Consider the following 72,089-nt stretch of genomic DNA (forward strand, 5'->3'; position numbering starts at 1 on the left):
ATTATATATTAATTAGGGTAAAAGAAAGAGGGTTGAATAAAGAAAATTAGAAAGAACAAAGAGAGGGAAAGAGAAACGAATTGAGAGATGATCGAACGAGAAGAAGGAACAAAAGCCTTGGGAATTTCTTGCTTAATCACAAATCTTCGGTGGAGGTAGGTTATGGTTTTCATGCTTTCATAGTAAACTCTTAATAGAGAATGATATATATTGATAGTATTGTAAACCCTGCTATGTGCTTAATTGTATGCATGCATGAACGTGATTATATAATTGTGATTATATTAAGCATGATGCCTTGGTAACGGAGAAGGCTTGATGAACTAAAGTAATGAGATTGATGATGCCTTGGTGAGAAAGAAGGCTTGATGAATTGATGGAAGGAGATTAGGGGATTGGGTGTCACGAACCGACACGTAGAATTAGGGGATCAGGTGTCACGAACCGACACATAGAATTAGGGGATCGGGTGTCACGAACCGACACGTAGATTTAGGGGATCGGGTGTCACGAACCGACACGTAGAATTAGGGGATCGGGTGTCACAAACCGACACGTAGATTTAGGGGATCGGGTGTCACGAACCGACACGTAGATTTAGGGGATCGGAGTGTCACGTACCGACACAAGAGGATTAATGAATATGAGGGAGCGGAGTGTCACGTGCCGACACAAGAGAAATAAAGATAATGAATCTTGAAAGATGTTAATATACTCAATCTAATGAACATGATTCCCAAATGAGTATGATATTGAGGCTTGAGTCCTCATGTGTGAACTTGATGGTAATTGTTAATGATATAGTGCTTGTTGTTTCTACATGTTGAGTATCATAGTTGATTTTATGATATTACTTGGTATATATTGTTTTCTATTTTGAGTTGGCCGATGATATCTACTCAGTACCCGTGTTTTGTACTGACCCCTACTTTTATGTTTTCTTCTTGTTTATTTGTGGAGTGCAGCAAACGTGCCATCGTCTTCAACTCAACAGTAATTCAAGCCAGTCTTACTACATCGGAAATTCAGGGTGAGCTAATGCTTCTAGCTTGGACTGGATCTTCTTCTTCAAGTCTTGATGCCTTGAACTTCCGGCATGGACTAGCTTCTTATGTTTTTTTTTTAGCTTTTAGAATACTCTTAGTTTAGTCATTTGATCGTAGATGTTCTTGTGATGATGACTTCCAGATTTTGGGGAATAATAGATGTTGAAATAATAATAGTTATTGATTTTATTAATGAGTTTAAGTCTTCCGCATTACTTTATGTTGATATTATATTGAAATGTTAAGGTTTAGATGGGTTGGTTCGCTCACATAGGAGGGTAAGTGTGGGTGCCAGTCGCAACCCGGTTTGGGTCGTGACATGTGGTGCATATATTTGACTCGTAGAACCTGCTCAATGGAAAAAATAGTATTTCAATTTTTCTTTCGAATTTCTAACTTCCAGGATGCTATATTAGTGGTAGCCACTTTAGCGGCCTAGGGACTTCTTAGTCGGGGCTGGCCAGCCATGTGCTTGGTCGCTTAAGCGGTCATTTTGCCACCTTAGTGTTAATGATTGGTGAATATATCTAGATGTTCCTCCTCATTTTCCCAAAATTTGAATCATTTTTATGTGATTAATTTTGACCTAATGTAATTTCATTTTATTGAGCTGAAATAGTGTTAGGGCTTTATAAAGCTCATTATTCACGCTCGTAGACCCATAAGTTCTAATAATTTCCTTACCTTTAAGCTTGATTTTGAAAATTCTTACGCTATTTTATGTTGTGGCGTGTTTAGGAATCGTTAATGCTTATATTATGCCCATGTTTGGGGTACAAGCTCCTTAAACTAATTGGGACCCAATGATGGAGTTAATTTTGTCTCTTTGCATGGGTCCCAAAATGCCATTTTTGGTTTTTTAGTTCTATTTTTATTACAATTAGGGTGTCAAAATGTGTGTATTGATGTGTGGATAACTAATCCAATAGAATGGCATCATCTTGAGGTGGCTCAGAAAGGGAAGACACCAGTTTAGTGGTTTTCACTAGTGTGATAGGCTTTGAGGTAGGATACGTCGTACTATCTATTGATCTTGTTTGTTGATTGTTCTAGCATGCTAATTAGCTAATTATGGGGGTGGATTTCTAGCATTATTCCTTGTTATTTTCCCTACTTGTATCATTTAGGCCTTTTTCGATTATTTTAGGTGATTCTTGAGATTTGTATTACTCATTGACATCCAATTTGTCACAGTGAGTTGAATTTAGGCTATAATGACCTTAGTGTTGTTATTGTGGAGTGTTACCTTATGTTTGGCTAGAGTTACTTTAGAAGTAGAATTTTAGGGCCCATACAACTAGTTTTGGGATTGGATTTAGGTTAGATGATACCGATCGAGCTAGGATATGACCTTCTAGTAGCCCTGCTTGGACTTTTGGTTAGCAGGCTAGGGTGAGTGGTTAGCTTGACTCATGCAGGGCCCTTTTTACTTTTAGCTTTATAGCTTACCCGGGGTGAGATTATAGGAGAATCTAGCTAGTGTTGTGGATATTCTTATGTGAGATTCATGCAAAGTAACCCAACTAGGTTAAGGATTAATCCCACAAAGAGCCTACTTGATTTATTTTAATAATTTGATACTGAGATTCAAATCAGTAACTATTATTGTAACATTAGAAATTTTTATGAGAACTAATTACTATTACTTTGATTCGATTTATTTTAATAATTTGATGTTGAGATTCAAATCAGTAACTATTATTGTAACATTAGAAATTTTTATGAGAACTAATTACTATTACTTTGATTCCTACCAATAATAACTGTGAACTAGGATTATAGTTCTTAGTTATCAGAATGCAAATAAATACTTTATTATCAATTCATTCATTTGTGTTCATTGTGCAAAAACTTATAAATCGTTAAGTCTCCTAAATCCTCTTGGCCTAACTAAAAGAATATAATCGTAAGTCCTTCCCGACAATTGAGTATCAAATTAAATTGTTCATCAATCAAAAGCCTCATGCAAGCTAGTTGTCATTACAAAAAATATACCCTAGGTGTAACATGACGTATAGAAACCCGAGAAGCCCTATACAAGTCACTTAGCATGCATCATACAAGATAATTAAAATAGATATTTCAAATGAAACAGTCTTATATCATAAAAGAGTTTGACAAAAGTGTAAGTTTAACATAAGTCTCAACAAGCCATCTATTATATCAGTAGGACGTAACACATATATCACATAAAAAATCTGAAAATTGAAATGGCTTATAGATATACAAGTATCTCAGTCCTTGGAATGCGAGCACTCACCAATTATTGAATTCAGTAGAATGATCCACTCGCCACAAGTGTGAGAGATAGAAGGTCATACCTTAAACTAATGAAACAATGTATGCACAAGTATGCATTAATACATCAAATATACTACATATGGGGAAATATGCATAAAATAGGCATAGTAGCATGAATAACTTACAAACATGTAGTGCATAACAAACATTTGAAAAATTAAGGGCTTAAAGAAGCAACAACATATAAGTCATAAGATATAGTCAATGTATTTGAAATAACGGAAAAAAGAAAGCTTTGAAAAAAACTTAATCAATTTTTAGGATATAGCTTTAACCAACAATAAGACAACGAGAGCTATGTCATGGAAGTCGGTATACCTCTCATACCAAAAGAAGGGGATTCTAGTTGTCCAGGTAGAGTCCGTACACATCATATTTGCTAAAGTGGATTCACTAGCTAGGTCATTTGAGACAATCCAATGGGGGCATATAGTTAGGGGTTATAGGTTGCTTCTAGACACTACCCTATTTGAGTCTCCACCTCAAAGCGCTCTTCGTTTTAAGTCTAAATCTCAATAGAATAGATAAAAAGTCAAATATAAATATAACATAGGAAAGACAATGATCAATACCAGTCCACATCTTAAGATCAAATCATAAAATAACTCCATTTATTTTAATCCAAGCATAAGTGAGAAAACATTTCACCAATGTCACTTCCTATGTGAGAAATATCATTCACAATTCATACATATTCATATGTGAGAAATTCTTTCACTACGATATTGATACTTTCATTTAAAATCATCATATAATCATAAACATCATTTTCATAAGACATGCATAATCTTCAAAAATTAATGGTTCATGGGTTTATTATAGGTTCATAGTTGAAAATCGTGAATGATGCATGGGTCAATAAAATTTCAACTAAATATCATGTATTCACATTAATCCATATATTGGGAAAACTTAATCAATGATACTAAATCATTATCGAATGAAACTCATAAAGAACTATAAGGAAGCCTAATTTGTTCAATGGAAATTGGAAACTTTGGGGACCCCATGGAGGAATAGACTCAATGGGTGAATACCCACATACCTTGCTACTCAATGCCCACAAAGAATGGTGATTTGGTGACTTGAATGGCATTTTAGCTTGGGTTAGGTTCGTTTAGGTTGAGAGGAAATTGAGGAGTGAATTTGATGAGGTTTTGGGGATTTAGGAGAATGGGTTTAAAGTGGGTAGTTTTAGGACTTAAAAGATTTATATAGGACTTAAGGTAGAAGATAAAACGACTAAGTATTGGTTTAACATAATTAGGAAAAGACCCAAAATCCCCTTATAAATAACTATCAAAACCTTTTACAATTTGGACTTACTTCATACGGACCATCCTAGTCAGTAGTAGAAAAGTTCAGAAAACAAAATTTTTCTGATCGACTTTGACGAAACTTGTACGGCCTATAGAAATTTCTACGGTCTGCAGACACCAACCATAAAAAATAACTTTTGGCCGAACTTTCAATGGTCCGTAGATACCAACCATAGAAAACAACTTTTGGCCTTCGAAATTCACTAAGTCAAAGATTCATCTACGGGACTCATCCATGACTCGTAGATCATTTGACGAACCGTACTGGTGAACTGTAGAAAGTCCTACGAACGGTAGATTGGTCTCATAGACTTGAACATGTTACTGCGATAAAATGCATTCTGATTGTTTTAAAATCTGAGGTGTTACACTATCATCTCTTGAGATTAAGTTATTAGATGGTAGTTGATAATGCCAAATTCTTGTTAATGGTCCTTTTTACTAATATTAAGTTCTTTTATCAAGAAAATAAGAATACTGATGAGTTATTTTAATCTTGTCAGTCATTAAAAAATATTAATTGTAGAAAAAACTTGTAACCAAGATCACCTTGTCACAAAAAGACATTTATTGGAAAAGATCATTATCATCATCCATACTTTAAGTTACATAACCCTAATTATGAGTTTATTTATGCTCATAACTAGCGGTACACAATTACTATAACAACTTAAACTACTAGAGAACACATATATAAAAGAAAGTAATAAGAACATTTGATTGATGTAGCTTTTGCAAGTGAGTTTTGTTTGTTCCATAATAATCTACCAGAATTTTAAAATAAACCATAAAACTTATAAAAGTGAATTCTAATCTCTATTATTAAGTTGTAATCCTCTAGTAATAATTTGTGACGAGTAGTAAATTTACACTCATTTTAAGTCTGATTAGCACAATAATTAGTGTCTTCAATGCCCGATTATGTCCTATTCTGATAAAATATTGATGATTTTCAACCATGGAAAATGCAAGGATTGACGTTTGAAAGAATGACGATAAAAGCTTAAAGAAGTGAAAATGATACATTGTTGATCACGATATGAGAAACGCAGATCGCCTAGCAAGAATGGGATCGCCCCAACTACAATAGGTGTAGGACTATTTGCTGATGGGATAAATCATAGGTAAATGATGATGCACCGAGTGGAAAAAGGCAAACATTAGGAACATCACTAAAATTTAACAGTATTGGGTGATTAAATGGAAGTTCAAATGGAGAATTAAGGTGTTGATCGAGATTCATCATATCAGAAAAGATCGCCGAATGAAGATCAAATACTTGAAATCTGAAATGAGAAAAAGGTTTGTTGAACTCTGATTGGTGATTTGTTGATTGAGATCGATGAGCGCAACTAAGACTGGGCAACGGAATGGGACATACCGGTACCGTTCCGGTTCATCCCGATTCGGTTGCCTACGGGATGGGACGGGATAGTCTAAACCGGTACACGGAACGAAACGGAACTGTAGTTTTGTACCGGTGTACCGGTACCGGTTCATTCTGGTTCCGGTCCGGTCCGGTTCCGGTCCGGTTTATTTAATATATATTAATTTTTTTATATTTTATATAATTTATATTTATATTTTTTATAAATTATATTTTAAAATTTAATTTTTTTCAAATTCCCCGCCCCTGCAGCCTGCAGACTGCAGTCTGCATAAAGCTGCAGTGCAGCTGCAGTGCAGGCAGCCCCCCCCCGCCCCCTACCCTTTTCCCGAGACCACCCTTACCAACAACTTTAAAGTTTAAAGGGAAAAATTAAAACGACTAATTTTTTTGTTGTATAAATTAGAGTTGTGTGTAAAAATTTTATAGACAAATTACAAGTTTACAACTTACAAATATAAGTCTGAGTATTTGAGAGAATATATATTTCCAAATTACATTCATATTTATAACTTATATCATTTGGTCATTTGGTGTATTTCGGAGGAGGAATCTTATTCAAATTTCAAGTTTCGACATTAATATTTTAATTTTCATTATAATCGTTTGTTTTACACAAACGTTTGGTAACTTCGTTCCACTCTCTAATCTTATATTTATTTTTTGTATTTATTATTTAACTTGTAAGTTGTTCTTGTTATATTATTGTTCTTGTTAAGTTTCGTATTTTATAATTTATAATTTTATATCATGGAGTCTTCTAAAAAAAGTGGAAGTAAAAAAGGTCTAGTAGAATCAGTAAAAAAATTAGTTAAAAAAACTAACAAAGGTGCTAGTTCGTCTAAATCTAAAATTCCTCTTGTTAGAATAAATACAGATGAATTTACGCATGTGAATGAAACTAGTTTTTCCCGTTCCGGTCCTATAAATATTAATTCAGATAGTCCGACTCCCCATGAACTCTATGAAAGACATTATGGTATTAATCAAGAAAATGAAGAAGTGGAAACGGATGAACAATTAAATTTATATGAAGAAGTAGATTTAGATGATACACCGACTAGCCTCGCCGTCGACCTCAATACAGTCAATAGTTTAGGTATTGAAGCTCCACCTCCGGTTGGAACTACTCGTCCCCCTATTATTCCAACTAGAGGTAAGACCAAGGTACAACGTTCTTTAAAATCACATGTGTGGAAATTTTGTTATTTGAATGAAGAAAAAACTTTTAGTATATGTAATCTTTGTAAACAACATTTTAAATATACATCTGGTGGGACGGGAGGTTCAACGGGGGGAATAAAAAAACATTTGATTAACAAGCATAGTAAAGAGTGGTTTGCATAAATGTCTTCTCTTGAAGTTGTTGGAAATTGTAATGTTGAAGAATCGGTTAGAGGATCAAAAATATGGTTCAAAGTGAGTTAAATACTTCGAACCCAAGTGGTCCTCTTACACATCGAACCTATAACAAGGATCGTGATCGTGAAAACTTTGCTAAAATGGTTGTTGTTTGTGGTTTACCTTTTAGTTTTGGAGAACATCCGGGTTTTATTGCTTATATTCGTGAAACATATAATCCTAGTTTTCAAGGTTTATCAAGAAGCATGGTAAAAAGAGATATTTTCGAATTTCTAGAAAAACATTGTCAATATTTACGTGCCTATTTTGAACTAATGGATTGTAGAGTTGCTATTACTACTGATATGGGTCGTAGTCCTAATGGTTTTGATTATTTAACTGTTACTGCGCATTGGATCGATTATAATTGGAATTTACAAAAAAGAATTATTGGTTATAAAATTTGTCAAAAGAAAAAAACCGGAATTTATATTGCTACTACTGTGTTGGAAATTTTAGATTTTTTTGGTCTTTGTGATAAAGTCGTTAGTATTACTTTAGATAATGCCTCTGCTAATTTAAATGCTATTAATTTGCTAGAACCTAGACTTTGTCCTATTAGTAAATATGCTTTTCATGTTAGATGTGCCGCGCATATATTAAATTTGGTTGTTAGTGACGGTGTGAAATTATTTGAAAATAGTTGTGATAAAATTGATAATGCTTATTTTTACATTTTTCATATGAATAGTAGTAGTAGAATTAATCAATTTAAAGAACTTTGTAATGCATTTAAACTTCCGTTTAGAAAAGTTCCGAAGCATGTAAAAACTAGATGGAATTCCTTTTATGATATGCTTGAAGTTGCTTATGCATATAGGCAACCTATTACTACACTATTTAATAATCATAATGCTTATCCTGAATTTAAAATTAATGATAGTGATTGGGATGAAGTAAATGAACTTAGAATATTTTTGAAATCTTTTATGATGCTACTAAAAATTTTTCTGGAATATATTATCCTACTATTTCTGAAATTTTAATACACATATGTGAGATTTCATCTATTTTTTCTGAATATAAAACAAATACTTTATTCACCTCTGCTATTGAAGTTATGATTACAAAATTTAAAAAATATTTTTTCCTATTCCTCAAATTTATTTAACTGCACTTCTTTTCAACCCCGAATATAACGAATATGGTGCAAAAGCTTTAGTTGAATGCATTTATCAGAATTTAGATATTCAACCTGAAGAAGAAGCTGATTTGGTAACATGTCAAAATAGTATAAAATACTTTGCAAAAGAAATGTATGATAAATATTCATTCTTAGATAATGTTGAAAATCCTCAAACGTCTACGAATCAAGTAGGTGCTCATGGACGAGTGAAACATAAACTTGGTCTTGACTCTTCTAATAAATGTGAATTTGTTAAATATCTTGAACAGGGTACAGATGATATTACAAACGATAATGATATACCGGAACTATTGAACTGGTGGAGAAATCGTGGAGCTCAATATCCAAAACTTAGTAGGATGGTGAAGGATGTGCTTGCAATTCAAGGATCATCAGTAGCTTCGGAGGCAGCTTTCAGCGCGGCAAGATTTCAAATTGGAGACCACAGATATTCGTTAGCAGAAGACAGCCTGGAGATATCAGTGTTATTTAGAGACTGGATAAATGCTGAGCATAGAAATCAAGGACTTCCAAAGTTAGATAGTCAATTTGAACTTTTCATAGATTCAGCTATTGGATGTGGTAGTGATGATGGCATCGAAATTCAAGATCGTCAACGAGCTTTACCAAGACCAGAAGTTGATCACAATCAATCCCTAGCTGAGTTAGAAAGAGGATTTACGGGACTATACAACTATTAGTATTACATTCGAGACATAGTTGAAACAGAACCCTTCCTAGAAGGTGGCTGCGTAAGCTATGTACTCTACTAATAGTTGTAAATTGAAATTGTAATTTGTTACAAATTTAAATAAATTAAATTGATATTTTTTAATTTTTGTAATTGTTTTATCCTTATTTTAATTTACTTTTTTAAAATTACAAATTTTATTTATTTAATATTTACAAGATACAAGTTATAAATATAACTTATAAAATAAATATTAATGAATATAAGTAATAACTTATAAAGTATAAACTTCAAAAGATTTAAATTTTGAAAACTTTATTAGATTACTTGCAAACTTAACAATAATCAAAAAAATAATAAAATATCTTTAAAATAAACTTAAGTTAAAAATTATAGTATAAATTTAAAAACTATTAATTTATACTTAAAAAATAAAAAAAATTATATTTTCGTAATTTAAAAAATATCGTCACGTTAATCCCGTCCCGTTCCATCCCGGTCCGTTCCGGTTCATTCCGGTTCCGTCCCGGTATATAGTGGAACGGGACGGAACCAATGAACCATCCCGATAATTCCGATCCGGTTCATCCCGGTTACCGGTCAAAATTCCGGTCAACGGATTTCGGTCCGATCCGGTACCGATTCATTCCGGTTCGGTGACCCGGTTCCAGTCCGTTGACCAGTCTTAAGCGCAACTAATGTCACCAAATGGGGAGCACATGTTAGTTCTGGGCCAAAGTTTGAGAAACCATAAATAGTTTAAAGGAGAGAGAAAAGACAGTTCAAAATTTTGGAGAGAAAATTCTTAATATTTTAGAGAGAGCAACACTTTCTATTGAGTGAAAAATACTTTTATGACCAAGAGTTTTGAAATTAATGGATTGAAGTTGTAAATTTGAGGTTAAATTCAAAGTGGTTTTGCTTGTAATTGCTTAATTACATATTATTCATGACTACTTTCATAAAAGGTATATTTTCTTCGCTTTTTATGTTGGGTGGCTAAAATCCCAATCTCTTGAGATGTGATTATGGGGTTGGATGTTGATTTAAGTTAGTTGGTTTGCTAAATTGCTCAGTTTTACAATTGTAAATCTTATATTTGAACTATTTCTGAGTGATTAATACATAAATTGAGGTGGCCAACTTGATTTTAGCCTTGACTTTTTATGGGTGCCCGAAAAAGAATATGAGTGGAGAATAGGTTCAACTTTTGCAATTTAGTTGTATTGAAAGTTCAATGTATTAGGTTGTTTAGTTTTTTATTTAGATGAGACCAAAAAAAGATTCTATAAAAGGATGTTATTAGATTAAAAGAAGATTAGCATGATTTAAAAATGACTTATCCTATCTTTGATTGTATAACTGAAATGAGTAATTCTACAACACCCCTAGTGAGATCAATGCCTAAACTCCACACTCCTAGAGTCATCTAATCTTGTGAATTGTTGTTAATTGAATTAGTAGAGATTGTGTGTCAGAAATTGCTTTGTTAAATTTGATGGAATCATCCACCCATTTACTATTTAACTACATTGAGCTTAATGGAAATTTAATTCACCAATTGAGTCCTTAACTTTCGTACCATTTCCTATGGGATACCACCCCGACTGTTTGTTGGGTAATTTTATTGGCGATGATCGTTATCCCTTTTAATTGATTTTAAATAGCACATTTGAGTGTTATAAATTTGTAATCCTAATAGCGTCATGAGAAGACATACATATAATAATAGGTTTAAAATTCAAATTCGGTTGGACTCCACTTTGACTAGGTCTAACTCAATAAGGTAGATAGAATGATCGTTACGCTGGTCCTATCACAAGGGTTACTGCTTAACGCCGTATGGTTCATCTTGAACCCTACCTTCTTTTGCTGTCTCTCAAGTTTAGTTCTTGTGCAAGTGTGGAACAATTCCCATCTCAAGGTCCTTCTTGCAACTCTTTTTGCTCCCTTTTAGTCTTGATTACTCTGCTTTGCTTTCCAATCCATCATATGGATCTTTTTTAATACTTTTTTGGCCTATAATTATCCTTATCATGTCCATTAGCTTATCATAACATATAATTAATAAACGGGATAATGTACAAGTACCCCCTCAATCTATGCCCGAAATCTCAGAGACACACTTATACTATACGAAGGTCCTATTACCCCCTGAACTTATTTTATCAGTAATTTTCTACCCCTTTTTGATTTACGTGACACTATCTTGTGGGCCCAACATTGTTTGAATTTTTTTTCAAGCTAGTGCCACGTAGGACGAAAAGGGGTAGAAAATTACTTATAAAACAAGTTCAGGGGGGTAATAGGACCTTAGTATAGTATAAGTGTATCTCTGAGATTTCGAGCATAGGTTGAGGGGGCACTTGTGCATTTTTCCTTAATAAACTAATGCATATTCATAAGATTATACTCAAAACTTTAGCTAAAACATGAATAAAAATGATATTTGAATTCATAAATATACCCTATATCAGATGCCTATGTAGATGTTGTTGGAAGATGATGAAGAGAAAGGGGATGTGAGGGAAAAAGAGACTTTCTTTTTTACTTTTTTAAAATTTTATTTATCCTTATTAGCAAAATTTTATATTAACCCTCCTTATCTGAGTGAAACTCACACATTTTGTCTAACTGAGTCATTAAGTTGTCATATAAGCTCAATTAGTGATTCTAAAATACTTGCTTTAATTGAATTAAGGTGTCACACTGAAACTTCATAAAGTATAAGAATCAAAATGTCAAATCAAGACAAAAAGAAGAAATTTTCAAGTCATTTTGCCTTTTCCACGACATTTTTAGTATTTATTCTGAAAAGTATTTTAACTTGACTTATTTTAAAAATATTTTGGCCTAAAACTAGTTATTGAACAATACTTTATAACTTTTCGAAACACTGCCAAACTAAAAACTACTCAAAAATCAAAAACATCTAAAAATAAGTTAATCCAAACAACCACTTACACAAATAAATGTGTTACTTTTAAAAATTAAAAAATTAGGGAAAAGGGATAAATATACTCTCAAACTATCGTAAATAATATGCAGATACTCTCTGTCATACTTTTGGGACATTAGTAACCTTACCGTCCAAAAACTAGAGCATATATATATCCTTCACTTTAACGAAAGACTAAATAGGGACATTGACACAATCTTATCCGTCAATTTGATATTTAATAAATATCAAATCTGTGAATAAGATTATGACTCATGTATGTCCGTTGATATTAAATAAAGTTAAAACTTGACCTATCATGTAAAAATCTTATACCTTTCCCTATGATTAGTTGATTATCCGTGAAGAACCTATCGGGAGGTCAAATTGTGTAAAATTGTATACTATAATGGGAAATTTTCACAAATAGCCACATAATAAACTTAACTAAGCTATGCTATACTTTACATATTTACAGGATGGAGCTACAATTTAAGTTGTATCGTTTGTATAATTCACTAGTACATTTGTATAATTTCGTTATTTTTTTATATACTTGAAATAATGAATTTACACAATTACAAAATTAGAAGTATAAAAAATTATACAAATTAAAATTTTTATAAAATCTATATAAATTATATTATACAAATATAAATATACAAAATCTAAACCGAGTAATTATAGCTAAATATAGGTTGCAAATTGTAATTGTACAAACTATAACTATATCAACTAATTAATCCGCATATATTTACTTATACCATAATGTTCCCTACTATAAAGCTCAAATCCTTCCATAAGCCCTAGACAGGAGCTGAGCCACCATTTGTTGTTAAACCCTAAACTTGGAGAGCATTGTTCAGGAAATGGATTGTCGAAGTAACTATGAAAATCAGAACTCGGGAAGCACATCATCAAAGATGAAATTTGAGTACGAGGATGAAAGCTCCAACATTGAGGTGGAGGAAGATACCTCCATGTGTGACCCAATTGACGAATCTATTGTGGGCAGCAACAAGACTAGCGCTGACTATTACTTCGACTCATATTCTCACTTTGGTAACTTATCTCTTGACCTTTCACATTTCTCTTCTATGATTTCTTCTCCTTTATAGCTTCTTGATGCACTTATATATGCGTTTGTTGGGTTATTCGTGGAATGTAGCTTGGTTGAGTAACGTTCTCCTTGGTAGAGTCAATTTAGTACTTAACTCGGAGACTGTATTGTATAAACCTCCTGAGCACCTCACCCTTCTCTATTGTGCAGTAAAAGTATATAGTTGTGCTTAGAACAACAAAATACTCCCTCTATCCTCTTGAAGAGCGCAGAAATATGCCCTGCTAATGGAATTTTTAGAAGTACTATTAATTGGTTAGATGCTGTGGCATAGATTGAATTTTTTGTTCGCCATGCTAAACATTATGATGCTGCTGAGGAGGTTGATAACAACTGAACCTATGCACCTAGGTTCAATGTGTCACTTGGTACCCTTTGGCATGCTGTTCTTCAAACTCCTCCGCCTGTGGCAATGTCACATGTACCTCTATCCTTGGAAAAAAAAGCTACAAGGTTGCTGTTTAAATAGAGACAATATATATAAGCAAAAGTTCATATTAAAAACTAAAAAAAGGTTCCCTTTAGTTGTTGTCTTGTCATGGTCAGTTGTGGCAACTTCTTGACCATTGAATTCATAACCGTGATGTCGTTTGGTTTGTAATCACTTATAGAAGCTAATTTATCCTTCCTTCTATTGATGCTTTTGCAGGTATTCATGAAGTAAGTTCCCATATATCATCTTAGGGTGTGTTGGCATGCTGTTGATGCTACCTCAGGTTTTGCATTAAGAGTCTACATTAATGGTTCTAACTGTAATTCTCACTCTGTAACAGGAGATGTTAAAGGATGTGGTGAGAACTAAAACTTACCAAAATGTTATTTACAAAAACTCCTTCTTAATCAAGGATAAAGTGGTACTTGATGTGGGTGCTGGGACGGGAATCTTGTCACTCTTTTGTGCAAAAGTTGGCGCCAAACATGTTTATGCGGTATGGAGTCCATCTCTTGTTCTTGGGCCATAGTATCACTTCTATATCATATATATTCTTGATTGTAACATGGTGGCTCTCTTCGTCACCACACACTAGATATTCAAATGCTATTTACTACGCTCCTCATTATTGAGATGTTGCGGCATGACTTTGTAAGTTAATGTTGAACAAAGTTGTAAGCCTGAAGAAGCTAATGCTAAACTATCTAAATGCAATGGGACTTATCTTCGCTATTTTGATATTTTCAGATTGAGTGCTCCAGCATGGCTGATATGGCCCAAGAAATTGTAAAACTCAATGGGTTCTCAGACGGTGAGCTGATTTTATCACCATGTCATGAACCTTGTTACACATTTTGTGTGCTTTTGTACTATCTAGTTTACTGAGTCTGTTTGCTTTCTCAGTTATAACTGTTATCAAGGGAAAGGTAGAAGAGATTGACTTTCCGGTTCGAAAAGTGGATATAATTATTTCTGAGTGGATGGGATACTTTCTTCTTTATGAGAACATGTTAGATACAGTCTTATATGCTCGTGACAAATGGCTGGTAAGCTGCTTTTAGTTGTGAACTTCAAAAAGTTGCTTCTACTCGTGATTGTTTAGTACTCGTTGCATTTGCTGAATGCAACATTTTGTTCTTGAAATTTAGGCTCTCTTCTGATACGATATTATGTTTTATGTAGATACTTTATACATGTATTTATTATTTTAACCATAATAGAATTTCTTCACGGAATTTGTAATCCTTTGTCTGCCTTAATTACAGTAAATGCCATGAGCTAATTACAACTAGAGGTATTAATAAGATGCCTATCTTCAAATTCATCTCCTTGGCTTGTGGCTGGCATCACTGATATAAGTAGCTCTTTCTTGAGTTATTATGTCTATATATAATATAGTAAAAAGTTACTTTATTTAATAGAATATTTAGTGCAAATAAAAAGCTTTTGACATACTGTATGGGAACCTGGGTACATGCAGCTCATGATGCCTCTTTAAGGGAGAATGGAAATGATGGAAAAGTAAAAGGTATGAGCAGGAAGACGTGTTGATAGCAATGAAATACAAGTGGGGAATAACGAAGAGGGCCCTTGTCCTTTTCCAAGCCATGACACTGTGACATGCGCAACCTCTTCTATATTAATTAGACCAAGCTTATTGATTGAGCTTGGCAACGGGTTCAAAGAAAAAAGGCGTGGGTTGCATTCTACCATTGAGTGCTAATCTAGACTTTGGCCAACATGGCATTCCCACCAGTCAAACATATTTCAGCTATCATCACACTTCCTGCGTTGATCAACATCTTCATGCTGATCCTTCTCCTTTCCACCCTGTACCAAGTTGAACCCCCAGTCCCCCGCAGCCACCAAAAAAGGAATTATCTTTAAGGTGCACTTTTTATTCAAGAGAAAAGTGTTTTTCTTCTTGGTTGTGCTGAGTTCAAGGTGTTTGTATGCAGAAAAGATTATTAGAGTGCTTGTATACAATTTATTTCCTCCATTGATGCCCGAGAATTGAAAGAAAGTTATAGTGTAAGTGGACTAATTGTTTTACCCACGTAATAATTGAAAAACTTTTTTTTTGGCTTCTTGAGATTATATAGATGGGGTCCCCTGTAAGTCAAATTGGAAAATTTGCTTTTTCTTTAGACCATGAGAATTTAGTACCCCCTTGTCTTTGGCTGGTTTGTATTGTGTTAAAGACCTGGGATCAATGGAAATTAGTGACTGGATAATGTGCTTTGTCCTCTTCAAATGAATTTTTTCTCATTACTGCTTTAAGTAGAGCTCCCCCAGGTTGGCTGATTTAATTTCCAAACCAACTTTCTGGCGTTCTTCTATTTGCTTCAATTTTCTCAGAGTGACTCTTTGGGTGGCGAGCTCAACTAAAAAAGGCCTCTTTTTTGATTATATACCCTTTCTCCCGCCTGTACAGGTAAAAGATGGTCTTGTGCTGCCAGATAAAGCTTCTTTGTATTTAACAGCAATTGAAGATGCTGACTACAAAGATGAGAAAATCGAATGTGAGATTGATCGTTTTCACATCGTCTACTTGATGGATATTCGCTTCTGCATTTAATATGCACTTCCCATGAACTTTTTCAGTTGCACCAGTCCTCTTCATTATTGGGCTAAATTGTCACCCTGACTCCAAACTTTTATTGCAGTTTGGAATAGTGTGTATGGTTTTGATATGAGCTGCTTACAGAAGCAAACTATAATGGAACCACTTGTTGATAATGTAGATCAGAAGCAGATTGTTACAAATTGCCAGTTACTCAAGGTAATTGGATAAAATATGGTTGTGTTCAAACTCCATTTCAAAATAATGTGTCATCAAAGTTGCTATATTGAGTAGCCCAAAATTGAGCTGTGGAATTGTCTTTATTACTTCACTTACAACGGGGTCTTCATTTTACAGACAATGGATATCTCTAAGATGGCTTCTGGTGATGCTTCCTTCACAGTTCCGTTTAAGCTAGTCGCAGAACGTGACGATTACATCCATGCCCTTGTAGCTTACTTTGATGTCTCTTTCACGAAGTGTCACAAATTGACTGGCTTCTCCACAGGTTTATTATTTGTGTTTGCTTTTGTTGAACTTTTGTGCAATTATCTTTTGTTTTTGTTTCATGTTGTTTGTGTTGGGTTTGGGAGGAGGGAGGTTTGTTTGTTGGCCAAGGGCAGGAGGGTGGGGATTAAGGTGACACCAATGGACCACCTGTGCAGCTCCATGACTTCCTCAGGTTCATAGAAGTGGGTTTTTGCAACTTTGTTCATAGTCCAAAATAATTGAATTGTCCAAATTTCAAGAGAGTTGTTGAGACTTTTTTCCCCATGTTTACCTTTCATGAGGTTCTAACTACTTTAACATTTTCTAAGAAAATAATTTGGGAATAATCAAAAGGATAATAGTGGAAAGTAGTCTTTAGTAGTTATGTCCTTAGATCTTATTCTCAAGGGGTGTGTCATGCCCCAACAATTCACTTAATATGGACTTAGGGAGTACGTTCTAATTATTTCATCTGAAGATGCATTTATCTAGTTTTCTATGAATATCATGGACATGTCACATGTATATCTCTTGAAACCGGAGATAGAAAACTTATTTAACTCACATAAAGTTCAGTCTACTCCCCCAGTCTGAATAAAATAAAAAGTTGAGGAAAAGAGGGAAATATGGTATAAGTTCTTTCTGACCATGAGAGTAAATATGCAGGACCAAGGTCTCGTGGTACACACTGGAAGCAAACGGTTCTCTACCTGGAAGATGTGCTTACTGTATGCCAGGGGGAAGCTGTAGTTGGGAGTATGACTGTGGCGTCTAACAAGAAGAATCCTCGAGATCTTGATATAATGCTAAAGTATTCAGTAAATGGTCAGCGTTGTTCTGTTTCAAGAACTCAGTGTTATCGGATGCGATGATGCTCGTGTTGGAAAGCATACACTTTTCTGCTTGTCCCACTTTGACGTAAAGCAGAATGGTGTTGCATATCTTATACTCTGAGCTGATCATTTTCAACCCAGCTCACTCTTTTGAAAGGGCAAATGCATATTTATGCCTATTATTTCTGCTGATTTTTTGTCCTACCCAGCTGTGGGTTATTTTCCTTTCTATTTGCTCTCAGTTACACAACCAAGTTTATTTTGGCTACATGTTGTATCTGAGGCCTTAAAAGGCAATTTTATGGAAAAAGGTTGCTTAACTGGGCTGAATTAATTGGGTTTGATTTTGGTTCTTTGCTTTCGGTTCATAGCGATTTTTTAGAAAAGACGGTTAAGTTCTTGGTTCAGGGTAATTACCTAAATACACAATTTAGTTCACTATTCTCAAATTGCATATCAATTAAAAAAATTAGAGAAGTCCTTTATACATCACTTGATACAATGTATCATTAGGATAATATCAATTCATGTGATATATGATATATCTGGGCATATATGATGTATCGTTGTATGTTACTTTATGCAATGTATACGTTGGATACATCTACTTTATGAATAGGTCGAATATGTCAGTTTACACAATTATTATTGGGATACATCACTTTACATAATGTATCAGGATGTACATTATGTATAGCAACATCGCATGATATATATGAAATTGAGACACGATGTTGAATGATGTGTTTGAAATTGAAAGACTAAAGTGATATGCGACCCCTTAAAGTTGTCCGCATAATTCACTTAGACACCTCAACTAGAACTTGTAACTATTCGACATCTCTACTAATTCAGATATGAGCCTTTTGAATACTTTTGTGACAATCAGCTAAAACTATAAAATGTAATGGACAAATCAATTACATACATGTGGCATTTTGATTGAAAAAAATAAAAGAAAAAAGAAAAAATTGAAGTGTTGTCATCACTTTGAAATTCTATTCTTCACCATAGCTCCCTCCTCCACCATAGTTGTCAACACCTTAAAATCCTCTTAACCCACTATTATGTTTTCAGATTTGTTTCTTCTTTTTTTTTTTTAAGTTGAAAATAGCAAATTGCATATACATAAAAATTAGTCAATACATGAACTTACAAAATATGACCCATTTATAATTTTAGATATCAATAAAATCACTGACTACATAATCATCTAAGCAGATTCATTTTTTTTTATTTTAAATCCAATTTATTAGATATATTTTCGATAAGAAAAAATGGAAGAAGAAATAGAATAGTCATTGTATGAGTCTATATTTTTTCCGGTAAATAAGATCACAGTATTGAACAAATTTAAAGAAAATCGTAATGGTGTTTCCATAGTTGAATATGATAGAGGTGAGGGAGTGGGAGAAAGAGGAGGGATGAGAAAAGAAAAGGTTGAAAGGTGTTGGTGGCAACATCGTCAGTGGAGATGGTATTGGTTTTGGAAGAAATGGCTAAGGAAGAAGGAAGAAAGAAGAAGAAAAAAGGAAGAAGAAAGAGATTTTAAAAAAAATACATTCTGACGCGCTGAATGGATGTGTATAACACTTTCCTTGTCATGTCAGCGAAAAGTGTCAAATAGGTACTTATTCTGAACAATAGAAGTGTTCAATAGGTATCAGTCCTAATTGAGGTGTCTAAGTGAATTATGCGGACAACTTTAAAAGGCCGCATATGACTTTAGCCAAATTGAAATGCAATTAACTAGGGGTGTACAAAGTCGAATCGAAAATCAAATCAAACTGCAAACCGAGTCAAATAAAAAAAAAATTAGACTAGTGGTTTGGTGTTGAAAAAAAAAATCGACTATATTTGGGTTGGTTTGATTTAAACTAAAAAAACCAACTTGAGAGCAAACCAACCCTACATTATATATATATATTTTTAAAAATTTTATTTTATACCTAAAAATACTTACTTTGATATATTTTTTTTTAACTCTATTATACTTTTTCATAGTTTTTATCTTTTAATATAATTATTTCATGTTTGAAAGTTAGAATTCTTAATGATCTGATTAGATTATAGTCTATACATGTTGGTAATTATAATAAAGTTTAAATAAAATCAAATTAATACTAATGCAAAAAGAAAATCAATTCAACACTAAAAATGACAATAATATTGAATATTTGTTTTTTTAGTTTTACATAGATTTAGACAATTAAAATATATGATCTAATTTTACTTTCTTTTAATGTTTAGTCATGTAACTAATACGTATTAAACTTTTAGCATGAGTTAGTACTTTAAATTATAATCAATTTCTTTATGACTTATTAATTTGCAAAATTTGTTTTACGCAATTTTATCTTTATTATTTTTTGGATATTTCAGTGTCATTAATTATATCATATTTTTTGTTATTTTCTTGATAAGTAACTTAGATAGCTGTATTTTGGTAGGACTAAATAAATATTTGAAATACAAATAAATTATATGTTTTTATGAATACATTATGAAAAAAACCAGAAAATTCAAAAAAACCCGAAGTTGAAAAACCCGAGTTTTATTGGTTGGGTTTATAAATTCAAAAACCCAACACAAATGATATGGTTTGATATTTAAAAAATCCGAACCAATCCGATCATGTACACCCCTATAATTAACTATGAGATTTGTGTAAAACCTACTTGAAATTGTATTGTACATTCAAGCACAAAGATTATTTCAGATACTTCTTGCAAAAAGTAAAACCAATCATAACTCCAACTGCATAAATTCTAAATAAATTAAAAATGCGTACTAAGTTATTGTTTGTGGTATTATATAATGTAGATTTTATCATAAAAACAACGTAGTAGAAGTTGTCTACATTTTTTACTAGTATATAAATCTCTAACAAGATCAGAAGACTCATCGAAAGTATCAAGACCCGAAGATGGTATTAGAGAAACAAAAATCTCGTGGGTAGAGAGAGCCATAAGATGAGAATACATGTTTCCAGTCTCTCCATAGACTACATTTTAATGGGAGGAAAAGAAAAGAAGGAAAACGCACGTCATTATAACTCTCCCTTACCGGTTTTGGAACTCTTCTTCCATTGTGCTTTCTTCGTTCCCCACCACTTTCTCATCCTGTGGGATATTCTGTTAGCGTGATTCTTCAGAGTCTCACTTCTATCTTGAATTCCTTTGGTGATTCGTTGCTTCCAATCATTCTTCTTACTTTCTTTTTCTTTAATAACCTTTCCCTGCAGATAATTTCTATATTAGTTGAGCACTTTTGATTGATTTAACGGGAAAAGAGACTACTCCTTTGTACCAGCTTTGATGGGAAGCTTCCTTCGTCATCATCATCGTCATCATCAGCATCTTCATCACCAAACTTTTTCATTAAATCTTCCCTAGAATACATTTGCATACCTGGGGCTCCAGGCATACCCTGAAGCAAAATGTTGTAAATTTCAAATCTTCAATAACAGGCATAATATAGAAAGAAATCATGTAAGTGACACTCGTCATAAGCAGAATCACCTGCATGGATCGCATTAGCTTTTCCATTTCAGCCTCTTTTGAGGACTTAGCAACAAAAGGTTCTCCTGGGACTCTATTCTGAAGCAAAAGAAGAAAGAATCACCAAACTATCAATGGGAAAGCTAATCTCATTGCTTATTTAACTGCTAAAACAACATGTAGCACCTACATAGTCAATGACTTATCACAGAACATGCTATACTATGCTTAGAAGAATAAACAGCCTCCATTCAAATTATTATGAATCAGTGAGATGCATTCTTCATGGGGAGAAAACGTCATTAAGTGTTGCAAGGCACAAAAGCAGATTTTAGATGGCTTCTTGTTTCCAAGTGATAGGATCTGTAACATAACTTCTCATAAAAATTAATGTATGCCTCTAGCCCAGCAATTCCAAAGGGTTTCATCCATTAAATTAGCACCTTGCCATATCGCCCAGACTATGTCATATGTCACTATGAGCTGGCCTAGTCCAGCCTCACGTGGCCAAAAGCCTACGCTAGGCCGGCCCACCTTAGCAAACAATATATTTTTCATAATTTGAACCTAAAAATGGGAACATAAATATTTACGACACAATAATACATAGTGTTGCTAACCAAGTCTCAAAACTAGAATCAAATTGTCTTAATAGTACTAGTTATTTAATGCTTTCAATTTTTAGCACTGGCCATTATGAGGGGATTGCTGTCCATATCAAAGAACTACTCAATCTTTAAAGTTTAACCACCGAAAAAACTGACAATTGTGATATGTGAAACTGCTTGCACTCTTCTCCCTTTGAGACCTTTCATCAAACTGCCACCTTATATTTGGCAATTCATCTCTTTTAGGTTGCACTACAAGGATTTGTCCCTGTGATTTCAGCCAGAAATTGCCAATTCTTCCCTTAGAAAGCTGTACTAATGCAGGAAGGACACCCCATTGCCTTTATTAGTAAGTTTCATTCATGATTCATCTAGAAATGAAGCCTTATGCCCTTATCAGTCTATGATAGGGAAGACTGTTTGCAGGCAAGGTTTCAACAGTTAAGGAAGGAGATCATGGCTCTATAGCACTCTTCCCCTCAAGGTGGCCATTCTGGGGCGCAAGCTACTTTGGAAAGGTTAATCATACTGTTCTATTGGGAACACATTACAACTGCTGTGAAGGAGATTGTTCAGAAGTGTGATCCTTGTCAGAAGAACAAGTCTGATGGCTCATCGCTCAAGCCTCATTTTTAGATGGGCTCCAAAATTCTCAGCCCAACCCTATTAAATCATTGGTTGGGGTAGCCCAACCGGACAAGCTCCATATTGGCGACTCTATTTATGACCATGCTTATTTTTATTGTTTAGTTAGTTAATACTCGATCAATTTATTCTTGAGATGTAGTCTCTCAGAACTGGCAACCAATTTCGTTCCCTCCCCCCCCACACACACACACAAAAAGGAAGCAATATATTACATATATAATTTGTCATCACATATTTCTGTATATCAATCAAACAAATATTTTGAAGCAGTATTTACGCAAGCTAAGCTCTCTCTTACAACAAAAGATGAAAACATTTTTGGATATGGTCTATCTTTCATGTCTAAACAACAAGCACTGTTTTTACCGATAAAGCTAAAAACTAAGAACTATGCTATATTGTTTACAAAACCAGATAACATTGGGGCCACAAGGCACGAAGGAGAAGAACAGCACAGAAATTCAGATGTTGGATGAATTTACTGGTTAATGTCATAAAGCTTGACATTACCTTAGGAACTGGAGGTGGTGCCTTGCTACAAACTTTGGTCAAATCCTTGCAAAGGAAACTTTTTAAGGAATCAAGATCTGATTTGCTTTTATATAAATATTCTGCCACATCTGTATCAGAATAGTCCATCACCTGCAAAATATGAAGAAAGATAATTGCGGCAAGAAATAGTTTGTTTGTCTTACAAAAGACAGCAACATATAGAGCCTGTTTACAAGAGAAGTTATAGTGAAGCAAAAAGAAAAAAAAAAATCAAGAGCAACAGGCAAAGTGCAGTCAATCTTTTAACATAGGAAGCCAAAAAGTATGGATATCATTATAAACATGATCAAATAATGATTGCACAATCAGAGAAAATTGGGAAGGAGATGAGCTTTTTATTTGGAAACAAGTTAAAAAACACTTCCGAAGCTCAATGTAAGCATGCATCATGACATTATGAACCTACAACTACAACTCATTTAATCATTAGTATAAACAGCATTTGTTTGCATCATTGCTAACATCTAATGCACAGAATAAGTAGGAGAACTTACATCTTGACAAGCACGCTCTATTGTTTTGCATTCTGAATTACATTGTCCTTCAGAGTCTTGTTCAACCAGCTGAACGTTGGCAATGTCAAATAAGAATCCTTTCAGAAATATATAAAATTATGGACTTGATGCCCAATATCTAAACTTCAATAATTCTTTCAAATTAAAAGCTACACTGTGTAAGTAATGGCATAAAAAATGGAGTGTTTAGGGACAGAGTTGTCAATTGCCGACAATGAATGAAACATAGATGTGCTTATTTTGCCAGCAGCTCAATTAGTAGAAGCTACACTGAATGTACAGTACACCAACAACGGTGAACCTTCATTGTAGCTACTGGGTGCTCAAGCACCATTATTGTTTTATCAAAACAGTATAGTTTTATATCAAGAAACGACTGATAACATATAAAGATAGTGGCCAAGCACCGAATCACAATTTCACACAGTTAAGCACCATTAACTAAAAATCTTGGGCTGCCACCGTAAACAAACCAACCCAATTCACCAAAAAGAAGTTACAAGGATCGACTAAGCCATTATATAAGCAAAGAAAAGAGACTTGCAGAATTCTTACCCCCAACCTATCACCTTGTTCAACTATGTCAATTTTAAGAATCCAATCAGCTTCCTGCTTCTTTAAATTGCATACATTCTCTGAAATCTCTATTATCTGATACTCTGAGATCTGACATCATCAAACCATATCCATTGCATCAGACAAACAGAAAAATTAAGTAAAGTAAAAAACAAACTGCAAGTGTTATAGTGGATTACTTTGCCCCACTGATTCTTTTACTTATTTAGTAGTATTTCTCACATAAAAATCTCAGTGTGAGGCTGTGAGCTACTTTATTTTTCCAACCTGTATGATAAAATAAAAAACCTACACTACACATCCAATAGGTATCGTGAGTTATGATCGATTGAACTTGGTTGAGCTGAAAGTTACCTTGTTTGGAGAGATCTCAGCTTGTTTGTTGTGAACATGATGGTATAGCTGATACGCCAGCTTTTCACACACCTGACATCTTATATATGGAATGTCTTCTTTTCTTGCCACTCCTCCTGCTTTCTTTGCGCATTCAACATCAATCGAAAACCATATCGTTATCACTATCAAAGATAACAACAATGCAATCGTATCAAATTTATCCATTAGTCAACAAAGATTGAGATTTCTCAAATTTTGCTTCTATTCAAATTCCCATACAACAAGAGACCTCTGTTTAAGATTTAAGGAGAAACCTCGCAGTACGACGTCGTTGCTCTACGTGTCTACTTGATTCCTATTGGCTGTAGCTAATCCACCGTTTCACTCATACATCCAATAGGACAGAAACATACCGCTGGTCCACATTAAGGAGCTACACTGCCGATGCATGCTGAAATTCCGATTCTCCTAAAAGGCTAAAACCAACCCTTTCTCCTTACTAAATTAGGGTTTTAGCTTTTGTTCTGTCAATTTTTATTTTTCTGCCAAAGTTATGGTTTCCATTGATGTAGTTGGACAAAACCAGGAAATTGTACTGAAAAATCTAATACAAGCTGTATTGGACTCGCCAGGCTTTAAGAAGCTGTCATCTTTTAGGTCAAATTTCGAGGAATTACTACAACGTAGCGTCGACCCACCTTTTGAAGCTATCTGGGTTCACTCAGCTTTACGTTATCGAGGTTTCAGTTCGACAGAAAATGACCTTTTCAAAAGACTAGCAGCCGTAAAGGGTTTGTTTCAGCTTATAGTTTCTTCTTCTGTTTCATGTGATTTCTTTAAAAGCATTGCATTAATTGCACCTGTTATGTATAATGTGTTTGGGTTGGTAATGGGTTTAAAAGGTTTTCAGCAGAAAGCTAAGAAAGAGAAGAAGTTTGTGAGAGAGGTAAATGGATTGGTTGATTCAATTCTTGGGTATGTTAATGTATGCTGTGAGGGTGTAGAGGATAGATGCGATGTTTCAGAGGGCTTCCTTAGGCCAGTGAGGGAGTTAGTGACTGTTTGGATGTGGGATAAGTCATTGGAAAATACTGGGGATAAGGGATGCATGAGAGCTTTTTTTCCACTTCTGACTGATGAGATTATTGAAAGGGTTAATGCTGAAGGGTGTGAGCTAAGTGCATTGGCTGGTTGTGTGATTGCGGAGGCATTTTTATTGAAGTTATGCTTGAGGTTTCTGGAGGATGGTTCCCGCAAAGAATTACAGGACGAATTGAGGGCATGGATCATTGCTTCCATCACTGGGCTTCAGAATCCATACTTCTTTGGTTAGTGTCTATGATTGAATTTACTTTTCTATTGAAGTTTGCACAATCTGGAAAGTGTTTGACTTTTCAATCTCATATGCGGTACACTTACTACACTCTGCATAATTTATTTTTCTCCTCATGTTCGTCCAAACTTTGAATTTTTTGGTAAAAGGATCATTGAATTCCTGCCAAAGTGACAAATTATACCCTATCTTCTCAAAACCAACAATGTGATGCTAGTGTGGTAAATAACAGGAAAATTGACCTCTTTTGGCAGTTCAAAGCACAAAATCTCTGTGAAGTGACGGTGCATTTAACCTCTGAGAAATTAGGAACATGTTATACAATTTCTCTAACGCAGATACTCCTTTGTATGAACACTATTTTCTAGTGTTACTTTCTGATTAAGTGCTGTCATATCTGGATATGTGAGTTCATTGCTTTAGAATTGTTTGGGAGTTATATTTCTGATGGCTTTGGTGGTGCCAATTGATGATCATAAAGATGAGTGTAGTGATCATTGTAAAAAAGAGAAATAATTTTACATTTTGGATTGTTATGCTATCGTGCGTATGTGATGGGGAAAACACATAAAATACTTGTTCTTGCAAGGATATGAGATTAGAATAGCTTGCATGCATCATGTCCAATATGAACTTTTTGCTTTTGTTGCAATGACTCTTTCTTGAAAAGTTATGAACAATCACCCAGTAACGTTTCTTCTTCTATTGTTTTCATTTGGTGGCTATGTTGCTGAATTTCTTGATAAGTGGTGTGGGATTTCTTTGTGAGACCTTTTCTTCTCTTCATCTTATATCATCTAATTTTCTTCTTTTGTTTCGCGTTGATGGCTAAGTTGCTGATCTTCTTGATTAGTGGTGTGGGATTATCATTGTTCTTTGCTAAACCCTTTCTCCACTTCATCCTATGCCATTTCTAAGCACATATTTCAGCTATATTAGCTTAGAGAATAAGTCATTACGTCCTTTTTTCGAAAATTCTGTTCCTTTGCTCTTGTGGATCCTCTCTTTCACTCTGTTGCTTTGTTGCATCGCTGCATAAATAGGTCAAATTAATCTGACTTCTCTTTTATGGTATTTGATTTACTTTGTTGCATGGCTGCGAAAGTAGAGTATCTAATATCCTTCGTCTTTACGGAAATATCATATTTCTCTCTTTTTCAATAGTACTTGTTGACTTCATACCATCCTATTGTTGTTAGAGCGGAAATGTGGATGGGCACTGCGAGAAATATAGGAAAAGAATATTATTGAATAATTTTTTTTTGAAACTGGTAATGTTGAATTCTTCCCCATTAAGTGTATGCTGGCTACCTCCAAAAAGACATAATTACAGATTTCCTATCAAATCTATAATCTGGTCTCTATCATCTATACAAAGCTGTTTACACCAAAAAAGTAGAGATACTATACAATTCCATTTAACTTTGTGGATGGAATTGGATCTATCTTCTAAACATCTTCCGTTTCTCTTTCCAGACTGACCACCATACGCATGATGGTATTAGCTTCCACCATCTCTATTCATATTCCTAGAATAAAATCCTTTACGAAGTAGGATATTATTTAGTATTCCTTTTTCTATTTCTATTCATATTCCTATTCTCATAGGATTGTATAAACATATTTGTATTCTAATAGGATTGTATAAACTTATTCCTATTCTAACAGGCACCAAGATTTATTGGGTTTTTAAGCTCAAAACTTAATTAAAATGTTGGTTTTATGAAGGTGGGATTTTTTTGGTAAGGACATTCTTTCCTTAGTTGTTAATTCCAAAAAGAAAGACATATTTTCCCTAATGGAGGAAAAAACACTAGGTGTTTTTTTCCCCAAAACTCCGTGGATGAAGTTCCTTGGTGCCTGTGCCGATGGGAAGAAGTTTTGCATGGTATACGTCGAGGCACATGCAAGTTGGTGTGGACACCACTGGTATATATAAAAAAGAGTGACATATTTCTATAATTTGAAGCAATTTAACTTTAATCATCATTTTGAACCTAATGAGAAATGTTTACGGCCACACAACCGTAACAACACGTTTAAGACCATAAGCTTTAGAAGTCTTATAACAAGTGCTATCAAAAGAAAAATCTACAAAAGAAGTCCTGGGGTCTGTTGGGTATTTAAGTGCAAAAAGTTACTCCCTCCGTCCCATTTTATACGAGTTCGTTTGACTTTGAACGAAGTTTAAGAAAGAAAGACTCTTGAAATATGTGGCCTAAAATAATTGATAGATGTTTGTGTGGTTGTAAATCATATCCTTGAGGGTAAAATGATCATTTCAAAGTTAAATTATTACTAAATATAGATATATGTCGTTCTTTTAGATTGAGTAAAAAGGAAAATGAGTCGTATAAATTGGGACAGAGGGGAGAGAGTATAACATTTGTTGGTGCTTTAAGCCCAAAGCACAAATGCTACATGGGCTTTAAATTTTAATGAGAAAAGGCAAAGGGAGACGAAATACAAATATTTATGTTTAGTCCTAGACTACTAGTTTATCAGCATGAATGACAAATATATGAACAAAAAAATTGATTTTTTTTATGATAAAGTAAAATATGAGTTGTTTAGAGGTTCATTAAAAAGGAAAAGTATCCCTTAGAACCTTAATGATAAAATTGAATTACACATTAAATGAGGCGAAACACTCAACACATGCTCCCTTTTGGAGGTTTTGTTTTGCTGTGCAATAATTTTTTCCTCTCAATTATATATTTTATTCAAACATTTATTCTTAAGATTAAGAATTTTGAGCCTCGCTTCCGGGCTCAAGTGCGCATTTGGCAACACTTCTCATAACCACACAAATGTTATGGTATGTTTAAGACCACACATTTTGAAATTCTTCCTATGTTGAAGTGCGTCCAAGTTAAACTATGCCAGCTAAATTGGAGTTGAGGCAGTACATGGGTATGTATATTACAATGTAGAGTTGAGCAATGCTATTTTCCTTTGAAGGGTTCTTGATTAGGTACTTCTGTTCTTTAATTAATTGTCTTTTTATCCGCTCAACCTTTTCACAACTTTGTTAACTTCTGGCTGCCATAAATCATTCAACTTTTGAGATTTCCCTAGTGGTGCCCCAAGAATGCTACTGATATTGAATAATTGTTGTCACTGTAATCCACAAATCCATATTCCATGAAGAAGTATAAATCTTCAAAACTTTCTTTACTAGTTCACTCATACTTCTGAACGATGATACAGAGTTTTGACTTAACCTCAAATAATCAAATCATATTTCCACAAAGTAAAGTATCATCACATGAGAGTGACTGCTCTACCTCTCTTCATCTGCTACTTCAAACTCCCAATGGATCTTCCTGCTACTAGCCTGCTTAATGCTTCTGTAATAAAGAGGAATAATTACCATATAATATTGATCCCTTAAGCATAATACAATATATACAGGGAATATATATGGAGTTGCTCTTGATCCATTCACGTTGATTGTTGAATTTGTTGTTCCATTCGTCTCTGAATTTAATTTCTTGTATTGGTTTTACTCTTCCATATTCCATGAATTCTGTTTGCTTTCATTTTTGACATCTCTGTATTGCATTTTCCTGTATATTTTGTGATTTTTAAACTATACTAAGTTCTCCTTTGTTGAATTCAGAGACCCTTTTAATGATGCTGCTGGAGCCATCTTTTCCAAAAGCCTCCCTACTGGTTCGACATATTAGCCCCACTCTCTTTGAGTACTTTAGTCTTCTCTTTTTTGATAAACAGTATAATTTGTGATTTTTAAACTGGAATTGTAAGAGCTAAAATATGTGCAATTAGCATCTCGAGAGGTTTGAGTAATGTGGCTATAGTTTTAACTCGATGAAATGATCTCCTATATCTACACTCAATTTGACTAAAAGGAAATGACCATACAAAGATATCGTGTTATTTTTACACTTCTCGTGTTATTTTTTTCCTGATCTCTCGTAGGAGAAGAGATATAACCAAAAGTAACTTTATAATGGGCTACACAACTAAATCTCTGTTTTAACAAACTTGGCCGCTGGGCCTCACTGTCTTTGGGGAAGAATTCTCTGGATTGTTTTTAGTTTCTTTTGGCAGAAAATACTTTGTAGAATAATATTCTGAATTTACTAAATGCGTTTAAATTGCTCATTTGATGACTCGTGTGTGTAGATAGGCTTTAAGTAGAAGTTCTCATAATTATGCTTTTGTTATAGTCTGAGGATTCTCATATTTTCACCTCCTATTCTGCTGTAGAATTCGGATGATGAGAAGTGCTTAAGAAACATCCTCTATGATGCCGTGGTACTGGTGGAATATTCTTTCTTAAATCCTGAGCAAATGGATCAGCTGTCTGCCAAGCATGTGAAAAATATTATCATGGCAAGACTATTAATTACTGGTGAAGCTATAGAATTGAATAGGTATGAAAGCTCGGGCATCATGCTCTAAGTTCTTTTTGAGATGCTGAAATTTGATTCTGTTTCTTTGTCTTCAGAAAACAGGATCAGAAGAAAGCAATTTCTTACACAAATGCCTTTTCTGGTTCTAGTTTACCTCCTCAGATAATCACGTGGATCAGAAGTAAGATTGGAGCAGAAGACAAAGCGAGTGAACCAAGTAGTTCATCCCCTGCTACATTCTTGAGTAAGTAAACTGAATACCTTTTTATCACACAGTTCTGCACTAACTACCAAGATAGGTTGGCCATTTGTGCTCTACTGGTAAACATGCATCAGAGTTGCTATTGACTTGAATATTACAGGGTGGATTCTTAACATTGAAAATGGTGGGATAAGAATCTTTGACCATAACATATCAAAAATTCGAGCTAAATCGTTGCTCGATAGTATGACGGAGGGCTTTGAACAACCTGCTTTGAAAGATGCCAAGAAAAAATCAGAGAATGATATTCTGTTCTACATTGATAACAAAGGAGAAGAAGACGAGGAAGAAGGTGATGAAAAGATGAATGAATCTGATAGTGCTGCCTTTGTTTCTGCTGCCCATACAATGGAATCAGCAGAACCTGAAAGAAGAAAGCGCAAAGGAAAAGATTCAGAACAAAAAAGCAGGGTGAAGTTTCTCAAGTATAGCCTTCATGAAAATTCTGGTTCAAAAGGCAAGCCCTCAATTGCAGATAATGATGATTCAAGTAGCGAGGGTGAGGTGGAGAATCCATTGACAGACGAGGAATGATGAAGTGGTTAAGAGCTCACTCAGGTTTCAAGAACACACTCTCTGAAATGGATCTGTGTGCGTTAAACAAGTAATGTAACAGCAGAACACCAATAGTTCCCTATTATACATATAAGTTAAAGCCGAAGAGAATTACATCTGCATGAAGAGACAATTTATGTGGTGTCCCATTATATGCATTCATCGAACTTATCTCCATTAAACCAAATATATTTCATACTTAAGATACCACTGAGAAAAGCTTGCTTCAGTCTATTAATGGACTTATTCATTGAATCCTTCAAGGTGGACAGTACTCCATTGAGAAAAATGGTCTTAACATTCATCTGGTGAAGCACGACGTCAAAATTAGTCACCAGTGTTGTAATGATTTCGAAGGCATTTTCAATGGCCAATGGTGAAATGCTCTATTCTTTTTTTTCCCTGGATAAAGTTTTTTACCATCAATTAGGCCTTATATCAATCAATATTTCCACGATGTTTTATCTTTAGGTTGGACACAACAATATCCCAGACACAATTACCATACATGTACTTCATCACATCAAATCATTTATTTGATTTAGCATTATTAATATTATCTTGATTGTAAGTCATATAATCCTTAATATTATACTTGATAATCATTAGAAATAACGAGTCTCTTCTTTCTTTGTGATCTTCGAAGAAAAATCATTCTAGAGCTATAGTAAGTTCAGCTTTATAAACGCTTCTTTTTTCTATGATAATAGGAGCATTGTTATATACCTTGTTCGTCCAGACTCACTAAAAAACAAAACTCATGAGCAAAGTCGAACTTCAGTAATTTAATAATACTTGATTCGATTAGGGCAACTTATAGAAACCACTATAGTATGGGGGAGCTAATTATCAAATTTAACTACTTTTTTTAGTAATTACCATTCTTAGCATAATTTGGTTGCCAAGGACCTATAGTCAGTTTATTCATTTGTGCAAATATTACAATATGTGTCGACTGTATTTGTTTGTGCAACAGATATAGCATGTAAACAATGACACAAACAACTAGAAGAACCTACATTCGTTCATTCTAATTTCACTTGTATTCGTTCACTTTGCTATATCAATTGTTAATAACTTGCATCACTAAATTATGTTCATGCTCTCTAATTTCATATGAAGCCATTTGGTCTATTGTGTCAATTGTTAAAAGCTTGTATCACTTGTATTTATACGGTCTAATTTTACTTATATTTATTTGTAGCTACCATTCAATTGTTACCAACTTGTATATGTTATCTATGTTCACTTAATTTCATTGTATCAATAAATATAGTGGCGATAGGTGAAGTCATCTGGCGTTGAAGATTATATACAACATACCCCAATCATTAATGTATACACTATATCTCATAAATTAAAATTATCAAAAATGCGATATGAATATTGCATATAAATTTGAGAGCAAAAATAGAGCTTTTGGATATGAGAGGGGAGAATACAAGGGATGTTGGGTGGGTTTTCCACCAAATACACAGTCCTAAGACCAAAAAAGTTGATGACATCTTGAATCCAGTCTCGACACCACCATGATCTAATTTTAGATCCATCTCCTTTTCTCCTTCCATCACAATCAAACAATTTTGTCTTTTTAGGTAGATTTTTTATGAGTGGTAGATTTTCACTCTTTTGGGGCCTTTTTAGTTCAACAATTAGTGTCCTCAATGCTTAATTATGTCATATTCTGATGATATTTTGATGTTGTGCAGCTATGAAGGCTAAAAGTAATAGGCAAGGATGAATACATGAAAAAAGAGGCCAAAAACATTGAAAGGAATGCTAACTCCCAACTACGACTCATCTACCAAAAGGGTGGATCATCCAAGTGGCTTTACTTATCTGTCACACCTTGAGGCTCTCCCTAGATATAACATGAGACCTAGGATCACGAGAGATCCCAAGCTAACCCTTAGTTTGACATATATCAAGTATACTGAAAATAACTAAGTAAAACATGTGCAATGCGGAAGCTAAAAATAGTGGATATATGAAAATAGGAAAAACCCAACTAGCGAAAGTATATATCAATAATAAGAGTTTAGTGGTAATTGAAACAGCCACTTAACAACAATTGAAATATACTACTATGTCTGAAAAGCCTCTAAATGGGTCGAGTTGCTGGGACATGCCCCAACTGACTAACGAAACTGCAAAAACTGAATGTAAAGACTAATATGTAAAGAAGGACTATTGTCCTCGAAGTATGAGGACTCACCACTGAAGCTGGTCAAGTCAAATCAAGAATCGGTCTAAGTGTGATCTGAAAGCTGAGTGCCTAAACCTGTTATACAATTGACATTCTTTCGAGCTTATTATTTTTACTGTTTTTTACTTATTTCAGTTTAGTGCTTCCTATTTACTGTGATGGAAGATAAACCACTTGCTGCTCTACCAACGAATCCTACCTTGGCTTAGATCAAATCCAACAATGAAGAAAAGGCAAAGAAATCTAAAGTTAAGTCGCTTATACAAAATGTTATGCCAGATTTTGTGTTTTACAGAATCATGGCTTGCAAAACTGCAAAAAAGTCTTGGGAAGGTTGCAAGAAGAATATCAAGGCTGCGATAGAACACGTCAAATGCAAGTGTTGAACCTGAAAAGAGACTTTGAGTCCTTCAATATGCAGGAGGATGAAACTATCAGTAAGTACGCTGATCAAATCTCCTTAATTGTTAATAACATTAGACTTCTTGGTGAAGAATATACAGATAGACGAATTGTGGAGAAAGTTCTTGTGACTCTTCATGAGAGGTTTCAATCTAAGATTTCCTCTCGAGGAAAATCCAAGGACTTGGGCAAACTTTCAGTAGGTGAACTAATCAGCAGTCTTCAAGCACAAGAGAAAATGAGGACTACGAGACGAGAAAAATCCACTAAAGGAGCTTTCTCTGTGCAAAAGCAAAAAGGAAAGCAACAATTCAACCCAAAGAATAAGGGTAAGCATGATGGATGAAACAATAGTGGAGATGTGAAACACAAGTTCCCTCCGTGCACATATTGTAAAAGAAATACACATATGGAGAAGTACTGTTGGTGGAGATTCGATGCTATAAGCAACAACTGTAAGTAGACGGGACACATATTCAAGGTCTGCAAATCAAGAGCAAAGGCCTCTAGTGCTTTGCAAGCACAAGTAGCAGAAGGTGCTGATGCACATAAGGACCAACTCTTTGCAGTTTCATACTTTTAAATTAATGAATCCTCTGATTCATGGATTCTTAGAAGTGGTTGCACACATCACTTGGTGAAATGATTTTGAACTGTTCAAATTCCTCGATGGGAAACGGTGAGGCACTAGATGTCATAAGCAAAGGTACAGTGTCTATCTCAACAATATCAGGTATCAAAACTATTCCCTGATGTTTTTTATACCAGATATAAGTTAAAATTTGTTGAGTGTTGGATAGATGCTTGAAAATAATTATTCTCTGCATTTTAAGAATCGTAAATGTGTTGTTTCTGACCCTTCTGGAGTAGACTTATTTTATTTCAAGATAAGCAACAGAATATTTTCAGTTGATTGGGAGAAAATAACTGAGCATGATTACACTATTACTTCACAAACCTATGATATAAAAGGTTTGATCACTTCAATCTGAGAAGCATCGTGGAAATGAAAAAGGAGCTAGTGGAAAATATGTCTGAATTTCTTTCTAATGCTTAAGTTTGTGAAACTTGCCAACAGGGAAAGCAAACAAAATTGCCATTTCAAGAAAATCAAGTATGGAGAGCTAACCAAAAACTTCAGCTCATACATACGGATGTTTGCGACCCAATGAAAATAGATTCACTGAGTGGTAACAAATACTCTCCTCTTTATTGATGACTACACCAGAATGTGTTGGGTTTATTTCATAAGAATGAAGAGTGAAGTCTTTGATGTTTTAAAACAATTTAAAGCTTTAGTAGAAAATCAATTTAATCTTAGTATTAAGGCATTAAGGTCTGTCAATGGAGGGCAATATACTTCTTCTCAATTTGTGGAGTTTTGTAATAGCATTAAACACCAACTGACATTACCATACACTCCACAACAAAATAGTGTCTGAAAGGAAGAACATGACAGTAATGGAGATGACCAGATATCTTTTGCTCGAAAGAAAGATCCCAAATAAGTTTTCGGCGGAAGGAATCAATACCTCTGTATATTTGCTAAACAGATTGCCTACTAAGACCCTGCAGGACATGAATCCATATTAATCTTGGTGTTGGAACAAACCATCAGTAAACCATCTCAGAATCTTTAGGTATCTATGATATTATCGAGATCCGAAAACAAAGAGGAGCAAGCTGGACAATAAGGCTTATAAAGGCATATTTATGGGCTATAATTCATCCAAAGGTTACAAGATTTTTATGTTTGCAATCAGAAAAACTAATTCTCAGCCGAGAAGTGAAGTTTGATGAAGCAGTTGGTTGGGATTGGAAAAATTAAAAGACCTCTTATTCTGATTTATTTTAAAAAGAGCAGGTTCAACTTTCATAAGATGAACCAGTGCATGATGTACTAGTGAGGGGAACTCGATTCTTAAAAAATGTATATCAATGCTATAACTTAGTTACCTCTGAACCAACAAGCTGTACAAATACACAAGACTCTCAGGCATGGAGGAGAGCTATGCAAGATGAACTAGACATGATCGATAAGAATGGAACCTGGTAGCTTGTTGACAGACCTAGAAATTGTAAGGTGATTGGTGTAAAATGGATTTCCAAGACAAAACTAAATCATGATGGAAAAATTTGCAAACATAAGGATAAATTGGTGGTGAAGGGATATACACAATAATATGGAGTGTGGATCACCAGGAAACATTTGCTCCTGTATCAAGGTATGAAACAATCAAGGTTATTCTTGCATTTGCATCTCATTGTTCCTGGAAGATTCATCAACTTGATATAAAATTCACTTTCTTGAATGGTTTGCTTTCTTAAGAGATCTATGTAGAGCAACCTGATGGTTTCTCAACTCCTGAAAAATGATCAAGTGTATCTCTTAACGGAGGCCTTGTATGGCCTAAAACAAGCCCCAAGGGTATGGTATGAGAGGATGGACAATCATCTTATCCAACTTAGCTTATTGGAAGTCAAAGCGAAGCTACTTTGTATGTGAAAGACACTGCAGCCGATTCATTAATTTTCTCAATTTATGTGGATTACATGCTTATGACAGGAAGCAAAATTGAACTAATCCAAAGTTTCAAGCATGAAATGGAGAAAATCTTTGAAATGACTTATCTTGGAATCATGAAGTACTTTCTTTGCATGGAAGTGTTGCAGTACAGTGATGGAATTTTCATGTTTCATTAGAAATACATTTTGGATATTTTAAATAGGTTCAAAATGTAAGACTGCAAACCAGTGAGTGCTCCAATATCTACTAATGTAAAGGTTGGCAAGGATGAGGATTCCGAAAAAGTGGATGATAGTATGTATAGAAGCTTAATTGGCAGTCTTCTATATCTAACCGCAAGCGTACCTGACATTCTATTTTTTGTTAATTTGCTCTCTATGTTCATGCCTTCACCTAGAGGACACGCTTCACAACAGCTAAAAGAGTGTTAAGGTATATTAAAGGAACCAACAAGTTTCGAATTTTTTTCTCAAGATCTTCCAAAGTAACTATAAACCTTATTGAGTACTCTAATACTAATTGGGCTAGCGGAGTTGATGATTCCAGAAGCACCTCTGAATATCTTTTTGTTTGGGGACAAGTTTTTTTAGTTGGAGCTCTAAAAAACAAGAAACTACAGGTCAATCAATAGAAGAAGCTAAGTATATAGTTGCTGCTTCTACCGTGAATAAAGATATCTGGCTAAGGAATATGATGAAGGACTTAGGCCATGAACCAACAGAAGTTACTAAGATCATGTGTGACAATAGTTCAACAGTTTTAATCTCAAAAAATCCAGTGTTTCAAGGTCAAACTAAGCAAATAAAGATCAAGTTTCATTTTATTAGAGAAGTCCAACAATCGAATGAAATGTTGCTTGGTCATTGTTCATCTGAGAACCATCTAGCTGACATTTTCATAAGTCATTGCCAAAGGAAAGGTTTGAATATCTGAGGCAAAGAATTGGTGTTTGCCACAAATATGCCAAGGAGGAGTGTTAGACAATTGACATTTTTTCCAGCTTATGCCTTCTTAAACTAATTTCAATTTAGTGCTTCCTATTTTATAGCTAGACTTAATCAACTTAATTGCTCAACTTTCTGAAGCTAGTGGCCCCATTTATGGCTGTTAGTGGCCTCATTTTTGGTAGTTAGAGGCACATGTTCTCATTTAGTTTTAATCTTTATATTTTTTCCTTATATTAGTTCAGACTTTTTGCAGATTAATATATAGCTTAATTTTCATAAGTTCACTATATTTTTATTTTTCAAACCAGTTTCTTGAGTATTTTTATTAAAACAGAACCTACATCATGAAATGATGTAGCGCAAAGATGCGTTGGTACTTGTAATGTACTTAGAACGTGACAATCGAAATTTGAAGCATGAATTTTTGACTGACCTAACAAGTATAATTTGTAATATGGGATAAATTTAGACAAGCTAGGTATCTGAGATCTATGTAAGGAATTATACTAAAATAATCAAGAAACAAGTTATTTAGATCAAAGAAACCAAAATCACAATAAATCTTGAAAATCTAGAAACCTTAAGCCTGAACAATTTATGAGAATCGAAAGAACTAACTAAATTGTATTGACCTAATAGGTGAAAGGAACCCAATTCTGATATCCACATACCTAGTGACAAAATTTACAGAGAAACCTTTGGGTTTCGAGGTTGAAATTTAAAGAACACTACTGCCTGTTCTTGAGAGAACTAGTCGTCTCTTTATCTTCTTTTTTCTTTTCACTTTAAGTTAGGTGATTTTAGGAGAATGAGGGTTTTGTGTAGGTTCCAACTAGATTATCGTAACACTCTGAAAGTCGAAAACCTAATCTAGAGCCTCACATGTTGGTCTAAGGTTAATAATACTATTTTAGGACCTAAAATAATGCTTATAAGTCATTTAGAAAGTTTTAAAGTCAAAACGTCAAGAAACATCCATCACATCCGGAGACTAGTGAAAGAGGTGCTAGTATGCTTTAGCCTATTTCATTGGATTTTAGGAGTTGGAATTTGATGAAATTTGGTGGAAAGGTGTTAAACATGTATTATAGTAGGTTTACGGTCGAAACGTCTGGGTACGACTCCCTAAGGACCACCTTAAGGGTCCTTGGAGAGGACCCTTGCATTTGACCTAAATCTTCAAAACTAGGCAGTGTTAGTAGTGGCTACCTACGATTGCAAGAGACAGACCTTTGTCTAGGTGATGGGGCATCGATGCCTCCGTAGTCCTATACTTAGACATTGTAACACTCTGAAAAGTCAAGACCTAATCTAGAGACTAACACAAGTGTTTATGGGTTTAGATACTGTTTTAAAACATTAAATAATGTTAATAAGTCATCTGAGAAGTTATAGAGCCAAAATGTCAAGAAACGTCCATGACATACGGAAACTAGATTAAATTGAACTAGTTGATGTCACTAAGTTTGGTGAAGGTTTTGGAGGGTTAAATGAAGTATAAAATTTTTAAAAAGACATTGGATAGATAGAGTGTAGAATCGAGGGTCTAATGTCCAATAATCACGCCTCAAGAACTATCCGAGGGGTCCTTGAGGAGGACCTCAATATGGGTGGGAAGGATGCCAAAGCACATGCGTGAGTCAAGAATAAGTGGGCTACTGTGTGACGTGCATCCCACACGGACCCTACTGCCTCAATTAAATTTTTAAAAAATAAAAATGCGTGTTGGCCTCGCGACGTGGGGCCACTTCCAATATTCGGTAAAATCGTATTTTTTACATTTTGGACTTCACAAAAAGACCAAATTAAGTGAGGGATGTTTTGGGTAATTTAGGGGGTGATTATATATAGCCTAAGGTTCATTTAAAGTCATTTTCACTCATGCAAACCCAATTCCCAAAACAAAACCCAAAAGCTCTCATCACTTTCTACTTTCTCTCTCCCCAATTCCTTTATTGAAGAAGGAAGAAATCTTGAAGAAGAAGGTCAATTTCTCTAGAATTTCACTTCAATTTTGTGGATTTTAAATTCATTAAGAAATGGGTTCTCCACTTTTGGGATCCCTTTCCCCAAGAGGTCCTTTCAAAGTTTGATGTAAATGGTTGGTTAATGGTAAGACCATGATGATGGATATTGAAGGAGGTTGAGTTATTCTTTATGATCCTAACCTTTACTTCAATTTTGATGTCTTGTGATTGATGATGTAGTTCAATTGAAACATGACTTGTGATTAGGCTACGTAGGTGTTTGTATGATGTTGAATTGAAATGTGTTGACTATGTGATTGTGAGATTATGTTTAAGATGAAATGATATAAGGTTGGTTATGAAGTACCTATGCCCCTTATTATGGCATGATGATGATGTTATATTAATCTCACCTATGAGGTTTTCCATGAAAGGATATTCTCATACAAAACCTAATAAGCTAATGACAATGACTATACAAGGGATTATACCCTATGACCTAAACTAAGCTTATGATTGATAAATAAAGACAATTCTAAAGGGACTCTAACATAAGACCGAGTGATCTTGTATATCAAGGGTGACACCTTCCCAAGGAGGAAAAGTAGGGTTCACCATAGTCCTAAGGGGGTGGATAGACTCATAATCCAAAAGTGCATAGAGTGATGTTTCCATGACAACCCCCAAGATCAATAAACTATGTTGCCCCCATAGGAATACTAGCTTGTGGATCCACCTAAATACTATGTTCATATTTGCTTCTACTTTGGCCGGTAGACCACCTTCCATCGTTGTACGATTTTACAACACCAGATTCCACACTTATTTCTTGTGGTCTATGTCATTTAAGGCAAGTGTTCCCAAAAGTAAAATTAAGTTATGGACTATACACTATCTAGTGTGACTTGAGAGATTTGACTGACTTGAGAGGTTTGACTTAGCCTAGGTAGGGGTATGTGACTCTACCTATGCCTTGAACTTGCCTTGAGGGAATCCTTAGGAAGTTGTTCTTGTGTTCTTATAATGTATATGCTATGACTATGATGACATTACATGTTGATGATCCTATATGTTATTAGTTTCATTCATGAACATGCTATTGGTCTATATTGCTAAATGTGATGATGACTACTACTGATGCTATGTTATATTAAGTTGGACGTTGCTTATGATCCTTTGTTTGGTTTACTTGAATGAGTAAGGTTATGGGGCTTTACTTGGTCATTGCACTTGTAGGTTAAATGAAGGGTTAGGGGTAAAACACTTGCTTATGTTATGATGTTATGAACTCTTTTACATGCTTGTTGATGTTATGATATTGATGTTGGAGTTGTTTTGATTATGTACTCAATTATGTGGATATACATTTTGACTTGACTACACTTGTTAATGTTGGTATTTTGTTGTACATAGGTTTGACTTATGTATTATGTAATTGTTGGTCTATATGGGTTCGTGATTACGCATAAGGCTTTTCAAATTACTTTAGCATGGTTTTGAACAAATTTCCTCTTTAGCATGATTTCAAATGTTTTATGTGCATATACTCATACTTAGTACAAGTGTGTACTAACCCCATGTTTATGTTTACTACAAATTGTAGGATCCGGCCGTTGAGCTTAGTTGAAGGCCTTTGAAGACTACTTGGATATTTCCCAAGTGTTCGGTAGGTCCTCATTTTTTCCGAGGACGATGCCACTATCTTGCTGTTTGATATTGTTTAGTCTTAAAGACAATTTAGTTCATCTCTTTCTTTGTTGAATTTGCATATGCCTATATGAGACTTTTATTGTAATGAAGTATGGGTTGAACCCGAGATGTTGTATTCGATTAGATGGTTTAATAAGAAACGTATTTCTAGACTTTTTATAGATCTATATGGTTTATATTATGTATGTAAAATAAAAGTAGAAGCCTATATATTGCTTCCTATTCGCAGGGTCTATGTATACTCGATATAAATATTATGTGTATGTAGAGGTCTATGTAAACCTCAATGTAGAAGTAGTATAATTTTTTTTAAATTTTCCACTAATTTAACCTATGAAAAGTAATGACGAATGATAAGAGGCTAGTCTTAGTCCTCAAAGAAAACGCCGCTGCCGGTTACATCTAGGAGGTGTTTGATACGCTCAAACTTACTTCTCAAATGAGAAGTAAAGCGGTCGTATCAAGTTAAGAACCCAACTAATGAGGTTGGGATCGATCCCACGGGAAAATAGTTCAGACTTACTTTATTCTATTATTACTATTATTTAGTCAACTATTTCCCTAGAAAACAAAAGACAAAAAAGGGGTTTTTATTTCTAAATTAATTAAAATAATTAACTAAATTAAAGTAAACAACTAACATATAGATTCAAATCTCTGAGCTTAATCAATTAATAAAAGAAACTAGGTCTTCAGTGTTCCCCACAGGTTCCTAACTTGATAATTCTAACTATAACAATTTTTTCCTAGTATCTTGCATGTAAAGTAATAAGTTATGTATCTCTAAATCGTTGGTCCGGCATCTACAAAATTTCACTCCACACCTTGGTTCGGCTACGTGTGTTTCTATACTAACCCTTACATTTACCTCATATTAAGCATTGTATTCGATATTTGACTAAGTTATTACCTCGTACCAACCGACACTAGACTATTAGATAGTGTACACTAAATCTATGTTGATAATTCTTTTCCTATTATCTACCTCCTTGGTCCGGCAAGTAGCATTAAGGCGAGTTCTAACGTTGGCCATCCGTTAAAAAGACTTCTAAATGAAAGAATTATCAATACATGCAAGACACTTGCTGTTTTAGTTAAATTTTACCTCATTATTCACCCATGGTTCCCACAACCCCAGTTATGGAGTTTAGTTACCCATGGTCATAATCACACTATTCATATATTTAATATAAGAATTCATGCACTTACTTTAAGGAGAAAGAATAAAATCCAGAAATTCACTTGATTAATCAACAAAAACGCCAACAATCAATTCGATAAAAAGTGTATCAATTACTGAAATTAATTCTTCAATACTTGAACAAGAGAACTAAAAATTATCGAAAAATCTCACCCCAAAAATGAGGTGTTTCGAACTATTTATAATAAAAACAAAAACCTAATAAAAGAAGGATTCTAATTACTTAAAATCTTTCCAAACGCGTCTGAGTCAACGGACCTCTAGACGAACTGTAGTGGTCACGACGGGCCGTCATGGCCTGTGTCATCCCATACTTCACAAATATTCTGCTGCTTTCTTCATTACCCTCAACGAACAGGTATGACGGACCGTTCCAAGCACGATGGTCTGTCGAGGGTCTCTGTTCCATAATAGTTTAACTTCTTGGAATTTGGGTACTGGGACTAATCTCTGATCATTACGACGAACCAGCAGGATGGACCATCGTGGCTATGACGTTCCGTTATGGACTTCCGTAATCCCACACTAGGTCAGACTTCCCAATCTTCCTTCAGCAGCTCCTCTCCTCACTACAATGCCACCTGCGGACCGTCACAAACTCGACGGACTGTCATAAGCTCCGTAGGTGGTCTCTTCTGCATTTCTCGGTCAAAAACTTCCGCGTTCATCTTTGGACAGATTTGCTGCAAATAAGGAGAAACTTACATAAAAATCAATACAAAAAGGGTTTTGGACACACACTAAACTTAAGGAAAAAACATTAAAAATACCGTGAAACCACGGTACATTAGTGTTCCCTGATGTGACAAAGTTGGTATCAGAGCATGAGGTTGAATATCTTTAGGATGATGTCTCATTAACCACGTCTATGTACGTTCTTATTCATAATTGTGAAGCGCGCCATACTTATGAGTGAGAAGCAATATGATGCTTAGAAAATTCTAATCTCTTGGAAGTCCAATGTCGTGCCTGTAGAGTCTACTTTTCCACCTAAGCCTTGTATTATGGTTATAGGTATGAACACTTGAAGGTCAACCGCACGATGACTTGATGAACAGATTGATAATGGGGGAGTTCCTCCTCATGGAAATCAAGATCCTCCTCTTGAAGAAGTTGCTAATGATGACTAAGATACGGCCAATACTCCGGCCTTTCCAGATGGGGACATAAAGGCAACCTTTGTCCAAGTCGCTCACGCCATTACTACCCAAGCACAAGACATCACTACTCAAGCTCAAGCTATAACGACCCAAGCAAATCAGAAAGTGGTACCTAGAGGAAACCAACATGTTAGCACTATGGACTCCCATTTGAGGGATTTCACAAGGATGAATCCCCCCACTTTCTACGGGTCCAAAGTGGAGGAAGACCTCCAAGAGTTCGTTGATGAAGTCGACAAAATCCTATTTGCTATGGGGTTGAATACTAGTGAAATGGCCGAGTTAGCCACATACCAACTCAAGGACGTGACCAAACTTGGTACGTCCAATGGAGAGACAATATGCCTTTGAGAGATGGTGAGGTGACATGGGATATTTTCAAGAAGGCTTTTCTTGATAGGTCCAAAGTAGAAGAAATCATCAAACTTCGTCAAGGAGGTATGAGTGTGCTTAACTACTCTTTGAAATTTACTAAGTTGTCCAAGTATGCTCCTTGTTTGGTTTTCGACCCTAGGGATGAAATCAGTCGCTTTGTGATGGGAGTGTCGAATGATTTGAAAAAGGAATGTCGTTCAGATATGCTACATGACAATTCAGCTATGCTACATGACAATATGAACATTTCTCGTCTCGTGGTTCATGATCAACAAGTGGAAAAAGCAAAGGTTAAGAGGAAGAGTAGAGAAGCAAGTAGGGCAGGGTTCTATGATAGTGGTTATTTAAAGGTTAAGCTTGATAAACAGACAAGCCTAGGTTCAAAAAGAAGTTCTCTAATAAATTTCCTTCCAATTTCCCTAATACTCATGACGATAGTTTGTCGAACACTAAGCCTCAAAAGGGAAAAGGTACTAGTTCACCAAGCAAGACACCAACTTGTAGAAAGTGTGGCAAGAAGCACTATGGTGATTGCCTTATTGGAACGGACAATTGTTATATGGTAAAAGTGGGATAAGGTTCGAGATTGCCCAAACATTAAGGGTCTAGCCAAAGGTAGTGGGAAAGCTCAAGCTAGTGGTTCAAATGTTGTTGCACCAAAGAATAATCGCTTTTATTCACTTCACTCTAGGGGTGAACAAGAGAGTTCTCCCGACGTGGTGACCGGTATGTTACAAGTCTTATGTATTGATGTATATGATTACTTTATCCGGGTGCTAACCTATCTTTTGTTAATACTTTGGTATCCAAAAAGTTTGATATTTTGTCCAACTTTCTAAAAGAATCATTTATGGTGACTACCCCGGTGGGTGAGTCAGTTGTTGCAAAGAGGGTATATAGGAATTGTCCCATAATGTTTCCCAATAGAATTACTTATGTTGAACTTGAAATGGTCGATTTTGATGTTATATTGGGTATGGATTGGTCACATGATTGCTTTGCTACTATAGATTGTAAAAGAAGGGTGGTGAAGTTTAACTTTCCAAATAAACTCGTGTTAGGTCAAATCATTTCTTGTTTTAAATCTTGCAAAATGATCTCTAAAGTGTGTTTGTACCATATTGTACGAGTCAAAGATTTAGACTCCGAGATTCCTCCCTTTGAGAAGGTCCCGAAGTGAGGGAATTTTTGGAGGTCTTTCCATATTATCTTCCTTGAATCCTTATCGAACGGGAAATTGATTTTTGTATTGACTTGCTGCTGGATACAAATCCATTTCAATTCCTCCTTATTGGATGGATTCGGCCGAATTGAGGTCGGGATATCACCAACTTAGGGTGATAAATGAGGATATTCTCAAAACGGTCTTTAGAACAAGATATGGTCACTATGTGTTTAGGATGATACCATTTGGATTGACTAATGCTCCACAGAATTTATGGACCTCATGAATAGGGTGTTTCAAAGTTTCCAAGATTCGTTTTTCGTTCTGTTCATTGAAGACATCTTGGTATATTCGAAGTATGAGGGTGAGCATGAGAACCATTTAAGAGTGGTTTTGCAAGTCCTGAAAGAACATCAACTTTTTCCCAAGTACAGCAAATGTGAGTTTTGGTTGAGGTCGGTGGCTTTTCTTTGTCATATCATCTCTAGTGAAGGGGTAGAGGTGGATTCGATAAAGACCGAAGCGCTCAAGAATTGGCCTAGACCTTTGGCTCCAATCGACATTAAGAGTTTCTTGTGTCTTGCGGGTTATTATAGAAGGTTTGTTGAGGGGTTTGCGTCCATTTCTTCTCCATTGACTACTTTGACCCAAAATAATGTGAAGTTCGAGTGGTCGGAAGAATGTGAAAGAAGCTTCCAAATGTTGAAAGATAGGTTTACCTCCGCTCATGTGTTGACCTTACGGGAGGTTTACCTCCGCCAATTTTATTCCCGTTAAGTCCACCTACTAGCCCGTCTATCTTCAAAACATCTTCCATCTATATTCATATTCCTAGAATAAAATCCTCTATGAAGTAGGATACTATTTAGTTTTCCTATTTGTATTTCTCTTCATATTTTTATTCTAATAGGATTGTATAAATAAATATGCATTCTAATAGGATTGTATAAACTTATTCCCATTCTAACAGGCACCAAGATTTATTGGATTTTTGATCTCAAAACATAATTAAAATGGTTGTTTTATGAAGGTGGAATTTTTTTTGGTAAGGACATTCTTTCTTTATTTGTTAATTCCAAAAAGAAAGACATATTTTCACCAACAGAGGCAAAAACACTAGGTGTTTTTTCCCCAAAACTCGGTGGATAAAATTCCTTGGTGCCTTTGCCGTTGTGAATAAGTTTCGCATGGAATACGTCGAGGCACATGCAAGTTTGTGTCAAAAACACTAGTATATATAAAAAAGAGTGACATATTTCCATAATTTGAATTAATTTAACTTTAATCATCATTTTATCCCCAATGAGAAATATTAACGGCCACACAACCGTTATAACACGTTTAAGACCATAAGTTTCAGAAGTCTTGTAACAAGTGCTATCAAAAGAAAATCTACAAAAGAAGTCCTGGGGTCTGTCGGGTATTTAAGTGCAAAAAAGTTACTCTCTCCATCACATTTTATACGAGTTAGTTTGACTTTGAATGAAGTTTAAGAAAGAAAGACTCTTGAAATACGTGGTCCAAAATAATTGATATAAGCATGAATGAAAAATATATGAACAAAAAATTTGAACTTTTTTTTATTATAAAGTGAAATATGAGTTGTTTAGAGGTTCATTGGAAAGGAAAAGTATGCCTTAGAACCTTGTTGATAAAATTGAAGCACACATTAAGTGAGGCGTAACACTCAACACATGCTCCCTTTTGGAGGAGGGTGTGTTTTGTTATGATGTGCAGTAATTTTTCCTCTCAATTATATATTTTATTCAAACATTTAATCTTAAGATTAAGAATTTTGAGCCTCGCTTCCGGGCTTAAGTGTGCTTTTGGCAACGCTTCTCATAACCACACAAATGTTATGGTATATTTAAGACCACACATTTTGAAACTCTTCCGTTGTTGAAGTGCGTCCAAGTCAAACTATGCCACCTAAATTGGAGTTGAGGCAGTACATGGTATGTATATTAATAATCTAGAGTTGAGAAATGCTATTTTACTTTGAAGAGTTCTTGATTAGGTACTTCTATTCTTTAATTAATAATGTCCTTTTATCCGCTCAACCTTTTCACAACTTTGTTAACTTTTGGCTGCCAGAAATCATTCAACTTCAAGATTTCACCTAGTGGTGCCCCAAGAATGCTACGGATATTGAATAATTGTTTTCACTGTAATCTAAAAATCCATATTTCATGAAGAAGTATAAATCTTCAGAACTTTCTTTACTAGTTCACTCATAATTTTGAACGATGATACAAAGTTTTGACTTAACCTCAAATAATCAAATCATATTTCCACAAAGTAATAAAGTATCAGCAGATGAGAGTGACTGCTCTACTTCTCGTCATCTGGTACTTTAAACTCCCAACGAATCTTCCTTCTACTTGCTTTCTTAATGCTTCTGTAATAAAGAGGAATAATTACCATACTCTAATAATCCCTTAAGCATAATATAATATATAAGATGGAGATGGAATGTATATGGAGTTGCTCCTGATCTATTCAAGTTGATTGTTGAATATGTTGTTCCTTTTGTCTCTGAATTTAATTCCTTATGTTGGTTTTACTCTTCCCTATTTCATGAATTCTTTTTACTTACCTGTTTGACATATCTGTATTGCATTTTTTTTCTATATAATTTTTTGATTTCTTAAAACTATACTAAGTTCTCCTTTGTTGAATTCAGAGACCCTTTTAATGATGCTGCCGGAGCCATCTTTACAAACAACCCCCTTTTTGGTTAGACATCTTAGCCCCACTATCTTCGAACTCTTTAGTCTTTTCTTTTTTAACCATTATGAGTTAAAATCAGTGCAAAACCACTTTTCAAGAGGTTCGAACATGTGGCCTTGGTCAAGGTTTGAGCTCACTTCACCACTGTTCTTTAAATTTACTCAAAGTGTAAGAACTAAAATATGTGCAATTAGCATCCCGAGAGGTTTGAGTAATGTGGCCAACATTTTAACTTGACGACATGATCTCCTATATCTGTGGGGTTCCAGCTCCATATCAATTGTCAAAGTCTAAATTTGGTGCAACAACATACCAACTAAATCTACAAAGTAACTACTTAAGTTGCAAAGTTTGAAACTTAAGTATTTTCATGATGTCATTGGTGACATCATTAGTGGTAAATTTCTTCTATAAATAGAGCACTCTTGCTCATTTGTAGAACACACCAAGTTTGAGAGAAAAACCATTTTTTGAGCAAAGTGAGGTATTCCATAGATTATAGAAGAAAAATAATATGTGAAAAATATAGAGTTTGAGCGATATAGTAAGGTGGAAACCAAAAGAGTGTTGTTCTTTTGAGTGTATAGTAGTCACTTTGAGTATTGTACTTGTGACTAGACAATGTAAAATTCCTTACTATAGTAATATCAGTTGCTCCTCTTGGACCGTGGTTTTTCGTTATTTAGAAGGGTTTCCACGGAAAATTCTTGGTGTCATTATTTTCCCATTTTATCTCCATTAATTTTACGATATATATTTTTGTGCTTGTCCACATTTTCCCAACAAACTGGTATTAGAGCCAAGGTTTTATCTGAGTATGCTTTGTGGTTGCAGCACTGTCTGAACTTCCACATCAATAAAAATTTACTTTAATTTGTGATAACAATATTTTTTGGGGAAAAACAATGGAAGCCAACACAAGTAGAATGGTTACTTTGAATGGTGTTAATTATGCCATTTGGAAGGGGAAAAATGGAAGATCTGGTTTATGTCAAGATCTTTTACAAACCAGTATTTAGCACTGTAAATCTTGATAATAAAGCAGATGAAGAGTGGAATCTGTTGCACAGACAGGTTTGTGGATTCATTAGGCAATGGGTCGACAATAATGTGTTGAACCATATTTCTAGGGAAACAAATGCTCGAACCCTATGAGAGCATCTTGAAATATTTTATGCTCGAAAGACTGGAAATAACAAAATATTCTTAATAAAGAAGATGTTGAGTTTAAAGTATCATGATGGTTCTCCGATGACAGACATCTTCATAATTTTCATGGGATCATAAACCAATTATCTGCTATGGGCATCAAATTTGATGAAGAAATTGAAGGCTTGCTTCTACTTGGTTCCCTACCAGACTATTGGGAAACATTTAGAACTTCATTTCAAATTCCGCTCTGTATGGTGTGATCTCTATGGATTTCGCTAATAGTAGTGTCTTGAACAAAGAGATGAGAAGAAAAACTCAAGGTTCTTCTTCAACGGATGTCCTGATAATTGGCCCTAGGGGGAGAAACAAAACTCGTGGTTATAAGTATAAAGAACAAAATAGGAGCAAATTCAGAGCCAGAGATATTGAGTGCTATCATTGTGGAATGAAAGGGCACACAAAGAAGTTCTGCAGGAAATTGAAGAGGGAAAACAAAACAAAGAGGAAACTATAGAAGATGGCAATGAAAATTGCCTAGCCACCATTACGACCGAAGGTCTAATTACTGTCCTTGATGCAGATATGATAAATATTTGTTGTAATGAGTCAAGATGGGTTGTGGACACCGAAGCCGCATCTCACGTGACATCAAGGAAGGATTTTTTTGTATTCCTATAATCCTGGTGATTTTGGAACCTTGAGTATTGGTAATGAGACTGTTTCTAGGGTGGTTGGTACCGGTAAAATTTGTTTGGAAACTAGTGTTGGAACTAAAATAGTTTTGAACAATGTGAAACATGCTCCTGATGTTCATCTTCACCTAATTTCTGTTGGTGTTTTAGATGATGAAGGATATATTAGTACCAACGGTGATGGAAAATGGAAGCTCTTTAAGGGTTCCTTAGTTGTGGCTCCTGGTAAATAACGTCGTGGTCTATACTAGACTATGGCATCTGCTTGTGTTGATATGTGAATGTAGTTGAGAGCGATAACTCCTCAACGTTATGGCACAAGAGACTTAGGCACATCAGCGAGAAAGGACTTAATGTTCTAGCCAAGAAGAATTTTTGTCAAATTTAAAAAGTGCTAAATTAGAAAAGTGTGAGCACTGCTTGGCTGGTAAACAAAATAGAGTTTCCTTTAAGTCCTACCCTCCTCCAAGAAAAAAAGAGTTGCTTAAGTTGGTGTACTCTTATTTATGTGGTCCAATGAAGACAAAGACATTGGGTGGTGCACTTACTTTTTCACTTTCATTGATGATTGCTCGAGAAAACTTTGGGTCTATGTATTGAAGACTAAAGACCAAGTGTTAGGTGTCTTCAAGCAATTTCAGGCTTCAGTTGAAAGAGAAACTGGAAAGAAACTAAAATGTATTCGTACTGATAATGGTGGTGAACATTTTGGACCATTTGACGAATACTGCAAGCATCAAGGTATTAGACACCATAAGACTCCTCCCAGGACGCCTCAACTTTATGGTTTGGTTGAGAGAATGAGCAAGACCTTGATGGAAAGAGTTAGATTTTTGCTTTCTGAAGCAAAGTTGCTGAACTCATTTTGGGGTGAGGCTTTATTGACAGTTGCACATGTTATTAATCTATCTCCGACTGTTGCTTTGCAATGTTATGTAACAAATAGTTTTTGGTATTAAAAAGATGTTTCCTATGACCATTTGAGAGTATTTTGTTGCCAAGACAAGATAATGCATCTTCATTGGACATGGCCTTGATGAATTTCATTACATTCTATATGATCCAATTGAAAAGAAACATATGAGAAGCCGTGAAATTATTTTCATGGAGAATCAAACAATTGAAGATATTGACAAAGCGGAGAAGGTAGAATCTTCAAGTTTTGATGGTATAGTTCATCATGATGAAGTTCCTTACATAAGTATGCATGATGTTTTTGGGCTTGATGATCATGGTGACGCCCATAATCATGCATCAAATCAACATATTGATGTTGATTATAACAATGATATTGTTATTGATGATCCTGTTGCTCATGAAGTTGTGGACGAATCAAATATTCCGCTTTGGAGGTCCACAAGACAGCAGTTTCCTTCCTCCCTTAATTCACCCAATGAGTATGTATTACTCACTGACGGGGGAGAACTTGAATGTTATGAGGAGGTCATGGAAGATGAGCACAATGATCAATGGAATTAAGCCATGCAAGATGAGATGAAGTCTGCATGAGAACCACACTTATGAGTTGGTAAAATAGCCTAAGGGCATGAGATCTTTGAAGAACAAGTGGGTGTTTAATGTTAAAGTTAAAGAGCACAACTTGAATCCGAGGAACAAATCTAGACTAGTTGTTAAGGGATTTGTTCAAAGTAAGGGTATTGATATTGACGAAATATTTTCTCTTGTTGTGAAAATGTCATCAATTTTCATAGTTCTAGGTTTGGTTGCTAGTCTTAATTTAGAGATTGAGCAGATGGATGTGAAGTTGGTTTTCCTTCAAGGTGACCTAAAAGAAGATATTTATATGGAACAACCTGAGGGCTTCAAAGTAGAAGGTAAAGAAAATTTTGTGTGCAAACTCAAAAAGAGTCTTTCTGGCCTAAAAACAAGATCCGAGACAATGGTACAAGAAGTTTGAATCTGTTATGGGGGAGCAAGTCTATAAGAAGACTTCTTCAGATCATTGCGTATTTGTAAAAAAATTTCTGACAATGATTTTGTCATCCTCTTTTTGTATGTGGATGATATGTTTATTGTTGGAAAGAATACTTCCAAGATTGATGAGTTGAAGAAAGAGTTATGTAAGTCTTTTTCTATGAAAGACTTGGGTTATGCCAAATTAATTTTGGGCATGAGAAATTACTCGTCTCGGAGATGAAAGAAATATTTATTTGTCATAGAAGAAGTACATTGAATGTGTATTGGAGCGCTTCAATATGAAGAATGCTAAGCCTATTAGCGCACCACTTGCTGGTCATATGAAGTTGAGCAAGAAGATGTGTCCTAAATCTAGGGAGGAAAAAGAGAACATAACCAAAGTTCCAAATTCCTCTGTCTTCGGAAGTCTAATGTATGCAATGATATGCACTAGACCTGATATTGCTAACACAGTTGGTGTTGTCAACAGATTTCTTGACAATCCTGGAAAAGAGCATTGGGAAGCTGTGAAGTGGATACTTAGGTATCTTAGAGGAAGCACAGATGAATGCTTGTGTTTTGGAGCATCAAATCCAATCTTGAAAGGCTATACATATGCTAATATGGCATGTGACCTTAATAATAGAAAATCCAACACAGGATATTTTTTTACTTTTTCATAGGGAGATATTTCATGGAAGTCAAAATTGCAGAAGTGTGTTTCACAATCTACAACTGAAGCGAGTATATTGCAGCTACTGAATCCGGCAAGGAGATGATATGGCTAAAACGATTTCTTCAAGAGATTGGTTTGAATAAAATGGAGTATTTTGTCTATTGTGACACCAAGAGTGCAATAGACTTGAGTAAGAACTCCATGTATCATGAAATAACAAAACACATCGACATTAGATATCATTGGATTCGTGAGTAAGTAGAGAGTGAATCAATTCATCTCAAAAAGATTCACACAAGTGAAAATCCTGCAGATATGTTGACCAAGACGATACCGAAAGACAAGTTCGAGTTATGCAAAGAACTAGTGGGTATAAGCTCTATATAAAGAGGATGAAGATACCCCCTTCCACTGAATGGGATTGGAGAGGGATATTTGTGGGGTTCCAGCCCCATATTAATCGTTAAAGTCTTAATTTGGTGAAACAACATACCAACTAAATCTACCAAGATAACTACTTAAGTTTCAAAGATTGAAACATAAGTATTTTCATGATGTCATTGGTGACATCATTAGTTGTAAATTTCTTCTATAAATAAAATATTCTTGCTCATTTGTAGAACACACCAAGTTAGAGAGAAAAGACATTTTGAAAGCAAAGTGAGTATTCCATAGACTATAGAAGAAAAATAGTCTGCGAAGAAAAATAGAGTTTGAGCGATATTTTAGTATGGTGGAAACCAAAAGAGTTTGTTCTTTTTGAGTGTGTAGTAGTCACTTTGAGTATTGTATTTGTGACTACACAATGTAAAATTCCTTACTATAGTAATATCATGTGCTCCTCTTGCCCCGTGGTTTTTTCCTTATTTAAAAGGGTTTCCACGTTAAATTCTTGGTATAATTATTTTCCTTATTTATTTCCATTACTTTTACCATATATATTTTTGTGCTTGCTGCGTTTTTCCAACAATATTTACACTCAATTTAACTAAAAGGAAATGACAATATAAAGATCTCCTATTATTTTTTACATTTCTCCTGTTATTTTTTTCTCATCTCTCGTAGGAGAAGAGAGATATAACTTAATGTAACTTTATAATTGACTACACAACTAAATCTCTGTTTTAACTAACTTGGTCGCTTGGCCACAATGTCATTGGGGAATAACAAATTTCATGAGCAAAGTCGAACTTCAGTAATTTAATAATATCTGATTAGACTAGGGCAACTTATAGAAACCACTATAGTATGGGAAGGAGCTAATTATAAAATTTAACTACTGTTTTAGTAATTACCATTCGCAGCATAATTTGGTTGCCAAGCCCCTATATTCAGTTTATTCATTTGCGCAAATATTACAATATGTGTCGACTGTATTTGTTTATGCAACAAATATAGCATGTAAACAATGACAAAAACAACTAGAAGGACCTACATTTGTTCATTCTAATTTCACTTGTATTTATTCACTTTGCTATATCAATTGTTAATAACTTTCATCACTAAATTATATTCATGCTCTCTAATTTCGTATGAATCCATTTGCTCTATTGTGTCAATTGTTAAAAGCTTGTATCACTTGTATTTATAAGGTCTAATTTTACTTATATTTAATTGTAGCTACCATTCAATTGTTACCAACTTGTATAGGTATCTATGTTCACTTAATTTCATTGTATCAATAAATATAGTCACGACAGGTGAAGGTCATATGGCGTTGAAGATATATACAACATACCAAATCATTAATGTATACACTATATCTCATTAATTAAAATTATCCAAAATTCTATATGAATATTGCATATATATTTGAGAGCAAAAATAGAGATTTTGGATATGAGATGGGAGAATACAAGGGACGTTGGGTGGGTTTTCCACCAAATACACAATCCTAAGACCAAAAAAGTGGATGACATCTTGAATCCAGTCTCGACACCACTATCATTTAATTTTATATCCATCTCCTTTTCACCTTCCACCACCATCAAACAATTTTGTCTTCTTAGGTAGATTTTTTTATGAGTGGTAGATTTTCACTCTTTCGGGGCCTTTTTAGTTCAACAATTAGTGTCTTCAAATCTTAATTATGTCATATTCTGATGGTATTTTGATATTTTGCAGCTATGAAGGCTAAAAGTAATAGGCAAGGATGAATACATGAAAGAAGAGGCTAAAAACATTAAAAGGAATGCAAACTCCCAACTAGGACTCAGCTACCACAAGGGTGGATCACCCAAGTGGATTTACCTCATATGTCATACCTGAGGCTACCCCCTAGATATAACATGAGACCTAGGATCACGAGAGACCCCAAGCTAACCCTTAGTTTGGCATATACCAAACATACCGGAAAATAACTATGTAAAACATGTACTATCCGGAAGCTAAAAATAGTGGATATATGAAAATAGGAAAAACCCAACTAGCGTAAGTATATATACAATAATAAGAGTTTAGTGGTAACTAAAATAACCACTTAACAACAATTGAATATATTACTATGTCTGGAAAGCCTCTAAATGAGTCAAGTTGTTGGGACATACCCCAACTGACTCTAACAAAACTGCAAAAATTATATGTAAAGACTAATATGTAAAGCAGGACTATTTTCCTCGAAGTATGAGGACTCACCACTGAAGCTAGTCAAGTCGAATCGAGAATCGATCTAAGCGTGATATGGAAGCTGAGTGCCTGAACCTGTTAGGCAATTGACATTCTTTCGAGCTTATTATTTTTAATGTTTTTTTAGTTATTTCAGTGTAGTGCTTCCTATTTTCTAGCTAGACTTGGTCAAATTTAGTTGGTAATTTTCACCAATGAAAGTAAATGGTGGATATAAAGGTAGGTTTTTGAATACCATTTGTGTTGTAGGTTAAAACTTTTTTGTCCCATTAGATCAACTAGAGGCTCTGATATCACTGTTAGAACAAAAATACTCAAGAATTGATTAGAAAAATAATGAACTTTAGGAAACTGAGACGGAAGATAAACAACTTGTTGCTCTAACAACGAATCCTACCTTGGCTCAAATCAAATCCAACAATGAAGAAAAGGCAAAGGAATCTAAAGCCAAGTCGCTTATGCAGAATTTTATGACAGATTTTGTGTTTTATAGAATCTTGGCTTGCAAAACTATAAAAAAGTCTTGAGAAGATTGCAAGAAGAATATCAAGGAGGCGATAGAACACGTTAAATGCAAGTGTTGAACCTGAAAAGAGAGTTTGAGTCCTTTAATATGCAGGAGGATTAAAATATCAATAAGTATGCTAATCTAATTTACATAATAGCTAATAATATTATACTTCTTGGTGAAGAATATATAGACAGACGAATTGTGGAGAAAGTTGTTGTGACTCTTCATGAGAGGTTTCAATCTAAGAATTCCTCTCGTGGAAAATCTAAGGACTTGGGCAAACATTCAGTAGGTGAACTAATCGGTGTTCTTCAAGCACAGGAGCAAATGAGGACTACGAGAGGAGAAAAATTCACTAAAGGAGCTTTCTTTGTGCAAAACCAAAAAGGAAAGCAACAATTCAACCCAAAGAATAAGGGAAAGCATGATGGATGAAACAATCGTGGAGATGTGAAGCACAAGTTCCCTCCGTGTACACATTGTAAAAGAAATACACATCTGGAGAAGTACTGTTGGTGGAGAGTCGATGCTATATGTAACAACTGTAAGCAGACGGGACACATATTCAAGGTCTGCAAATCAAGAGCAAAGGCCTCTGGTGCTTTGCATACACAAGTAGCAGAAGGTGCTGATGCACATAAGAAGCAACTCTTTGCAGTTTCATACTTTTAAATCAATGAATCCTCTGATTCATGGATTCTTAGCACTGGTTGCACACATCACATAGTGCAATGATGTTGAACTGTTCAAATTCCTCGATGGGAAACGGTGAGGCAGTAGATGTCAAAGGCAAAGGTACAGTGTCTATCTCAACAATATCAGGTATCAAAACTATTCCCTGATGTTTTGTATACCAGATATAAGTTAAATTTTTTTGAGTGTTGGATAGATGCTTGAAAATAATTATTCTCTGCATTTTAAGAATCGTAAATGTGTTGTTTCTGACCCTTCTGGAGTAGAGTTATTTGAATTCTTAATGAGCAACATAATATTTTCAGTTGATTGGGAGAAAATAACTGAGTAGGATTACACTATTACTTCACAAACCTTTGACATAAAAGGTTTGATCACTTCAATCTGAGAAGCATCGCGGAAATGAAAAAGGAGCTAGTGGAAAATATTTCTGAATTTCTTTATAATGCTCAAGTTTGTGAAACTTTCCAACAGGGAAAGCAAACAAAATTTCCATTTCAATAAAATCAAGTATGAAGAGCTAACCAGAAACTTCAGCTCATACATACGGATGTTTGCGACCCAATGAAAATAGATGCACTAAGTGGTAACAAATACTCTCTTCTCTTTATTTATGACTACACCAAAATGTGTTGGGTTTATTTCATTAGAATGAAGAGTGAATGTTTTTAAACAATTTAAAGCTTTAGTAGAAAATCAATGTAATCTTAGTATTAAGGCTTTAAGGTCTGACAATGGAGGGCAATATACTTCTTCTAAATTTGTCGAGTTTTATAATAGCATAGGTATTAAACACCAATTGACATTTCCATAAACTCCACAAAAAAATGGTGTGTCTGAAAGGAAGAACATGACCATGATGGAGATTGCCAAATGTCTTTTGCTCGAAAGAAAGATCTCAAATAAGTTTTGGGTGGAGGCAATGAATACCTCTATATATTTGCTAAACAGATTGCCTACTAAGACCTTTTCGGACATGACTCCATATAAAGCTTGGTGTGGGAACAAACCATCAGTAAACCATCTCAAAATCTTTAGGTGTGTATGTTATTATCGAGTTCCGAAAACAAAGAGTAGTAAGCTAGAGAACAAGGCTTATAAAGGCATATTTATAGGCTATAGTTCATCCAAAGGTTACAAGATTTTATGTTTGAAATCATAAAAACTTATTCTCAACTGAGAAATGAAGTTTGATGTAGCAGCTGGTTGGGATTGGAAAAATCAGAAAAACCTCTTATTCTAATTTAATTGAAAAAGAGCAGGTTCAACTTTCATAAGATGAACAAGTGCATGATGTACTAGTTAGGGGAACTCGATTCTTAAAAAATGTATATCAATGTTGTAACTTAGTTACCTCTGAACCAACAAGCTGTACAAAAACACAAGACTCTCGGGCATGGAGGAGAGCTATGCAAGATAAACTATACATGGTCAATAAGAATGGAACCTGGCAGCTTGTTGACAGACTTAGAAATCGTAAGGTGATTGGTGTAAAATGGATTTTCAACAAAACTAAATCATGATGTAACAATTAGAAAACATAAGGATAGATTGGTGGTGAAGATATACACACAAGAATATGGAGTGGATCACCAGGAAACAATTGCTCACGTAGCAAGGTATGAAATAATCAAGCTTATTCTTGCATTTGCATCTCATTGTTCCTGGCAGATTCATCAACTTGATATAAAATTTACTTTATTGAATGGTTTGCTTTCTTAAGATATCAATGTATAGCAACCTGATGGTTTCTCAACTCCTGAAAAAGGATCAAGTGTATCTCTTAACGGAGGCCTTGTATGGCCTAAAACAAGCCCCAAGGGTATGGTATGAGAGGATGGACAATCATCTTATCCAACTTAGCTTTATTGGAAGTCAAAGCAAAGCTACTTTGTATGTGAAAGACACTGTAGGCGATTCTTTAATTTTCTCAATTTATGTGGATTACATGATTATGACAGGAAGCAAAATTGAACTAATCCAAAGTTTCAAGCATGAAATGGAGAAATCTTTGAAATGACTTATCTTGGAATCATGAAGTGCTTTCTTTGCATGGAAGTGTTGCAGTACAGTGATGGAATTTTCATGTTTCATTAGAAATACATTTTGGATATTCTAAATAGGTTCAAAATGCAAGATTGCAAACCAGTGAGTGCTCCAATATCTACTAGTGGAAAGGTTGGCAAGGATGAGGGTTCCAAAAAAGTGGATGATAGTATGTATAGAAGCTTAATTGGCAGTCTTCTATATCTAACCGCAAGCATACCTAACATTTTATTTTTTGTTGGTTTGCTCTCTATGTTCATGTATTCACTTAGAGAGACACGCTTCACAACAGCTAAAAGAGTGTTAAGGTATATTAAAGGAACCAACAAGTTCAGAATTTTTTTCTCAAGATCTTCCAAACTAACTATGAACCTTATTGAGTACTCTAATATTGATTGGGCTAGCGGAGTTGATGATTCCAGAAGCACCTCTGAATATCTTTTTGTTTGGGTACAAGTTTTTTTAGTTGGAGCTCTAAAAAACAAGAAACTACAGGTCAATCAATAGAAGAAGCTGAGTATATAGCTGGTGCATCTACCGTGAATAAAGATATCTGGCTACGGAAGATGATGAAGGACTTAGGCCATGAACCAACAGAAGTTACCAAGATCATGTGTGACTACAATTCAACAGTTTCAATCTAAAAAAATTTAGTGTTTCATGGTCAAACTAAGCAAATAAAGATCAAGTTTCATTTTATTAGAGAAGTCCAACAATCTAATGAAATGTTGCTTGGTCATTGTTCATCTGAGAACCATCTAGCTGTTAGTGGCCTTTTTTTGGTAGTTAGAGGCATATGTTCTCATTTATGTTAATCTTTATATTTTTTCCTTGTATTATTTCAGTCTTTTTGCAGATTAATAGATAGATTGATTTTCATAAGTTCACTATATTTTTATTTTTCAAATTAGTTTCTTGAGTATTTTTATTCAAATAGAACCTACATCAACCGAATGTGACAAACTTGGTATCAGAGCATGAGGTTGAATATCTTTTGGATGATGTCTCAGTAAACCACGTCTATGTAGGTTCTTATTCAAAATTGTGAAGCATGCCACACTTATGAGTGAGTAGCTCTATGATACTTAGCAAATTCTCATATTCTTGGAAATCCAATGTCATGCCTGTACAGTCTACTTTTCCACCTAAACCTTGTATTGTGGTTATCGGTATGAACACTCGAAGGTCAGCCGCACGAAGACTTGATGAACAGATTGCTAATGCGGGAGTTCCTCCCCATGGAAATCAAGATCCTTCTCTTGAAGAAGTTGCTAATGATGACCAAGCTCCAGCCAATCCTCCATCCTTTCCAGATGGGGACATAAGGAAAACCTTTCTCCAAATGGCTCAAGCCATTACTACCCAAGAACAAGCCGTCACTACTCAAGCTCAAGCTATGACAACCGAAGCAAATTGGGAAGTGGTACCTAGAGGAAACCCACATGTTAGCACCATGGACTCCTGTTAGAGGGATTTCAAAAGGATGAATCCCACTACTTTCTATGGATCCAAAGTGGAGGAAGACCCCTATGAGTTCATTGATGAAGCCTACAAAATCCTATTTTTGATGGGGTTGACTACTAGTAAAATGGACAAGTTAGCACATACCAACTCAAAGACGTGACCCAAACTTTGTACTTCCAATGGAGAGACAATATGCCTTTGAGGGATACAATAGTGACATGTGAGATTTTCAAGAAGGCTTTTCTTGATAGGTTCTTTCCAAGGGAGAAGAGGGAAGCCAAAGTGGAAGAATTCATCAAACTTCACCAAGGAGGTATGAGTGTGATTGAATACTGTTTGAAATTTACTAAGTTGTCCAAAATTGCTCCTTCTATGGTTTCCGACCCTAGGGATGAAATGAGCAGCTTTGTGATGGGAGTGTCGGATGACTTGAAAAAGGAATGTTGGTCGGATATGCTACATGATAATATGAACATATCTCCTCTTATGGTTAATGATTAACAAGTGGAAAATTCAAGGTTAAGAGGAACAGTAGAGATACAAGTAGGGCAAGGTTCAATGATGGTGGTTTTTTAAAGGTTAATTTTGAAATACATACAAGCCTCGGTTCAAAAAGAGGTTTTCTAATAAAGTTCCTTCCGATTTCCCTAAGACTCGTGATGATAGAGTGTCAAACACTAAGCCTCAAAAGGGAAGAGGTACTAGTTCACCAAGCAAGAAACTAACTTGTAGAAAATGTGGCAAGAAGCACTATGGTGATTACCTTATTGAAATGGACAATTGTTATGTGGTAAAAGTGGGATAAGGTTCGAGATTGCCCAAACTTGAAGGGTCAAGCCAAAGGTAGTGGGCAAGCTCAAGCTAGTGGTTCAAATGTTGATGCACCAAAGAATAATCGCTTTTATGCACTTCGCTCTAGGGGTGAACAAGAGAGTTCTGCCGACGTGGTGACCGGTATGTTACAAGTCTTCTCTATTGATGTATATTCTTTACTTGATCCGGGTGCTACCCCATCTTTTGTTACTCCTTTGGTAGCTAAAAAGTTTGATATTTTGCCCGACATTCTAAAAGAACCTTTTATGGTGACTACCCCGGTGGGTGAGTTAATTGTTGCAAAGATGGTACATAGGAATTGTCCCATAATGTTTCCCAACAGAATTACTTATTTTAAACTTGATATGGTCGATTTTGATGTTATATTGGGTATGGATTGGTTGCATGCTTGCTTTTCTACTATAAATTGTAGAACAAGGGCGGTGAAGGGGGGAAATTCCATTCCTAGAGGTCAAATCATTTCTTTTTTTAAAGCTTGAAAAATAATCTCTAAAGGGTGTTTGTACCATATTGTAAGAGTAAAAAATTTAAACTCCGAGATTCCTCCCATTGAGATGGTCCCCGTAGTGAGGGAATTTTCAGAGGTCTTTCCAAATTATCTTCCTGGAATCCTTCCCGAATAGGAAATTGATTTTGGTATTGACTTCTTACCGGATAAAAATCCATTTCAATTCCTCCTTATCGGATGTCTCCGGCCAAACTGAAAGAGTTGAAGGGTCCAATCAACAATTTACTAGACAAGGGTTTCATACAGCCTACTATTTCCCCATGGGGTGCTCCGATTTTGTTTGTAAAAAAGAAGGATGGGTCCCTGAGAATGTGTATCGATTACTGGAAACTTAACAAAGTTTCCATTAATTATAAGTATCCTAACCCTCGGATTGACGAGTTGTTTGATCAACTCCAAGGGGCAAGCTACTTTCCTAAGATCGATTTGAGGTTAGGATATCACCAGCTTAGGGTGAGAAATGAGGATATTTTCAAAACAGCCTTTAGAAGAAGATATGGTCACTATGATTTTAGGGTGATGTCATTTGGGTTGACTAATGCCCCGGTAGAATTTATGGACCTTATGAATAAGGTGTTTCAAAGTTACCTAGATTACTTTGTTATTCTATTCATTGAAGACATATTGGTATATTCGAAGAATGAGGGTGAGCATGTAAACCATTTGAGAGTGGTTTTACAAGTTCTTAAGGAACATCAACTTTTTGCCAAGTATATCAAATGTGAGTTTTGGTTGAGGTCGGTGTCTTTTCTTGGTCATATCATCTCTAGTGCAGGGGTAGAGGTGGATCTGAGAATGACCGAAGCGGTTAAGAATTGACCTAGACCTTTGGATCCAACCAACATTAAGAGCATCTTGGGTCTTGCAGGTTATTATAGAAGGTTTGTTGTTTGCTTCTCTTTCTTCTCCATTGACTACCTTGACCCAAAAGAATGTGAAGTTCGAGCAATCGGAAGAATGTGAAAGAAGCTTCCAAATGTTGAAAGACAGGTTTACCTCCGCTCCTGTGTTGACCTTACCAGAGGCTTACCTCCGCCCATTTTATTCCCTTTAAGTCCACTTACTCGCCCATCTATCTTCAAAACATCTTCCATTTCTCTTTCCAGACTGACCACTATACACATGATGATATTAGCTTCCACCATCTCTATTTATATTCCTAGAATAAAATCCTTTATGAAGTAGGATAATATTTAGTATTCCTATTTATATTTCTATTCATATTCCTATTCTAATAGGATTGTAAAAACATATTTGTATTCTAATAGGATTGTATAGGCTTATTCCCATTCTAACAGGCACCAAGATTTATTGGGGTTTTAAGCTCAAAACATAATTAAAATGTTGGTTTTATGAAGGTGGGATTTTGGTAAGGACATTCTTTCATTATTTGTTAATTCCAAAAAGAAAGACATATTTTCATCAATTAAGGAAAAAACACTAGGTGTTTTCTCCCAAAACTCGGTGGATAAAGTTCCTTAGTGCCTTTGCCGTTGGGAATAAGTTTTGCATGGAATACGTCGAGGCACATGCAAGTTGGTGTGGACAAAACTGGTATATATAAAAAAGAGTGACATATTTCCATAATTTGAAACAATTTAACATTAATCATCATTTTATCCCTACTGAGAAATGTTTAAGGCCACACAATCGTTACAACACATTTAAGACCATAAGTTTCAGAAGTCTTGTAACAATTGTTATAAAAAAAATCTACAATAGAAGTCCTGGGGTCTGTTGGGGATTTAAGTGCAAAAAAGTTACTCCCTCCGTTCCATTTTATACGAGTTAGTTTGACTTTGAACAAAATTTAAGTAAGAAAGACTCTTGAAATATATTGTCTAAAAAATTGATAAATGTTTGTGTGGTTGTAAATCATATCCTTAAGGGTAAAATGAACATTTCATAGTTAAATTATTACTAAATATAGATATATGTCATTTTTTGGATTGAGTAAAAAGGAAAACGAGTCATATAAATTGGGACAAAGGGGAGAGAGTATAACATTTGTTGGGGATTCATGCGCAAAGCGCAAATGAAACGTGGGCTTTAAATTTTAATAAGAAAAGTCAAAGGGAGACAAAATAAAAAAATTTATGTTTAGTCCTAGACTACTAGTTTATAAGCATGAAAAACATATATATGAACAAAAAAAATTGATTTTTTTATGATAAAGTGAAATATGAGTCATTTTGAGGTTAATTGAAAGGAAAAGTATCCCTTAGAACCTTGATGATAAAATTGAATCACACATTAAGTGAGGCGAAACACTCAACACATGCTCCCTTTTGGAGGGTGTGTTTTGTTATGATGTCAAATAATTTTTCCCCAATTATATATTTTATTCAAACATTTATTCTTAAGATTAAGAATTTTGAGCCTTGCTTCCGGACTTATGTGCGCATTTGGCATTACTTCTCATAACCACACAAATGTTATGGTATATTTAAGACCATACATTTTGAAATTCTTCCTCTGTTGAAGTGCGTCCAAGTCAAACTATGCCACCTAAATTGGAGTTGAGGCATGGGTATGCATATTAATAATGTAGAGTTGAGCAATGCTATTTTCCTTTGAAGAGTTCTTGATTAGGTACTTCTATTCTTTAATTAATACTGTCTTTTCATCCGCTCAACCTTTTCACAACTTTGTTAACTTCTGGCTGCCAGAAATCATTCAACTTTAAGATTTCCCCTAGTGGTGCCCCAAGAATTGTACGGATATTGAAAAATTTTTGTCACTGTAATCTACAAAGCTATATTCGATGAAGAAGTATAAATCTTCAGAACTTTATTTACTAGTTCACTCATACTTCTGAACAATGATATAGAGTTTGGACTTAACCTCAAATAATCAAATCATATTTACACAAAGTAATAAAGTATCATCAGATGAGAGTGACTGTTCTACCTCTCTTCATCTGCTACTTCAAACACCCAATGGATCTTCCTGCTACTAGCCTACTTAATGCTTCTTTAGCAAAGAGGAATAATAACCATATTCTATTGACCCGTTAAGCATAGTACAATATATAAAATGGAGAAGGAATATATATTGAGTTTCTCTTGATCCATTCCCATTGATTGTTGAATTGGTGTTCCATTCGTATCTTAATTTAATTCCTTATGTTGGTTTTACTCTTCCATATTGTAATGACAAAATAGACTAAAGATCGGTTTTTTCCAAAAAAAATTACAAGTGCAAGCAACGGTGGCATCGATGGTCCGTAGGATAGACGACGGTCCGTCCTGTATAATCGTCGATGGGATAAAAAACTCCCAAAAATTGAGCAGGGAAAAATTGGCTAAGTCTTGATCAACGGACGGACTGACAGTCCGTAGGTTAGACGACGATCCATAGTCCATGATTTTTGATGGAGACACTCTATGACAAGAGCTACAGATGACTAGCGCGGTCCGTAGGTGGAAAATTTGCAGACAGTTAAGGGAAAATGTTGTTGGGTCAACTTCAAATGGTCATAAATTTGAGCACAAAATGTATTAGGTGTCCCATGACCTACCCACAGATAGATAATTGAATTATTCTTCTATTTCCACCGACCTTGATAAAATCAGACCTCTGTAAAAAGTTATGCCCATTTAAGTAAAGGCCTGTCAAACAGGTCCAGTCGACAGACCCAACGATGGGGCGTTGGTCAGACGACAGACCGTCAGTCCTGGCCGTTGTTTGGTCCGACATCAACTTTCCCAGGGGTCTTTTAAACCCTAAGTTACATCGTTTTGACCCTAAATCTTCATATTTTAGTCATTTTAAGAATATAAACATAATTAAAACATATCTAAGTCAAATCATTAAATCAAAAGTTAGAAAATTAGAAGCAAGAAAGGAGAAAAAGCTCAAGAACGCTAGTTCAAGAACGAAGCAAGTTTCCAGCAGTTCCAGACCCAAAAGTAAGTGTTTTTTCGTGAATTTCATTCCTAGGTATGTGGGATTTCACTAGTGGGTTCCTTTCATCCCTTGGGTCCCTAATTTTCAGTCAGATTGTTGATTTCATTATCATGATTAAACTTAGGGTTTCTAGAACTTTGATAGAACTTCATGAATTTAATAAATATATGTTCCAAATCAGGTTATCATGTTATTATTCAGATTATCGCATGAATTTTAGAACCCTAGCTTTGTATTTTTTTAGTTCTTGAAGTACACATGCTAGGTCAGATATTTCAGACACTTCAAATACACATGCCTCAGTTATAAATGCATAATTACTAGAATAATTGTTGCATTCTCAGTGTGCATATTCAGTTTCGATCTATCCAGTATTTACAAAAACTCAGACATAATCAGTAAATTTACAAGTTTCATTGGGAGTAGCATAATACTGAGTAGGACTAGGGTTTAACGTACCCAATTGTCCTGCAACTACTAGCCAAGTAGGTAGTAAGTCCCCTATGTGGGCAATCAGTTTAGTGATCACGCTAGCATGCCTTTATACCTTTGGAAGGGTATATTAAGTCCTCTCGATGGGGTGTATACATTGAACTCCACATTTTACTCATGTGGTTTTATTATCGGTTATTAGTAGCTCCCAGAGTTCAGTCAGATTCTCTGCCTTGACCATTTATCAGTATATTCAATATTCAGTTTCAGCATGTTATAAGTTGGTCATGCATCCAGTCAGATCAGAATTCAATTTATCATGTCAAATTATTATACTTGCTTTTATGTTTATTCGATTATGTTTTATTTCAGTTTTACTCTATCCTTCATGCTAAGTACCTTTCAAGTACTGACGCATACGTGCGCTACATCTTCTCGTGATGTAGGTTTAGGTTCTCAGCATCCAAATCACACATAGATCGATTTTTGATCTCAAGTTCAGCAAATTCAGTGGTGAGTCCTCATTCTCCGAGGACAACAGTCATGAGTGACATTTCAGTTTTTAGTCATTTAGTTTCAGTTTTTGCTAGATTTAGTTGGGGGCTTGTCCCAGTATTTGTTGTCACGACCCAAATCCGGGCCGCGACTGGCACCCACACTTACCCTCCTATGTGAGCGAACCAACCAATCTAAACCTTAACATTTCAATATAATATAAACAGAAAGTAAAGCGGAAGACTTAAACTCATTAATAAAATCAATAACTATTATTTTCCCCAAAATCTGGAAGTCATCACCACAAGAACTCTACGATCAAATGACTAAACTAAGAGTACTCTAAAAGCTAAAAATACGTAAGAAGCTAGTCCATGCCGGAAGTTCAAGGCATCAAGACTTGAAGAAGAAGATCCAGTCCAAGCTAGAAGCATTAGCTCACCCTGAATTTCCAGTGTAGTAAGATTGGCTTGAATTACTGTTGAGTCGAAGGCGACGGCACGTTTGCTGTACTCCACAAATAAACAAGAAGAAAACATAAAAGTAGGGGTCAGTACAAAACACGGGTACTGAGTAGATATCATCAGCCAACTCAAAATAGAAAATAGTATATATCAGATAATATCATAAAATCAACTAATATCCTTAGCATGCAGCATTTACAATTACCATAGCCCTTGGTTACAACACCAAGCTCATCAATGAGGACTCACGCCTCCTCATCATACTTATTTGGGAATTAGGTTCATTAGATTGAATATATTAACATCTTTCAAGATTCTTTATCTTTATTCCCCTCGTGTCGGTACGTGACACTCCGATCCTCATATACTATCCTAGTACCGGAACGTGGCACCCGATCCATATTCTATCCTGGTGTCGGAACGTGACACCCGATCCATATTCTATCCTGGTACCGAAACGTGTCACCCGATCCATATTCTATCCTAGTGTCGGAACGTGACACTCCGATCCTCATATACTATCCTAGTACCGGAACGTGGCACCCGATCCATATTCTATCCTGGTGTCGGAACGTGACACCCGATCCATATTCTATCCTGGTACCGGAACATGGCACCCGATCCATATTCTATCCTGGTGTCGGAACGTGACACTCCGATCCTTATATACTATCCTGGTACCGGAATGTGGCACCCGATCCATATACTGTCCTGGTGTCGGAACGTGACACTCCGATCCTCATATACTATCTTGGTACCGGAACGTGGCACCCGATCCCCTAATCTCACTACTTCCATTCATCAAGCCTTCTTTTATACCAAGGCATCATCATTAACAAAGTAGATTAGGGTTTCTTTTCAAGATTTGGGACTCAATAGCTTCATCATGCTTATTTATTCATAATTACATAATCACATCATTCATGCAAGCATACAATTAAGCATATAGAAGGTTCACAATACTACTAACACATATCATTCGCTATTAAGAGTTTACTACGAATAGCATGGAAACCATAACCTACCTCCACCGAAGATTAGTGATAAAGCAAGCAAATTTTCTCCAAAGCTTTGTGTTTCCCCTTCTCGATCGTCTCTCTCTCTATCGATTCCCTTCTCTCTCTTTTTGTTCTTTTCTTTTTCTTATTCCAACCCTCTTTCTTTTGCCCTAATTAGTATATAATTAAGAATAAAAGATGGCAATAATGCCCCACTTATTAACTTAAGGTTACCTCTTTTAACCCCCAAGTAATTAGACTTATTTACATTAACCCACTAACTTTATAATTAAGGCAAGAATAGTCAAAAACGTCCCTTAAAACGTATCAAGAAATCCGACCCAGACTGGGATTGCGCAGTCTGTGACGGCCCGTCGCGCCTGCGACGGTCCGTCCTGCTGCCCGTCACAGAGTTCAGAGACTCAATTTCTCTGAAGGGTCTGTGACGGTCCGTTACACCTGTGACGGTCCGTCCTGCCATTCCGTCACGAAGTTCAGAGAGTCGATTTTCAGTACCCAATTTCAGATTTTCTAAGTGTTTTGTAACGAGACCCTGCGATGGTCCGTCGTGCCCATGACGGTCCGTCGTGGGGTCCATCGTTTCTGCCAGTTTCTCCAAAATTGAAGTCTGCTGCTCAAAACGACTAAATAGGTCACAAGAAGGAAACAAGGGCGAAGTGGAGTACCTGAATCTGTAAACAGGTGTGGGTATCTTTCTCGCATATCGACCTCCTTCTCTCAAGTTGCTTCTTCAACCGGCCGATTCTTCCATTGCACCTTGATGGATGCAATCTCCTTTGATCTCAACTTGCGAATTTCCCTAGCTAGAATGGCAACAGGTTCATCCTAATAAGACAAATTCTCGTCAAGCAGAACTGAATCCCAACGGATAATGTAGTTTCCATCCCCATGGTATCTTTTCAACATCGACACATGGAATACCGGATGTACTCCGGACATCCCTGGAGGCAAGGCTAACTCATAAGCCACCTCCCCTACTCGCTTAAGTACTTCAAATGGTCCAATGTACCTTGGACTTAGCTTACCCCTTTTACCAAACCGCATCACCCCTTTCATGGGCGAAACCTTCAGCAAGACTCGTTCTCCCTCCATGAACTCTAAGTCTCTAACCCTTCGATCCGCATATTCTTTTTGTCTACTTTGCGCCGCTAGAAGCTTTTCTTGAATAGATTTCACCTTCTCCATCGAATCCCTCAAAAGATCAGTACCCCAAGGTCTAACCTCGAACACATCAAACCAACCAATGGGGGACCTATATCTCCTACCATACAATGCTTCAAATGGAGCCATATCAATGCTTGAGTGATAGATATTATTGTATGAAAATTCCGCTAAGGGTAAGAAGCTATCCCAATGGCCACCAAACTCTATCACACATGCGCGAAGCATATCCTCCAACACTTGAATCGTTCGCTCAGACTGACCATCGGTCTGAGGATGGAACGCGGTACTAAGGTCCAACCTAATAACCAATTCCGCATGCAGTGTTTTCCAAAACTTAGAAGTAAACTGCGTACCTCTATCTGATATAATGGAGAGTGGAACCCCATGCAATCGCACCACTTCCGAGATGTAAAGTTTAGCTAACTTCTCTGCATTGTAAGTCACCTTGACCGGAATGAAATGAGCAGACTTAGTTAACCTATCAACAATCACCCAGATGGAATCGAACTTACCCATCGTCTTTGGAAGACCAACCACGAAGTCCATTGCGATTCTCTCCCATTTCCATTCCGGAATGGGCATTCTCTGAAGTGTTCCTTCGGGCCTTTGGTGTTCACACTTTACTTGTTGACAGTTTGGACATTTGGCAATAAAGTCCAAAATGTCACGCTTCATTCTACTCCACCAAAAGTGTTGCTTTAGGTCACGGTACATCTTAGTTGCACCCGGATGTATCGAATACCTTGAACTATGAGCCTCTATCAGAATAGTGTTGATCAAATCATCGGCGCGGGGTACGCATACCCTTCCCTTGATCCTCAAAACACCTTCCTCATTGATTTGTGCTTCCTTAGCCTCTCCTCGCAATACCTTATCTTGAATTCTGCGCAGTTTCTCATCATCAGACTGTCTTCCCTTAATCTTGTCAAGAAAGGAAGATCTTGCCTCAACAGAAGCCAACAATCCTCCCTTCTCATTTACTTCTAATCTCATCAAGTCATTAGCCAGAATCTGAACTTCTCTAGCCAATGGGCGTCTAGAAGCTTGAAAGTGAGCTAGACTTCCCATGCTTCCCGCCTTTCTACTTAAAGCATCCGCTACAACATTCACCTTCCCAGGATGATACAAAATAGTGATGTCGTAGTCCTTCAGTAGTTCCATCCATCTCCTCTGTCTTAAGTTCAAATCTTTCTGAGTAAAGACATATTGTAGGCTACGATGATCCGTATAGACCTCACACTTAACCCCATATAGATAGTGTCTCCATTGCTTTAAGGCAAACACTACCGCAACCAATTCCAAATCATTAGCTGGATAGTTACGTTCATGCACTTTTAATTGTCTTGAAGCATAAGCAATCACATTCTTCTCTTGCATTAGCACTGCTTCCCAAACCCGAATAGGATGAATCACAATAGACAATGAAATTCTTACCCTCCACTGGCAAGGTGAGAATTGGTGCAGTAGTTAACAGAGTCTTGAGCTTCTGAAAGCTTTCTTCACACTCGTCCGACCATACAAATGGAACATTCTGCTTAGTCAAGTTCGTCAGTTGGGAAGCAATAGAAGAGAATCCCTTGACAAATCGGCGGTAGTAGCTAGCTAACCCAACAAAGCTCCTTATTTCTGACACATTAGTAGGTCTTACCCAATTCCTCACTGTCTCGATTTTAGAAGGATCCACCATCACTCCATCATTTGAAACCACGTGCCCCAAGAAGGACACTGCATCTAGCCAAAACTCACACTTAGAGAACTTGGCATAAAGCTTTTTCTCTCTCAACATTTCCAATACCATTCTCAAATGCTCCTCATGTTCTTTCTTGCTCTTTGAGTATATCAGTATATCATCAATAAATACGATCACGAAGAGGTCCAAATATGGCTTAAAAATCCCGTTCATCAAGCTCATGAACGCAGTAGGGGCATTCGTAAGACCAAAAGACATCACTACAAATTCATAATGCCCATACCTCGTTCGAAAAGCAGTCTTTGGCACATCCGTTGCCCGTATTTTCAATTGATGATAACCGGATCTCAAGTCAATCTTAGAGAAGACACAAGCACCTTGTAACTGATCGAACAAGTCATCAATGCGAGGAAGAGGGTACTTGTTCTTTATGGTTACCTTGTTCAACTGCCGGTAGTCTATGCACATCCGAAAACTCCCATCCTTCTTCTTCACAAACAAAACCGGAGCACCCCAAGGGGATGCACTTGGTCAAATGAAGCCTTTGTTCAACAACTCTTGAAGTTGTGCCTTTAACTCTCTTAACTCCGCGGGAGCCATTCTATAAGGGGGTATAGAAATGGGGCGAGTACCCGGTTCAAGGTCAATACAGAAATCAATATCCCTATCTGGTGGCATACCAAGAAGATCTGCAGGGAACACATCCTGAAACTCACGGACCACCGAAACCGACTCAATCGAAGGTACTTGGGTAGTGTCATCCTTGAGATGTGCCAAGAAAGCTAAACACCCTTTACTAACCATTTTCTTAGCACGAAGAAAGGAGATGATACGCACCGGATTGGAAGTGTAGTCACCCTCCCACACTAACGGATCTTTCCCAGGTTTGGCTAACGTTACAGTTTTAGCATTACAATCCAAGATCGCAAAATTTGGGGAAAGCCAAGTCATACCCAGAATTACATCATAGTCAACCATTTCTAAGATAAACAAATCTACATAAGTGTTGATCCCCACAAAGTTCACCAAACAAGACCTATATACCTTTTCAACTACCATAGACTCACCCACCGGAGTAGAAACGCGAATAGGCATATCAAGTAATTCACAATGTAAATTTAGACCATTAACAAATGAGGAAGATACATAAGAAAATGTGGATCCAGGATCAAATAACCCGCTAAGATAAGCAAGAACCTGGTTAATCATATCTGGGGTAGGTTGGGGTGGTAATTCCTCATTCTTCACTTGTTCATTCTCCCCTTCCTCACCCTCTCTTACTACTTCCTCGGTCGGTGGAGGAGTCACCGCCCTAGTATCAGAAGGGCTAGGTGCTCGTCCTCTTCCTCTAGAGGACGTCCTCCCACGACCTCTACCACGGCCTCTTGCCGCTACTCTTCCCCGAGCTACAGCCCCAGTGGCTGGCTCAAACGCTTCTTGTCTTGCCGATGTTGGTGTTGGCGCAGTCATTGCTCTAGTTGTAATTATCCGCGAAATAGAGTGAAGATGGTCAGATACCAATTTGTATCATCTAGATACCAATTGGATTCAAGTAGTAGCACGAAAGAAAGAAAGAAAGAATGGAATTTTCTTAAAGTCTTATAGCCTCTCAAAGAAAAGTAAAGGCGTCCCCCTACCGTTCCTTAAGACTCTACTAGACTCGTTCTTGTGTGATGAGACCAACAAACCTAATGCTCTGATACCAAGTTTGTCACGACCCAAATCCGGGCCGCGACTGGCACCCACACTTACCCTCCTATGTGAGCGAACCAACCAATCTAAACCTTAACATTTCAATATAATATAAACAGAAAGTAATGCGGAAGACTTAAACTCATTAGTAAAATCAATAACTATTATTTTCCCCAAAATCTGGAAGTCATCACCACAAGAACATCTACGATCAAATGACTAAACTAAGAGTACTCTAAAAGCTAAAAATACATAAGAAGCTAGTCCATGCCGGAAGTTCAAGGCATCAAGACTTGAAGAAGAAGATCCAGTCCATGCTAGAAGCATTAGCTCACCCTGAATTTCCGGTGTAGTAAGACTGGCTTGAATTACTGTTCAGTCGAAGGCGACGACACGTTTGCTGCACTCCACAAATAAACAAGAAGAAAACATAAAAGTAGGGGTCAGTACAAAACACGGGTACTGAGTAGATATCATCAGCCAACTCAAAATAGAAAACAGTATATATCAGATAATATCATAAAATCAACTAACCCTTTCTCCTTTTTCGAGGAGAATTAAAAGGGAATGTGATCCCCTCTATTGTAAATGCAGCATTTACAATTACCATAGCCCTTGGTTACAACACCAAGCTCATCAATGAGGACTCATGCCTCCTCATCATACTCATTTGGGAATTAGGTTCATTAGATTGAATATATTAACATCTTTCAAGATTCTTTATCTTTATTCCCCTCGTGTCGGTACATGACACTCCGATCCTCATATAATATCCTGGTACCGGAACGTGGCACCCGATCCATAT

General features: G+C 35.7%; 4 protein-coding genes across 7 annotated transcripts; 3 read left to right on the forward strand and 1 right to left on the reverse strand.

Moving 5' to 3' along the window:
* The first annotated feature begins 12,990 nt into the window (after positions 1–12,990).
* LOC101265938 (protein arginine N-methyltransferase 1.1) lies at positions 12,991–17,977 on the forward strand. Of its 3 annotated transcripts, none has more exons than XM_004243101.5 (9): positions 12,991–13,271; positions 13,979–13,989; positions 14,103–14,258; positions 14,510–14,573; positions 14,666–14,808; positions 16,197–16,284; positions 16,429–16,544; positions 16,683–16,833; positions 17,481–17,977. In XM_004243101.5, exons 1-9 carry the CDS (start codon positions 13,079–13,081, stop codon positions 17,684–17,686), a joined length of 1,128 nt encoding a protein of 375 aa, XP_004243149.1. In that variant the 5' UTR covers positions 12,991–13,078; the 3' UTR covers positions 17,687–17,977. The 3 variants fall into 3 exon arrangements, with proteins under 3 accessions (XP_004243149.1, XP_069142933.1, XP_025887736.1); XM_026031951.2 differs by having other exon boundaries at positions 13,023–13,271; positions 13,979–14,014; XM_069286832.1 differs by lacking the exon at positions 13,979–13,989 and having other exon boundaries at positions 13,008–13,271.
* Positions 17,978–20,431: 2,454 nt separating this feature from the next.
* LOC101266238 (uncharacterized) lies at positions 20,432–24,607 on the reverse strand. Its single transcript, XM_004243103.5, has 7 exons — positions 24,401–24,607; positions 24,026–24,136; positions 23,450–23,518; positions 22,914–23,045; positions 21,169–21,246; positions 20,957–21,076; positions 20,432–20,885 (listed from the first exon to the last, which is right to left on the reverse strand). Exons 1-7 carry the CDS (start codon positions 24,605–24,607, stop codon positions 20,697–20,699), a joined length of 906 nt encoding a protein of 301 aa, XP_004243151.1. The 3' UTR covers positions 20,432–20,696.
* A 328-nt stretch (positions 24,608–24,935) lies between these two features.
* On the forward strand, positions 24,936–31,130 carry LOC101266738 (uncharacterized). Of its 2 annotated transcripts, none has more exons than XM_004243104.5 (5): positions 24,936–25,710; positions 29,338–29,390; positions 29,949–30,115; positions 30,190–30,338; positions 30,457–31,130. In XM_004243104.5, the coding sequence occupies exons 1-5, from the start codon at positions 24,936–24,938 to the stop codon at positions 30,888–30,890; spliced, it is 1,578 nt and encodes a 525-aa protein (XP_004243152.1). In that variant the 3' UTR covers positions 30,891–31,130. The 2 variants fall into 2 exon arrangements, with proteins under 2 accessions (XP_004243152.1, XP_010323564.1); XM_010325262.4 differs by having other exon boundaries at positions 30,244–30,338.
* Positions 31,131–33,490: 2,360 nt separating this feature from the next.
* LOC138337423 (uncharacterized) lies at positions 33,491–33,865 on the forward strand. Its single transcript, XM_069287332.1, has one exon. It carries the CDS (start codon positions 33,491–33,493, stop codon positions 33,863–33,865), a length of 375 nt encoding a protein of 124 aa, XP_069143433.1.
* Positions 33,866–72,089: the final 38,224 nt, after the last annotated feature.

This window comes from Solanum lycopersicum, chromosome 7 (assembly GCF_036512215.1).
Source record: "Solanum lycopersicum chromosome 7, SLM_r2.1".
Taxonomy (NCBI): domain Eukaryota; kingdom Viridiplantae; phylum Streptophyta; class Magnoliopsida; order Solanales; family Solanaceae; genus Solanum; species Solanum lycopersicum.

Coding starts and splice junctions, on each gene's coding strand:
- LOC101265938 (XM_004243101.5), top strand. CDS start 13,079: ATGGATTGTCGAAGTAACTATGAAAATCAGAACTCGGGAAGCACATCA. Junction 14,809..16,196: donor ATGCTCGTGACAAATGGCTG/GTAAGCTGCTTT, acceptor CCGCCTGTACAG/GTAAAAGATGGTCTTGTGCT. Junction 16,834..17,480: donor ATTGACTGGCTTCTCCACAG/GTTTATTATTTG, acceptor GTAAATATGCAG/GACCAAGGTCTCGTGGTACA.
- LOC101266738 (XM_004243104.5), top strand. CDS start 24,936: ATGGTTTCCATTGATGTAGTTGGACAAAACCAGGAAATTGTACTGAAA. Junction 25,711..29,337: donor TCAGAATCCATACTTCTTTG/GTTAGTGTCTAT, acceptor TGTTGAATTCAG/AGACCCTTTTAATGATGCTG. Junction 30,116..30,189: donor GAAGCTATAGAATTGAATAG/GTATGAAAGCTC, acceptor CTTTGTCTTCAG/AAAACAGGATCAGAAGAAAG.
- LOC101266238 (XM_004243103.5), bottom strand. CDS start 24,607: ATGGATAAATTTGATACGATTGCATTGTTGTTATCTTTGATAGTGATA. Junction 23,046..23,449: donor TAGAGCGTGCTTGTCAAGAT/GTAAGTTCTCCT, acceptor CATATTTTGCAG/GTGATGGACTATTCTGATAC. Junction 20,886..20,956: donor GAAGCTTCCCATCAAAGCTG/GTACAAAGGAGT, acceptor AATTATCTGCAG/GGAAAGGTTATTAAAGAAAA.
- LOC138337423 (XM_069287332.1), top strand. CDS start 33,491: ATGCAAGTGTTGAACCTGAAAAGAGACTTTGAGTCCTTCAATATGCAG.